Raw genomic sequence first — 72,089 nt, forward strand, 5'->3', positions numbered from 1 at the left:
GAGGGGGGAAATGCTTCTTTAGCAGGCCAGCCCTTGTTATGGCTATGAAACAAATATGCAAATAAATGGGATAGTCTTTGAAGACAATATACAAACCATCCACATCTTGTACCACCATGTGGTTTATTTTGATCAGAAGAAAACCATGGGGAGGTGGGATTGGGGGGGGGAGGAACAGGTATTCCAGTCATATTCTGACCTGTGGAAGCTCTTTGCAAACTTATCCAGATGATACAAACCTCGGTGTATATCAGCATCCATAGGACAGAGACTCACACAATCTCCCCACCTCACCCACACACTCCCAGCACAATCAAACGGTACTTTCCTGCATGCGTTTTATTTTTGGATCTATTCCATTATATGAATCACACTTGCCCTGCAGTAATTTCATGTCCTCTGCAGTGCTTCCAGTGAGCAATTGGATAGATCAAAAGCAAAATATTTCCTTTATTTTTTTTTCTGTGCAAAGCGTACATACAGGTAGAAGGCCCTTCACAAGGATTTTGATAAGGTCAAAAAAAGTTTCAAAAGTGATTTCATATTTTTAAAATTAAGCAGCCATTAGATAAGGGGACAGGATCTCCCACAGAGGGAAGGAAGGAAACGGCCAAAGAAGTAGAATTCATCAAAAGTGATGAGATTCAAACAATTTAACAACTGGTTCTCTGCCCTAATGATTTCCTCCAACAACCAGTTCACCAAACTGCTCAGAAAGTTAACAACCGGTTCTCCCAAAGTGGTGCAAACTGGCTGAATCCCACCACTGAATATGCTGATAACCATGGCATAATAACTATTCTTAAAGTAATTTTATTTAAAATATTTGTAAAGCTACCAATCGTAAACCAAAATCTGGGTGACCCATAAACAAAAATAAAACTACATGTACAAAATGAAGTCCAATAACCCCAAAACCAGAAAAACCTGGTCCACAGCCACACTCTCCTGATGCAAGTCACATGTTCTCTCCACCATGTGTCCGTAGGCCATTCCCACAAACAGAAAGATAACATTTATATTTGTTAAAGAAGTATTTTCCGTCTTATCCTGATACAAATCTCAGATGGACCCAATTTATTGCATTTCATTGATGATATTAGACACTTCCAGAGGTCCTTTTCAGTTCCTATAGGCTACTTTCAGCCGCTGCAAGAGTGTCTCCTTCCCTCCAATCGCTGCACGCTATGCCTCACGGTCAAACCACAGGTGGAAGGTCTGCAAGCAATCCATTCCTCCTCCACCCCCCTCAAAAAAAAAACACCCCAGAATAAGAGACAATATACGAATATTGGGCAACACATGTAAATGCAATCAGAATCATCCTTCTTAAAAGCTTCTATTCAATTTTTTGCAATTGCTTGATTCTGCAATAAATATCTCATCTAAATTACCTCTCTGCTGAGACTTATTTCTTATAGGGGAGCTGAGTTCCAAAACAAGGATTATATGCAAAGGGCAACTATCTGAAAGCAGGAGAGATTGAATACCAGGCACTCAGGAAGGGCTGTACCTGAGTCATGCTTCAGAAATTAATGGTCAGGCAACATGCAGGTTCTCTCTATATACACATTTGTAGCCCTTTTTTTTGAAGAAATGTGTCTACAAAATAGAACTAGCACTCCCTCGGGAGATCTCTAGTCTTGTGTTCCATAGGAGATTTGGTTAAGGAAGTAAAGAGATGCATTCTGTTACCTGTGTGCTGCTGATTTGGTACTAAATAAATACAGCTCTTCTGCTTCTGAGAAGGGACTCTAACTGAGCACACACACAATTGTTAAGGACTTTTGCCTTGAGCTAGATGGATGGCAGGCCTCTGACTGAAATGCGTATATTAGTTGTATGCTTGATTGTTCTCTCCGAACCTGAATGTTTTTTTACCTTTCATACTGATGAAAGAAATGTCCTTCTGGGTTCGGCTCCAAGTGGGGAAAAAGACACTGGAAACATGGAGGCTGCTTGGAAAGATGGTTTATTGTTGGACAGGACCACGTGACTTGAGCTTCTGAGCAGAAAAGGTGATCACATGCTTCAATGTTGGTGGAGAAGAAGAGAAGGGCTGAGGAAGGGGCTTGCTAGGCTTTTTATAACCTGTTCAGTCCCACCTCTCTGTTTCCTGTTCCTGTGTAAGAAATGTATTCTGATTGGTTGTCAGACTCCCATAGGGCCATGCAGGGGCAACTCTCTGGGCTGTGTTTTGAATCCAGGTTTGGTTGAGTTCTCAGATGCCATGTGGTCAGTTGAGTAAAGGACCAATCTTATCATGCTTTAATCCCTGGAGCTGCAGTGGAGAAGTCTTTATTATATAAAGGGACTAGCTTGGCCTTCTTAATGGCCCATTGACAAAGTGGGTGGGGACAGGAAACTACAGGCAGCTATTCTGTCTTTTAAAACATGTTTCTTTCTTTTCACATCCAGAGAAATATTCTGCCTTTTCAATATTTCCTAGGATATTTCATCCCACACACTGTTTTAGTGTAATATTGCTGCCCATAGTAGATTTGGAGCTAGGCGATATTATACATTTGATCTATGCCATGCTATGCTGGTAGTCCTCCATTTACATCCCCAACTGAGCCCAGCATTTCTGTTGCTAAGCAAAACAGATGTTAAGTGAATTTTGTCCCATTTTACAACCTTTCTTGCCACAGTTGTTAAGTGAATCACTGCAGTTATTAAGTTAGTGATATGGTTGTTAAGTGAATCTGGCTTCCCCATTGACTTTGCTCGTCAGAAGGTTCCCTCCCCCCCCCCAAAAAAAGATCATATGACCCCAGGACACTGCAACCGTGTCAAGCATCTGAATTTTGATCACATGACCATAGCGATGTTGCAAATGTCATAAGTGTGAAAAATGATCATAAGTCACTTTTTTCAGTGTCATAACTTTGAACGGTCCCAATTATTGTAAGTTGAGGACCATCTGTACTATACTATACTATACTGTGCTATGATAGGCTAGGCTAGGCTAGACTAGACTCTGTTAAATTTCCATGGAAATAATAGAACTAATTTTCCTTGTGCTACCCCCATAAATGTAGGTTCCCTATGAGATAGGCTTTAGACTGGATCCAGGTAGCTAATTTTTATTTTCTTATGATGAAGTATCCTGAGGAGAATTGCCTATTTTCTTCTCATTGTTCTTGAAAATTAACCCATTTTCTCAAAAAGCCAATCTTAGAATCGGGTTTTAGCAATGTCAGGCATACTAAAGTAGCTTCAACAGGGGAGAAGGAAAGGCTGCCAATTTTTAAAAGATTGGTGAAGATGGGTGGGGAGCTAAGTGGAACTTTCCACTCTGCTGTCCCTTCAGAAGGTTAAATACCATGAAGGCATGAGAGATTGGGGCTTTTAGCTAGAGCAAAACGTCCTCAGGAGCGTAGCACTAACAACATTTGCCAACCAGGAGCTCAGATTACCACTCATAGCTGTTTGCAGATATTAATATTTTTCCTATTTCTCTTCCGTTCCACCAGCTGGTTGATAAGCCAGTACTTTTCCAGACAAAATGGAAAAAAAAAGAGCTTTGTCTTGTTTTAGCTATGGATGTATCATATTCAATCCAAGGGGGACCCAAATGAGCTTGTCACCAATAGAAAAACTGGTAGACCAGCAGGAAGAATTTACATAAATGCCGATGCTTATAGTTACAAAGTCAGTGAATGGTATCCAAACTTCTATCTATAATGCTTTCAATAGATTAAGTCATGCTGGCTGGAGAATTCTGAGACTTGAAGTCCATACATCTTAAAGTTTCTGGGTTTGAGAAATACTGGTCTAGTACACAGAATTTGGCTGCACTAGTCATAGAATACTTCTGAAAGTGAATCTACAATACTTCAATTTTATTTTTCCTTATTATATGCCTATGAAACACACACATACACACTTCTACATATAATTTGTTCTGGTGGCTATCTATAAATTGATTCCTGGCATGACTAACTGACTATTCCTCATGGCACAGCAGGAACACAGTGGCTCAGTAGCTAAGACACTGAGCTTGTCGATCTGGTCGACCTTTTTGATCGGTAGTTCGAATCCCTAGCACCTTGTAAGGGAGTGAGCTCCTGTTACTTTTCCCAACTTCTGCCAACCTAGCAGTTCGAAAGCATGCAAAAATAGTCTTTAGTCATGCCATCCACATGACCTTGGAGATGTCTTCGGACAGCGCTAGCTCTTTGGCTTTGAAACAGAGATGAGCACCGCCCCCTAGAGTTGGGAACGACTAGCTCAAATATGCGAGGGGAACCTTTACCTTTACCATGGCATAGCAATGGAGTTCTGGTTTATGGTCTGGAACAACTTTTGTTAAAGGGTTTCCATAGCCACAGAGCTAAGTCATGGAGCGAGCTTTCTGTTTCTCGAGATTAAAGAACCAGTCATGTGGTGGAGGGAAGTTGATTGTAAAAATGAAATGTTTGTGTGCTAGTAAATTGACAACCACATTCTTTTTCCAATAATTGTCACCCAGGGCTACCTCTTGCTACAGCAGCTAGCTAAGACAGGAGGAGGCAGACCTATGTTTTAACAGCGTATTCAGTACAGGAAAAGACCTCTATGGGGAAAGGGACCAGAAGACACAGAATTATGTCCCCCTTTAATTTAAGAGTTAGGATGGAGTGTGGGAAGAGTTCTCAGTAATGCAAAAATAGACTACTCACAAAGTTTGCAAACCAATAAAAGTAATAATTCAAAAAAAATATGCCAGTTTTATTGTGGCTTCCAGTAAACTGACTCAACTCATAAAGCAGGCACGTCATGAGTTCAGTCAGTTTACATCATATTTTGAAGAAACGCAAATTATGGATGTGGAAGTTATATGAACTAAAGCAGAAGCTTCCCGAAAACGATGAGACTTGTGATTGCAAACGATGATGTCCATTCATTGCAACGAAAGTTTGAATTCATCCACTTTTTCTCTCCAAAGATCTCACTGTTCACCTGAGTTATCTGAGCATTACTGCCCCAGTTCCTGTTTAAATCCTGTTTCTAACTTTTTTAGTTCATATATAACTTAAATCCCAAACTGTTACCCATTGGGGTCAAATATGACTATTCTTCATCCTTGCCAGTGAACCTTTTTCTGTTTCTCTTTTAAAAATGGACAATCGTGAATCATGATCCATCTGGTAACAAATGAGTTAGTTATTTGATAAGAGTACAATTTGGAAAAGCAGATTTGGCTCTGGTACATATCCCATCAAATCTGAACACATTTAATAAACCTCCAATGTGCCAAAAAAAGGGGGGGCATCCACCAAAACTGTGACACCTCATTTTTGAAGGATTCAGACTTGCGGACTATCAAACTACCATAGTTTCTGGTTAGGTCAAAGTATGGAAGATAGAAATCAAAGGTAACCGAACCCTAAACGCAGCACTTGTAAACCCCAAAGGTCCACAGTCCAGCGTTCCTGCCTCTCAGCATGTCAAAGTCCCACGTAGGACTTTCGGTCTCCCAGACAGCGTAATCGATGGGCTGTAATGCAAGTGACTGTGGCTGTGGCCTGACTTCAACTCTGCGGGCCGAAAGATAAGCCTTCCCTTTTCCTTTGCAACTGACGGGCACCTGACACAGCAGTTTTTATATCTTCTTCCTCTTCCCAGGCTATGAGGTTGTTTTCACTAGCAAACAGCCCCTTGGCACAGCATTCAAATGAACCTTACAAAGAATGGCCTTGGCTTTCTTTGCTCTCTCTTTTGTGTTTTGCAGTACAGTATGGAAAACAGTGGTATACAGCTGTGGAGCTGAGACAACCCTGCACCATGCAGCGTCAGGTGTGCCTCACTCAATATCCAAGAAAGAAAACCCACAATTCCATTTAATTAGAAAAAAGGTACTTTTACTGGAAATGAAATGAAAACCGTGAAAGTGAAGCAAGATCTGAAGCAAAACAGCGCAAACTTGTACAGATCAAGGACCCGGATTGTTGGGGGCAATATGCTGACTCTGTAAACCGCTTAGAGAGGGCTGAAAGCCCTATGAAGCGGTATATAAGTCTAACTGCTATTGCTATTGCTATCAAACGTTTACCCAAATCCTTCCCTCCCAGTTACCCCAACCCAATGTCCAATCCCCAGCTCCCAAAGGTGTCATGTGGGGCGCATCTTCAAGTTGGTATGCAGAGACAGTTGGCCTTGACCAAACCCAAACATGAGCTGTCAGCATGCGCAGAAGATGGTGAGAATAAAACTTCCTTCTTGAGATAGCTTCACTTGTACTTTTCCCCTCCCAAGTACTACGAGTCCCCACCCTCCTTACTATTGGCTGCCTTACTATGGCAGCCGATAGTAAGCATGCAAGGTAGAGGCTGACATGCAGGATTTGGGGGATAAAATTGGGGTGGCTAGGTCTTTCCAGTTATGCCACCAAACCTAAGGAAAAATGCTCCTAAATATGAGCTTATAAGGGGGAGTGGTGCTGAATGAATGTCAGAAATGCATAGCCTTCAACGGAATGATCAAGTTGTAGTCTTAAGACATCGTGAATATGACAAGTTGGAGAAGACTGAATTCCCTGCAAAGCTTTTCTCCTATTTTGGTACCGTGTACAGATCTGCTTTGTTGCAAACAAATCCTTGAAGTGGAATTTTCCCATTTTGTCTCCAAAGTTGCCTTCAGGCTGCTGACAACTGATACTCATTTGCTCCGAACGCAGTATCTCATGAATTATCAACTAGCGGCTAGTTGATCTAACCTACAATTTATAGTGACATGCAGCACGGAGGCTGGGGCCGGAAATAGGATTAGAGCGCTGTCATCCAGAAAGACGCAAGGCCTAAAATATGGATGTTGGTTTTGATTATATATTCCTCTGACATTCTCCCTCCAGCTCCACGTAGCCCCTTGGCACAAGGCATGGGCAGTTGTGTGATTACATCTGCATGAGCTGAAATGAGCTCCCTCTCAAATACGTAATAGGAATCATTGGTGCAAACATGCCTGAAGTATCCACAGAAGAGGTGGTGGCCCTTCATCCTTTCTGCTAAGATACTGAATGATGGAACTAAATAGTAATAAATTCTGGTGCTGTTTCATCCATTCCTACCATCCTTAAGGTAAAGGTAAAAGTTTCCCTTGCACATATGTGCTAGTTTTTCCTGACTCTAGGAGGCAGTGCTCATCTCTGTTTCAAAGCCGAAGAGCCAGCAATGTCCAAAGACGTCTCTGTGGTCATGTGGCTGGCATGACTAAATGCTGAAGGCGCATGGAACACTGTTACCTTCCCACCAAAGGTGGTCCCTATTTTTTCTACTTGCATTTTTACATGCTTTCGAACTGCTAGGTTGGCAGAAGCTGGGACAAGTAACGGGAGTTAATTCCATTACGCGGCACTAGGGATTTGAACCGCCAAACTGCCAACCTTTCTGATCGACAAGCTCAGCGTCTTAGCCACTGAGCCATCACGTCCTTTAGTCACTACTATCCTACTGTCAGGTGCGACTTCATTTAATAATCAGGAAAGAAACCACTCAACTCCATTTGTTTGAAATTAAGTGTACTTTTACTAATTACAAATGAACAGTTGCGAAGCTAAGCTGAATCTGGTTAATTAGGCACGAAAGCAAAGAATATCATGTATAATTCAATCCCCTCCCTTGGCACCCCAGTCCATAGTCCAATTATAATTCACCCAACAGTCAGGTGGGAGATATCTTCAAAAAACATCACCAGGATGGAATGCAGGACAGTTAACCTTGGCAGGAAACTCCCTTCCTCCACATGCACAGTAAGATGGTCAGGTCAGCGTCTAGAATCTTCCTCCAGCACATAATGATTCCCTTCCCAAATACCATGTCCCCCCCTCCCCGTTTCAATGGCAGCCAAAGCAGCAGCAAAGCAGAGGCTGACACCTACTTAGTCACTACTAGCCAAACATTAATGCTGAAGTGCTTCATGAAATCATAAAGCAAATGAAATTCAAAAGCTTTCTCTTCTCCTTCTCACTTCCCAGTTTTGGGGACTCAGTCCTTTTCAGCTCCAGAATTGTTCCGCAACATTCAAAGCAATTGTCCCACAGGCTCTGCTCCCAGTCAGAACCCAGAACAACCATCCCTGGTCCTGGTGGGATGCGGATTCCATGATTCATGCCATTCTCCGTCCCTCCTTTCTAACAGCTTGTGTCAGTCCTAGAGACAATTTGTGCCACCCGGATTCTTGTGTGATAAAAGTAGACATTATTTAAGCAATCACATTCTGTACTCCCACCCACAGACTCATGGTGCTTCTCTGAAAACTAAGATGCAGTTGTTATATAACAGGCATTCTGAATACATGGGAGCTCAGAGGCAAACACCCCGCCCCCCAAATCTCAGTAGAAGGAACAAGAAAGAACAGCAATCTTGTATTTGCAAGAATCCTACATGATGTCATTTGCCAGGTCCTACTTGGACGGAAATGAATTTGATTCTCCATTTATCCCTTCTATTTTAACATATACGCTTCTGTACTTTATACAGTTTCATCTAGGAGCCATTGTCCTGGACTGACATGCAACGTCCAAGTTTCATGACAAGCATCCAAAAACAGTTGGCAAGTTGCAGACACTGTACTCTGTGAAATCTGACATGAAGAACTGAGTTATTCATGAGGAAGAAATCATTCCCTAGACCAGTGATGGCTAACCTTTTTGTCGAGGCATGCCAAAAGCAGGAGAAGCGGGGGGGGGGGAATCATGCGTGTGTATGCCCACACCCATAGTGCAATGCCCTCCCCCTGTGCATGCACGCACAACACCCATCCACCCCCCGCACATGCACACATGTGTCACTGAAGCCTTTGGACTTCTGGGAGGCATTGCTCATTGGGCTGTTTTTCTCCCTCCGGAGGCTTCAGGGGGCATCCCTGAAGCCTCCAGAGGGCGGAAAACGACCGAAAATCAGCTGGCCAGCATGTACATGCACACTGGGGCTGACAGGATAATGCCTCACGTACCCTCAGAAATGGCTCTGCGTGCCACCTGTGGCACGCATGCCATAAGTTCACCATCATGAGCCTAGACTTTCAGATGAAATATATTTCAAAATGGTATGTGAGTAGACTTCAGTCCCTTGGTTCAAACAAAACTCACATCGCCCACAAGTTCCAAATGAAGAGGAAGGGTTAATTGTGCAATTCTTGTCAAAACACCCAAAAAAAACCCAAAGGTGATGCACTTTGCAGAAAAATACTACATCTTTTGCACTAATAGATTTCATAGACATAACAGAATAGATTAGATGTAAAGACACATAATTTTATGTACCTATTGCTGTTGCAAAACCACCAAATAACTGTAGTAAACTCTCCCATAGTCCATTTTCAGAATTCATTGAACAGGCTAAAATAACTGTACTTGGTGCTAATGAAATCTATGGAACTTAACAAACTTTAGCAAATCAATATTCCGTTAACATGGAGTAAAATTGAATGAAGGTTTTCCATTGATGAAACTGTTTCCCATCATTGGAATTGGGAGTAGATTAATTGCTTGCATTGTGGCTCTCCCACCCACCAGCAAAAATATGAAGGAAGAAAACCTTATTCATGGATATGCTTTCACTTGTGCACCTTAAGCTTGTACATTTGCTCTAGTTCCAATCATTGCTCTAGTTCCAATCATCTTGATCATCCAATCAAGAGCCAAGGTGGTGCAGTGGTTAAATGCAGCACTGCAGGCTACTGCTAGATCAGCAGGTCAGCGGTTCAAATCTCACCGGCTCAGGGTTGACTCAGCCTTCCATCCTTCCAAGGTGGGTAAAATGAGGACCCAGATTGTTGGGGGCAATATGCTGACTCTCTGTAAACCGCTTAGAGAGGCCTGAAAGGCCTATGAAGCGGTATATAAGTCTAACTGCTATTGCTATTGCTACTGCTATTATATCTAGGGCTGTGTTAGAACTATTCATGTAATCATAAAGAACTAACTGATGGCTGCCATGCCCATTTGTTATAGACTTGTTATGCTTGGTTTTTTTAAAAAGATGGAAAGTTACGTTAAGATAATATAATGTAATGATTTCTGCCTCAAAGAATGAGAAATTATGTTGTCTATGGCGCTTAGCATCTCCTAGACATAGACCTCTAACATTCTCAGATTTTCAAAAACAGAATGAGAAACAGCGGAGGTGTTAATAAAGTCAGCTAGAGAGGCAAATGCATACAAGATGTTCAGAATAGGATATTTCGACAGTATTTTCCTCTAATGATTTTTTTTTAAAGCCAATTTGATAGTAGTGGAAAATCATTGGAAAACCTTCAATATATCAACAGAAAACTAGTCACACAATATCCTTTGCAGCAAGCTGGTTTTCAATTAGATCCTATTATTTGCAGCAATTCCCCAACGTTTCCGCTTTGGGGACCAGCCCGGGGTGGGTGGGTGGGATGGTTTCAGGTAAGTGGTCACACAAATGGAGCATACGTGCACACGCTCGCCCACGGCTTGCAGAAATGGGGATACATGTACATGCTCATCTGCTGCTTCTGCAGCCCAGTTGCAAGCAGCTCATGGCCCACTAGTGGGCCACAGCCCAGGGATTGGGGGACCCCTGATTTAGTCTCAACATTGTAAGGAATTTTTTGTCTGTATGAGATTGGCTAAGACTCTTCTCACCTAAAATCCTTTCCTTTTCATTGAAAGCAGTCCCACCCATACGGAGTCATAACATTTTAAGCAACGTAGTGCTGGGATTGCAATCCAAGGAGTGGATGTATGAAATGGTTTGCCTAACCTGTATTTATTTGCATGATTTTCACGACTGTTGCAGGCTCAAGTGGGAAATTTTTATTGTAATAAACAGGGAAATAACGAGAGGCAAAATATCTTGTTCTGAGGTGTCATCAGGCTGTTTTACATTTGTCATCCCCTCAGCCTACTCTTACTTCTTGGATTTTATAGATGCTGCCAGAGAACAGATAATTCTCCGTCCATCCACATCAGAAGCTAATATTGCATAATTAATTAAGCCATTGAAGATAATGCCAGTGGAATGTATGGGCCCACCACAAATGTATGGCTACATTCTATTCTGTATTTTTTTCATTATCTGGCACTTATTGAAAAAAGATATTTCTCTCCCATCAGGACCTCTTTTTAATAAGATTTCCTAAAGTAACTAAGCTCCTCAATAACTGAAACTATATTAAAGGTCATAAATGTCAACAAATCTTTCCACAAAATTATTTCTACTAAAATATTAGTTATATATCAATAAACTAGAAAAATGTAAAAGAATTTAGTACAGATCTGGTTGTATTGGAGGGATTTTTTCTGAGATGTTTTTTCTCTGCAACCCTGAGTTTGATATGGCAGATTTTCCAACTCACTCCTTTTTTTTTTTTTTGCCAGTTCTCGCTGCACATCAGATTTGGTTCCAGAGTCCGAAGACACTTTACACAATTGCTTTCCACCATTCCATTGCACTGAACAGGAAAAGAGAGCCATAATTACACCTGATAGGTTTTCACTATTCTCAGCAGATTCACAGTTATTGACCTTTGTTTCTCACAATAGGCAAGCAGGAATTAAAACTGGGAAATGCCGAATACCATACAGCCATTCTCTGATACCTTCCAGAGCAATGGGAGTTACAATCCATATATCAAGAATGAAAACTGAGCTCAAGTTTATTTTTATATGGTATATTTAAAATATAAATGGTTCGTCTTTTTTTTAAACTATATAAACCATACTTATATGGTGCAAAAATATTTTTTTGTCAGTAAGTGGTTTGACTGCCTGTACATGGCTGCCCATCTTTTAAGACTGGCAAGCTGAGGATGCTGCTTTACAATGATTCAATTTTGACCTGTCAAGACACTTTTAAAAGTGGTGATGTGATCCCTGTTGTACCCAGTGAAATTCTATGGAACCGTGGGAAACTTTAACTTTTAAAAATCAATGTGGATGCTTTTGTTCAGAAAATTCAGCATACCCTTAATTTTTCACCGAATAAAGCAATGGTATCTTGAGGACTCACTGGAGAAGAGCCTAATGCTGGGGAAGATTGAGGGCAAAAGAAGGGGATAACACAGAATGAGGTGGCTGGATGGAGTCACCAAAGCAGTAGACATGAGCTTAAATGGACTCGAGGATGGTAGAGGACAGGAAGGCCTGGAGGAATATTGTCCATGGGATCGCGATGCATTGGACGTGACTTCGCAACCCCATGGACAATATTCCTCCAGGCCTTCCTGTCCTCTACCATTCTACCATCCAACTAACAAGGTACCTTGAGCTTGTGTATGCCATTATGGGCAATTTCATAGCCTGAATCCAGACGATACAGGATGACTAGTTTTGGAGAATTACCTGGTGAGGATAGTAAATTTCATGCAGAAGTCCACTGTAAAGAGGTAGTGTTACATTTCCAATACACCTACTCAAAAGTTCCCAAGTGAGTGTCTGAGTGTCACTTAGCTGGGCAAAGCAAACTTCAAAATTATTAACCAAGAAGTAAAAGCAGAATTATTCGCAATTATTAGAATGATTAGCAAGATCAAGACTATGGGCATAGGTAGAAAGATCAAGACTCCAGAAACACAGGTAAAAGTGACACCAAGTTCTAACATCTACCTGCGTCAAAGTTCCCATGCTTGGTATTTTAACAAGAATGTGAGACGTCCCACGTATTACCCAATTACACATCCCACTTCCTGAGGAGGGGGGGGGGAAGTCAATTTGTTTTACTATATTTTTTGTGACCATGCAGCCCATGTACTAAGAATACATTAGTGTTGTGTTTTGAAAATAACTCGATTTAAAGTTAGTGTGTGTAACGTAGTAGTAACATCCAGGATATTTTAATAAATGACTGACAGATTAGAGAGAGGACATCATCATTTACAATGAACAAAAATATTTTATTGATACATATACACAGAGGAATAACGGAGGTATCTGGATAATCAAATATGGAATGTTTACGAGAGTTAAAATAAATAATAAAGATACCCAGATGTATCAGTGCTAAATCTAGCACCACTAAATGGAAATGCCCTCTTTTGAACAGCTCTGACTCTGATGGGGTCATCCTAATACAGACTGTAAAGGCTGCTACCACAAGAAAGTGGTCAGTATTTCTGGAATACAAAGAGTCATTATAGTGCTTTCTACAGTTTCGCATTCTAAATGTTTATTCGCTACTTTCGTCCCTTATTTCTTTAATAATAAGTATTAAGTTTTGAAGTCCAAAAACATAACCCGTATCTTGGCCCTCGTGCACCACGCTATCTTCTCCGTAATACCGGCATGTAGTGTGGGCAAAGTCTATCATTCGAACATCAACGGAACTAATCGTAGGCTTGTAGGCATATGCATGTGCCGATTCATCTGAAGATTCTTCTGAAAGACCTTCAATGTCTTCTGGGTCCGAGTCCACCACCACATCTTGTAATTCCTTCCCATCATAAATAATCAGCAAAGAGCTGGAGTAAAAGCGGTAGGATTCCTGCTTCTCTAAGACTGATTTTAATTCAGTTAGTTTCTTTAGAACAGAATCAAAGAGTTCTCGTCGCAGATATTTGCCATTATGAAAAAACTGGTAAAGTGCTTCTTTAAATCCTTGGACTGAAAGTTTTCTCCCATGATATTTATTCATAAACATTAAGTGGCCAGAATCTGGCTGATAAACCTGTAGAAAGAAAGAAAAAAGATTTGTTAGCACTAAACACAGTGGTAGCACTGAAATAAAATGGTACAATATTAACTGGTTTATTTGCAAGGTACTCTGCCACAGCTTAAGTAAAGTGGAGATTATCCCACTATCAATTCTCCAGTGCATTTCTTCCCCTGCGAAGTATTTTTTTCAGATCTATACTGTTTAAAAATAAGATATAACTAAATAACTTAAGTAGGATTATAAATGTTTGCCCGCTGTTTTGAAAATCAAGTCCTAGCATGCATAATGTCACTCCATAAGTCAGCCCATAAATAGAAGTATCACGCCTGTGCTTGTTAACTCTGTTGGCAAAGTTACTGGCACTTAAATACTACTGCTTAGCATACTCAGTGGCCTATCTATGAAAGAGTAAAATAGTATTTAAAATGATACTTTTAATTAGGTGATCTATGTCACACCTAAAATAATACACAGGAGAAATCTATAGTTTGAAAGAATTGACCAGAATGCAATGATTTCTATTATTTTATTACAGTGAAGCTCGACTAGCCAGCCCATGTAGATGAAAACATAACTCATGTTTTGACCTCGTGCATGATACTATCTATCCACTGTAATTTCATACAATAGGGACAAGGTGTATTTTGCAACACAGCTAGCTGAAGAATCCTGCATCTGCTCAGGAAAGACGACGAAATAGTTCCATCATCTCTCTATGCAGGAAAATATATAGAAGAACAATCTTTCTACAATCACGAGAATGAATTGAAAAGTATTATACTATTTAACAAAAATGCTGTTTGAAACTCTAGTTCAAGTACACATGCAAATTGGGCTAAGTGCCTATCCACACAATTAGTCATATGGCCATCTTCTGGAGCTTTTTTTGAGTAAGATGAAGAAAGTATCAACTAGAAAATTATGAAGAGGATGGATTATAAAATTGTGTAGAAAAATATATATATAACTGAATTACTTATGCAGTTAGGATTCAAGGCAGAATAATTTTCAGATTGTCCAGAAATATTAATTCATACTCTCTTTCATTCAACTATTTCATGCCAGCTGTAACTAAAGTTCATGTTCCTCAAACAAACAATGTAGTGAACGAAGTGTGAGGGCCCTTGGTGTTGAGTGCTAGTCTGATACTGTTATCTAATTTGGGTAATGACATTTCTGCAAGGAAACAGTCAAGCTCAGAAAGCTACAAATATTTTCCTTTATTGAACTAATAGTACTGTAAAATTGAAGTTCCTTTATTTTTATTTGTTTTTTCACATTTCAAAACTGCCCATCTGTCTCACAGAGGGACCCCGGGCGGTATACAATACAAATAAGTAGATATTGGTTTCATGTGTCCCTTTTAAATTGCATTATTCCTCCATTTCAAACTTACCTGCATACCACACACACGAACTCCTATAACTGCTGAAGTACTTTGCTGGCATTTCCGGATCTGATTAGCTTTCTTTTCTTCAGATGCATCATCTCCGTGCTGCCGGGTTCCCATCTTGAGATCCAACACACAAGGCACCTCATATCGTGAGGTTAGGTTTTCCAGTAAAATAAATTCTATTTAGTTAAGGAAAAATGATATAACTAGTAACTTGTTTACACTTGAAATAAAAATAAATCCTGTAAACCAGTAGTTCTCAACCTCTGGTCCGTAGACCACTGCGGGGGGGGGGGGGGGGAGCGATGTCATCACAAGAGGTCTGGGAAGGCTTAAAGAAATGTTATGATTTAAATCTTGAGTTACGTCTTGGGAGTCCGTGGCCATAGTCTGTGGTCATAAAAGATATTTAAAGAGGGTCTGTTGTGAAGAAAAGACTGAGAACCTCTGCTTTAAACAATGACAGGAATTATCAATGAGTGAAATCTAACATATTTGATGGGACTTTCTCCTCCTCTGGCTCCCTCCAAATCGGTTTTGAAGGTTTGGATAGCCATCTCTGCCAGGGGAAAGACGGGATCATGTCTCTGTGAAATTTGTCTTTAGAACTAATCCACAGGGTTTGACAGAAATGATTTACTGTTGTGCACCACATAGAGTAGAGCTCTTCGGTGAGATGAGCGGCTAGCTCATCTCATTAAATTTGATTAATAAATGAACAAACATCTCAAATATCTGCCTTCAACTGACGTTAAGCATGTTTATTACATTACATTACAGAACTACCGTTTTAAACTCATCTGGCTGCACATAAACCATTTATAGCCTAGTGTCTTGATTGCTAAATTGAACAAAAATGTCCAGTGAAATGAAAAATGTTATAAGGGAACACAGAATCTTGTTCAACAATTGTTCTCAAATCTTTAAAAAAAACTCACAATCAACTAAAATATTATGTACAGTCATTTTAACTAAACCCTCCCATCAAGATGTGATAAATTTACATAAGCTGGGTTTAAGAATGAAATGAAAAAGCTGTTTCCTAAAAATATAAAATAGAGTAAAGTCCATTTTATATAGCAAATAACTTCATCATTTAAGAAATGTGTGCTTTTATCATAAAATGGCAGTTCGTAATCTAGATTTGAACTATAGCATATTCTTAATTTTAAAATGAACTGATATAAACACAGACAACTTGTCTTGGAATGCCTTATGTCCTGACAAAGCTCCTTCTTTATTGCAAAAACCCACATGATAATCAGTCCTGTCCTCAAACAAAAGAGGACACAAACTAATCACAAATAGCGGCGAAGGCAGCTGACTTGCAAGGGGGTCTGCTAGAGGATACCTCCTAAGAAATATTACAACAGCTGGAATACTCAATAGCATTGTATGTCAGCTTTAAGTAATTTAATATTTCCTAGTTTTCTGCAGGCTTTGTACAAAATAGTATAAAACACATAAAGGATACTATATTGATTTCGATGTTTTGCATTTTCCTTCATTTGCTGGAGTTGCTGCTGATGGCACTTCATACTCCAAGGATTATGGTGCTTAAACTGTGAACTGACATTCCCCTTTTTTTCAACACTATAATACAATAGTTCCGATTTCTTAAGCAATTCAAATTCTTCCTCCAACTTGTGACTGAAACATAAAAACAAATGTTTGTGGTCAAATGCAAGTATCAAATACTTTCAAATATAAACTGAATTGTGAATTGAATAATGTGCCAAGCTTCACTTTTTTCATAATATATTTATAACTTAAATGATGACAACTATTGGTATTATCTAAATAATTCACTAATATTATTTCAAAGAGCGCTTGCATTTTATCAAGCATGGATATGTTACAGACGTTCATACAGTAAAATATATTTTATAGCTTTTAAGTGAGAATATACTCTTTTCTGAGCATCAGATTGATGTGATAGAACCCACAAATTTAACTCCGTATAAATCTGATACTGCAAAAATTGTTGAAGAACATTTTGTTACTTCAGAAATTATAAAGCATATTTTATGACATAAATCAATTGTCATAAAATTCCACTAATTTCATTGGGCTTATTCTAAGTAAGTACTTAGCATGCTCTCATCCTGCACAAAATTCCTAAATATAAAACATAGGTTTATGCTCCAAATTAAATGCAGTGAATCTGCTGAAGGTCTTTTATAATTATGAGTATTAATATTTTCAAAAATGACTATTTAATGAGTATTTTAAAAAATGAGGAAGCAGAACATTTTGTCAATTACCTTTTCATTTTTTCTTCTTTTCTATGCTGCCTGACCCATTCTTTAGTTAGCTTTTCATTTTCTAGCAAAACAGTCTTTTTATTACTCCACCGCAGCAATTTATTTTTGGGTTCACAGTCAGAATTATCTATACTTTCCAAGTTATCGTGATCTCCATTTAATGGATAGGCTATTAGACACAAGTTTCCATCTTCATCCTCTTCAAAGCTTACAGATACCACACCTTAAGAAGAAACATGAGATACTCAATTAAGCATAGAAGTAAAAATAAAAGCACCACAACACAACATAATTTTACACTAAGAATATAGCAACTTTGGTTTTTCTCTTACCCCAAATCCTTAGTTTTTTTATCTTGCCACAGGCCAAAACTCATCTGTCAACGTAACAAATATCAAAACATCTAGACAAAGTGACACCTCACAGAGAAGACAATTTATCATGAAGACAACACATTAATGATGCAGAAGGTTCTTCTCTTTCTTGTGAGCACAGTAAGACTCAAATAATAACAGGAGACATTTTCAATTATTGAAAAATTTTATTATGTTTTAAAAATCTGACTTATCTGACTCTAGGAGAGATGTAAAACATTGCATATTTACATCTTGCAGGGGGATATTCCCTGCAGAGAAACACCAAAAGCTTTAAGTTTTGCTCCATAGCAAATCTAAAAGCATTCATCCAAAACACAGGCTTTTGGGAATTCCAGAGAAAAGGAAAAGCTTGCAAGAGTAGAGCAAAACAAGAAGAACATCACACATTACAACAGACAACTAATTCAAAGGCTTCCACTCAGAATCACCACGTTTAATTTACAACGATTTATTTTTCCTCTGGGGAATAGATTTTATTGGTTTCAGTTATGTAGCATCTCATAAATGAAATAACAAAATGAAGTACAAAACAAATTTAACTCAAGATACATCAAAACATGGTGAACCTTGAAAGCATTTTTGCCTCTCATCTCAAAGTCTCTAGAGCACTGCATTATGTTTTGAGAGGACAGTTCTGACAGGAATGTAGCCCCATGCCATATAGGAAAGTTACGGCCGAAGTTGTAACAACTGGCTGAATGGGGTTTTTTTTTTTCCTCAGTTCTCTCTCTTTATCCTGAAATCAATCAATCTGCACATTCTTGCCGCTCATCACTAGAGTTCGTGGCGAGAGGCTGGCACTTCTGAGCAGGGCAGGCAGCTGTGGGGCCTACAGGAGCAAGGGTAGGGAGTGCAGAAGCTCTGAATGACAGTCCTGCTGCCCATACGAGAGAAAGAGCTACAGGAAAGGGGGGAAGCCAGCTAGAAAATGGCCTTTGGCTTTATCCTGGAAAAAACAACAGAAACGACCAAATAAGGCTCCCCCCCCCTTAATCCCTCCCATACATCTCCACAAGAGAAAAACCACATCTGCTAGTACAATTTATTACATTTAGTCCATATCATAAATCACACATTCATCTATTAATTCTGAAAGTTCATAATAAAAAACATTCAAATGTTCAGTAAGTATGAATGCCATTACAGAAATACAGCTAAAAGGCATTTTTATCTTAGTCTTTGGTCCAAATAATATAAAACAATTGGGAAAAAGATGGTTTATTAAAAGAAGAAATAGAATACAGTATCAAAACTTCAGAATTTCAAATTCAAGTTATTGTTAATTAAATTCCTGCAGGATGAATAACTAAATGTCTTGGTCAACTAATACAATGGTAAAAAGAACTGGAATATCCACTTCCACATACCATCAGCTTTTACAGCCTCATCAACAATACTTCACCTTTTGCCTACCTATTGACCACAGTACTTTTTTTCCATTTCTTTAAGGTTAAAAACAAGCTGACTATGTTTAACAGTGATTCTTAGTTTTCGTTACTATGACAACTTGTTTATATAGCATGATCATAATGTAAGCAGTAGAGATCATCTGAAAATCCTTGTTAAGCTTCCACTAGGCAGCATGCCTTCTGCAGTTTATTTAATACCAGGTTTTTTTTAAAAAAAACAACATATGGCTTAAAAATCAGAAAGAAAGAAAAATATTATTACTGAAAACACTTACAAGCTGTTATCAATATACTTACCTACCTGTGCCTAAGGGCGATTTATAGGCTATCAGCAGCAGTGTTGTTCTACTCTAATGCTGTTAGTCAGCCCAAAGACCCACTGGCAAGCATCTCCACCCTGCATCTCCACAGCCTGGCTCAGACAACATCAAAATATATGAAAAGAAATCTCCTAAAATCTCTTATGCAAAAGAGATTTTAAGGACAAAAAGAACATTGGACTTTCGTAAATTGATTAAACCCAGCCCCCTTCTAAAGGTGGCAACATACCTTCATACTGAGGAGTGAATTTATGCATTTCAGCAGGAAGAGTCTCATAGAACTGATGTTCTCTCTGAATAAGGGGCTTACAGATGGTCTTGTCATTAAACCGGAGGACACAGGAGTGACCCCCAACCTGATGAACAAAAGGCTCCAGGAGGACGCCTTTGGAATAATGCTCCACTTCCATAGCTCCAAATGCCGGACTCATCCTTGTAGGACATTAGATAGACCAATGGGACGGTGGTGAAAGCAACTCACACAGAACTGTTCCTCCAGAAAGTATTTATTCCAGGTTAGTAAGTCTCTAGAAAGAAAAAAGAAAAAAGAAATCCCCGTGTCTTTATTCTATTTTGTCTGGAACACCAAAGCTAAAGATTCTTTCGTTGCATCCAGAAAAGCAGAAATGAAACTCTCGGCACAAAAGCTGAAACTGAAAACAGACAACCGGATCTGAGCACTGAGACAAACAGGAGTGAGGTCATGCAAAAGTCTGTATACCACGCCCTACATAGTATTAGCCAATGAACATTAGGAGAGAGCTACTAGGTGTGTCTCTTGCAAAGCAGGGAGAACGTCAGCAGAAGGAGGGGAGGAGGAAGAGCGTTACTCACACTTCTCTCAGTGTTCATATTTGCTTTCAGCCAAGTTTCTTATCGCACAAAGGCACAGGGCAAAAGGAGATGTATTACCCTTTTCTACGTTTTTCTCTATATCACAATGTAGATAAGGAGCTAAAAAAGCATTGTAGCCCACAGTTTCCATTTATTTTTTCCCTTTATCATCTAATACATGCACATAAGACATTCACATACTACTTAAAATTATTGACTATAGTCTATCTAAAGCAACTCTTACAAAGAACAAAAAATATTGTTTAAATAATAGGTAACAGTAACAGAGGTGGAAGAGACCTTGGAGGTCATCTAGTCCAACCTACTGCTCATGCAGGAGACCTATACTAGGGATTCAAACTGCTGAACTGCCGACCTTTCTGATCGACAAACTCAGTATCTTAGCCACTGGGCCACCTAGTCAAGTACTTTTTGTAATAGCTTTCCTTTAATTCCTTGATTTTTCAAAGTGGACATCAGACAAAAATACAGCACAGGACAAGAAGTAACAGATGGAAAAAGAGATCCAACCTAGAACTAAAAAGAAATTTCCTGAGCGTGAGAGCAATTAATCAGTGGAATGGAAGTCATGGGTGCTCTATCACTGGAGATTTTAAAGAAAATAGTGGGCAGTCATTTGTCCGGAATAGTATAAGGACTTCTGCTTGGACTGGGGGTGGGACTGGAGGACCTCAAAGTCCCTTCCAACTCCATTATCTTGTTTTTCTTGCTAAAACCTCTTGAGTCAAGCTATCAAATTCAAATTCAAAAGTAAGTTGAAAAACAATCTCAACCTTTCCAAAGATACTCTATGGAAGCAGCCTTAAGGGAAAGTCATGCATCGAGGTCACATTTTGAAAAAGAAATAGAGATTTCCTCATTTTTATGACTTCTGAAAACCTTCATCCAGTTTCACAAATATTTTTACCACTAACAAAGATGTCCAAAAAAGCATAAAAGACAATTTTAAGTTTAACCTAGCAAGAATTTATGTACATGCAAGCAAATGTTTTAAATTTTAAATAGTACAGCTAAAAATTGAAACGCCCACTGTATTATTCAATATATTATCTTTTAAAAAAATAGAAGATGTCTCTTAGCAGTAAATATAAGGGGCTTTATACAAAATAAGCTACTAATTTTATCTTTTAATTTATCTATCTAAAAACAACTTGGTACTAAAGACCATTACATGAATAATAATTCACTTAATTCTAAGAGACCACAAAGTGTTCTAGGTCAGAAACCTATTTTTAGACATACTCAAATATAAGATCACAATGTAAAACAGTACAGAGCGTATTAAGTAAAAAACAAATCTCACAGAATTATGTTCATTTCCCAAAAAGTCCACACAGGATTGCAACTATCCTGTAACTAATGCCAAGAGATTACAAAAGCTATTCATTATTTTGTTTATCAATGGGTACATAGAAGCATAGGGAGGGTGAGGAAGGGAGCTTTCAATATTGCATAACCAAATCTGTGTATGTCAACTTAGCAGATCATCATGATACCAAACACTAGAAATTCTACTATGCCAAATATATTATTTAAATTTATTGAAATAAATTAAATGGAAGAATGCTTACTGTAGCAAAACATTCATCTAAAAGTTAAGCAGAAAGCATATTTAATATTTATTCTTCTAGCTGGTTACTAGAGCCAAAAGTTTTCAATTACTGCATCAAGTTCATTTCTGTAGCAAAAAGGTGTCCAGAAGGTGGCACTGTTATTATTTTTCTGTCAAAGCAAATAATTTATTCTTAAAATGCAAGAGCTATGTGGTAAATCAAACACAGCCTGGTAGAAGGTAATGGGAAACCATTTCCATATTAATGCCAAGAAAAAAACAGACTTATCCATTAGGTCTCTAGGACGTAAGTTTAAAATGAAGACTTGACATTATTTATGCCTAATCAGCTGGAGCATAAGCTCCTGGTGGGTGCTATTTTCAAATAAGCAAAGATCTGGTTTTTAAAAAACTGATTTACATTGAAAAGTTATCAAATTATTGCTCAAACAATTCTGCCCTAACACCATAAAACACACATTGACAGCGAGGGAGAGCACGTTACCCAGTAAAAATACCAAAATCATATCCAGAACTCATGTTCTTCAGAGAAAAGAATACATGTATAAAAAAGCATACTATTCTCATCTCACAATCATCCCTTGTGAGCTCATTATAAGTTGTTTTCTTTCAGCATACCAAACAAGGACCATAGGGAATTTGGATATCTGTGAATTTACAAACCTGAAGTCTCTTATGTATTAGCCAGGGCATGATTCAACAGATCTGCATCTAAACACACATAAATAATTAAAGTTCTGTCTTATGCCTGTGTAAGCAAAATATTATCCATTTTTCTCAGAACATTTGTAACAAAATATTTTGTAATATTCTAGTTAATGTTAAGGTTGCCCTTGAAAATGTTACATCTCTTTCATGACTGAAAAATGTTTATAAGGACAATATGACTTAAAGAGCATAAAACAGACTTGCTGGAATGACTCTTCTGAACTGGAATATAGGAGCTGAAGAATATAATTTGTTTAAAAAATACAGAAACAATAGGAAGAGAGCTGTTGCACTAATGTTAAATTGTCTAGCACTGCTCAAGAATTTAAGTGAATCAATAGCAATATTGCAAAGAATGCCTGAGATAAAAAAGTGGAGAGTAAATAAAATACTGTTGTTGAGATCTACTCTCATTTGCCTAATGGAAGAAAATATATGGAGTATGTTTTGAAAAATCAAAATGCACTTCTTTTAAAGAGGCATGAAACATACTTTTTTTACTAGAATTGGAAGACACTCTGCCAGCTATGATTCTCCAGGAAATCTCTGACTTGTTTTCCTAACTATTCTGACTAGTCTCAATGCTGTTACTTTAAGAAGGCTTTGAAAACCTGGCTGTTACTTTGGGTGTTAGGGCCAGGATATTGATAAACTCTCCTGTGAGGTTTGATGATGGCGCATTGCAATAGTTTCATTGTTGTGACTTTTTTTGGTTGTTCTTACAGGTTTTATTATGTCTATTTTTATTGCCATAAACCACCCAGAGTTTGGCAGTCATGTAAATTCTGTAACTAAATAAGTAACTTTTGTATTGTTCTTTCTTTTGTAGAGAATGAAGGAGGTACAAGAGGATCAGCTTGACCTGATATTAACCTTAGTCTATGAGGGAAAGAACAAATAAGTGATTGTGTAATCTTCTCCAGATTTTAAGGGAAACCAGAGTTAAGAGTAGTAAAACATGTATTTTGTAGGATTTTAATAAATTCAGAACAATTGAATTATTGAAAAAGGAAATAGATCTCAAGTTCTAGATCAGTGGCACCAGGGACCAATTCCATGGAGGCATTATTCCGCGGACTGGAGAGGGTGTGGTTTCACATGCTGCTGCATCCCACAGATAGAGCTTCACTTGTTTGCACGGCCCCGTTTCTGGCATGCTACGGACCAGGGACTGGAGACCCCTATTCTACATAACAATAATATATATATTCCCAGTAAGGGTATGGCTAGCTGATGAGAGCTAAATAGCTTGAAATAGATCTATACTAGTCTCCCTTTATTTATTTATCAGCACAAATACAACATATGAGAGAGAGAGAGAGAGAGAGAGGGAGGGAGGGAGGGAGGGAGAGAGAGAGAGAGAGGGAGGGGAGATATTTTTATTAACAAACATGTAAAATACACACACACAAAAGTTAGACGTACACATTTATACAATACAGTATGAACAGGAACTTCCTGTTTTTTATAATAGCAATCATCAATCGATACCGCTCACCTTATATTATTTCCCCTTCTATTGTATTTCATTTGGATTTCACCATTCTTAACCCTCTTATTTTACTCATAACTATTATTTTTGAGTTTTGTTATATTCTTTCATTGATTTTTGTTTCTTCCCTCCATTAACCTATACCATTTATCCCATATCTGGTAGAATTTTGATTCTTCCTATCCCCTGACTTCTTTAATTAGTTTATCCATTTTGGCACAGTCCATAATCTTTCTTATTATTTCATCTTCGCTTGGGAAGGCTGTAATATATTATTATATTCTTTTTTAAAAAATCTTTTTTTTAAAAAAAAGAAATGATATACAAAGATTTTTGGGTTTGCGGAAATACCATCCCAAGAAAATAGAAATTAAGAGCTGGAAGAGACACCTGCAGCAATAGAAAAAGAAAGGAAGAGAGGAAAAGGTGGGAAGGTAGAAGGTGAGGAGAAGAAGATGGAAGGGGGAAGCAGAGAAGGAGAGAGGGTAAGAAGTGGAAGAGGTAGAGAGAAGTAGGGGAGAGGTAAGGGAAGAAGGAAGGGAAAGGAGAGGAGGAAAGAAGAAAGTAGAGAAGGGGGAGAGGGAGAGAAAGGAAGAGAGGAGAGGATGTGAGAAGAAGAGGAGGGAAGGAAGACAGTGAGGAGAGGAAGATGGAAGGGAGAAGGAGAGAAGGAAGAGGAAGAGAGGTGGAGGGGAGAGGTAAGGGAAGAAGGAAGGGAAAAGAGGAAGGAAGTAGAGAAGGGAGGGAGGGAGAAAAGAAAAGAAGGCGGTGTCAAAATAGGCGAGGGATGGTAAACAAAACAACCCAAATGGAAAGAACGCTGGTCCTTACCTGAACGTTTCTTTTATATAGATTGGTGGGAGGGGCTACAGCTGGGTTTAGTCACAGCCTGATCGGTCCAAAGACTGAGGGAAATTTCTTAAAGTATCCTTCCTTCCCTATTGGCTCCCAGTTTCCTCGAGGTTGAATAGAAAGAGCTGTAAATACAATACAGGAAAAACAACAGACCATCCGACCACCACTCACCCGCTCTAACAACTATGTAGGGCCCCTCTCACCAATCTACATGTAGCCCCTCCCACCAATCTACATAAAAGAAACGTTCAGGTAAGGACCAATGTTCTTTTCCCCGTAGAATAGGCGAGAGGGGCTACAGCTGGGATATACCCAAGCTAAGTCCCAGGGCAGGATGCTGACCTCCCAGGGGGAGTCGCCACTTGTTGGAGAATCCAACGTCCAAAGGACGCATCCGCAGAAGCGAAACGGTGTAGTCGATAAGTGTCGGATAAAGGGCGTTGGAGATGCCCAAGTGGCTGCCCGAGAGATATCCTCCAGTGGGGCCCTTGTGGCCCACGAGGTTGTGGTAGCGGCACTCCTAACTCTGAGATTCATCGTGTTGAAATACAGCAATGAGAAAGGCCACCTTTAGGGATAAGAACCTGAGGTGCACTGTCCTTAACAGATCGAACAGTGGTCTTGTAAGAGCCCTAAGTACCAAGGAAAGGTCCCACGTGGGAAACCGATGCACCGGAGGAGGGCACAGGTTTGTTGCCCCTTTAAAGAACCGTTTGACCAAAGGAACTTGTGATAGGGAGAAACGGCCATCTCCCGCCAGTACGGAGGACAGTGCAGCTACCTGTCTCCGTAAGGTGCTATGAGAAAGAGCTTGGTCTAAGCCATGTTGTAAGAATTCAAGGACTTGTGCAACCGAAGCCTCGGCCGGGGAAAGACTGAATCTCCTGCACCAGAGAACAAAGGTCAACCACGTTGCATTGTAAAGCCGTGTGGTCGACAGGCACCTAGAGGCCTCAATGGTGGAAATCACCTTGACTGACAGATTAGCGTCCCTCAGGAGACACAGGTCAAGTGCCAGGCAGTCAGATGGAGCCACTGGGGCTCCGGATGGAATAGGATGTATTGCTGGATGGCAATACAATTTGGCTCCCAAATGTCGGAACCACGTCGCAGAGCCAGGGACAACCACCACCGTAGAGAAAGCCGGAGGCTTGGTGATAAGGCGACTCTCTACAGGGAGTTGCTCAAATGTTGGTGTTGATAGGGAATCAATGTCCATTGGAGAGGCCGAGAATGAAGACAGGCCCTGGGCACTATCCCTATGCACGACACCATCTTGCCCAGCAAGCAGGCCAAGGTCAGGATGGAAACTGACCAACTTGCGTGGACTTGATGTCCTAAGGTTTGTAGACTTGTGAGGCGCTCTGACAAGAGTCGAACAAATCCCGCTAGAGAGTCTATTACTGTACCCAGATGGAGAATTCTCGTCATGGGTGAAAGGTGACTCTTGGGGAAGGTGGCAGAGAACCCCAGGGACTGTAGCATCCGAATGGTCAGCTTTAGGTCATGAATCGCCTGCGTGCGTGATTGAGCCTGGATGAACACATCGTCTAGGTAACATTGGAGTCTTACTGGGTGGGATCGCAGGTGAGCCGCCAATGCTGCCAGGACCTTCATGAACATGCGCAGGGCAGGGGCCACACCAATTGGGAGAGCCCTATACTGGTAATGGAGCCCATTGTGGGAAAACAGGAGGAATCTGCGATGGGCCGGTAGAATCGGAATGTGTAGATACACTTCCGTCAAATCTACAGATGCCATGAAGTCGCCCCGCCGGATCCCCATGAGTATGGACCTGAGAGATGACATTTTGAAGCACTGGTAAACCAGATAAGAGTTGAGACGCTTCAGGTCCAAAATTCCCCTTCATCTCCCCTGAGCTCCTCGGGACAACGAACCGGTTGGAGTATAGACCCAACCCATACTCCTCTGCCGGGACCGGTTCTACTGCCCAAATATCCAGATGTCCGGACATTACCAAGGTGGACAACACCCGGGATGCAAACTTAATAGAGTCTAATGTAGCATCCGCCAAAAACTGCGTGGCCGAGATGATTTTCGTGAGGTCTTGATGAAGACACTCATCTTGAATTGGAATGCGGCCCTGTAACTGGTGAAGCCACATAACAGTGGTGTGATTAAAATAGGAAGCAGCAGCAGCCGATTTGATGGCCCAGGTGGAAGCGGTGAAATTTTTACGTAAAGTAAGCTCTGCACGCTTGTCCTCGGGCTTAGATTTTTCCACCATATCACCTGAGACTACAGTAGAAGCATTGGCGAGAGAAGCAATGGGAGCATCTACCATCAGCAATTGAAGGGCGTGGGAGAAAGCCTGCTCCATATTGTAGAAGTGGCGATCATTGCTCCCAGGATTGGCCACGGCTGTTATTGAAGCCACGGCACGCTTTTGCCGAGTTGCAGCGAGTTTTGAAGGCGAGGCGAGCCCTTGAGGAGTGGTACACCCTAAGGCTAGATTCGGGAGGGCGAAACAGCAAGGCTGTAGCAGAGTCTAGCCCCGCAGACGCCCTCAATTGCCTTCAGCTGCAATTAGGAGCCTGTCATCCCCGTGCACTCAGGGACTGGGCAGAGCTCCCCCAGGCCGAGAGGTAGGAGACCAGGGCAATCCTACCTCCTTCTGAGACAGACAGAGAAGTCTCTACGGCCAGCAGCTCTAAATTTATGATTTACAATATCCAATCAATCAAATTAATAATAGATAGCACAAATATCAAATACCGTGATGGACCAAAGCTAGCGCTTGGACCAAAGACTGAGAGGAAACTGGGAGCCAATAGGGAAGGAAGGATACTTTAAGAAATTTCCCTCAGTCTTTGAACCAATCAGGCTGTGACTAAACCCAGTAGTAGCCCCTCCCGCCATATCTACAGGAAAATATTACAATTCTATAAATGGAATGACAAATGTATTAAAATTATGAATGTAAAAAGAAAGAAGAATAAATATGTAAATGTATATATAGAGAACAAAAAATAAAAAAACTTGAGCACCATTTTCTGGATTTTAAGGCCATGCGCTTAATCACTCATGCCCTGGTCATCTCTTATCTGGATTGGCGCGATCTACATGAGATCTACATGTGAGCTACCCTTGAAGAATATTTGGAAGCTACAATTGGCCCAGAATGCAGTGGCATGAATAGTTCTGTAGGTCCCTAGAATGGCAGAATATCACCTTTAAAGCCCTTTATGGCATAGTCCAAGGAATCATTTTGACCTATGAAACTGGCCTGTCCCACTCATTCTGGCAAAAGGGGCTACAGTAGACCCCCATCACACAAAGAAGTTTGCCTGGAGGAGTCTAGAAGAAAAATATTTTCTGCCAGTCTTTGGAACATCTTGCCCTGGAGGTGAGATCTACTCCTATCCTTTCTGGCCTCAAGAAAGGGCCTTAAAACCTGATTCTGCCAGTTAATGTGGGGACCCAACAGAAAAGCTGTAAGATGGAGGTAGTTGGTGCAGTGACAAAAATGGCACCAACCTGTTCCGCTCTGAGGCCATGAATTTTTTTAGGTTGAATTTTATCCTTTTCAATTTAACTTTTTATATTTCTAATTGCTATATTTCTATTTTTATTACACTGTAAGCCATTTGGAAATTGAGATGGGCAGCATATAGATTTAATTACATATAGTTAATATTAGTAGATATACATACAATACTACATGCACAATGTTATTGTAGATATATATTAAGTTTAGGCAACAATGATGTGATTGTGTGTAGGCTTCTGTCCTTCTCAAAATAATACCTCATTAACCAGGAGCTTTTTTATATTTGCAAATCTATGCATCTTATCAGTAGTCCATTCAGTTGCTGCTACATGCAAGGATAGTCAACATTATACTAGCTAATTTTTAATAAAGTAAATCAGACTTCAATATTTCAAATAAGTTATAAATGTCAACAATGACAGTATTTAACTGATACTAAGCAGGTGTACAGCATCCTGATGTAAGAGAAACACAGTGTGAAGAATCTCTATTTGCCTGCACCCTGTGTAAGGGCCATTTTCAGCAATTTAGATTTGAGCATATAAACCGTGCTTGTCAATCAATATTAAGTTTATCAGGTAAGTTGAATTAGTAAAGTGAAGATACTGATATCATTAACTAAAGCTATCCCATCATACATTTTAGTTACTTTCTTCCAATGGTTTTCATTTACCAAAGAATCTGGTAAGAGCCAAGGTGGCGCAGTGGTTAAATGCAGCACTGCAGGCTACTGCTAGATCAGCAAGTCAGCGGTTCAAATCTCACCGGCTCAGGGTTGACTCCGCCTTCCATCCTTCCGAGGTGGGTAAAATGAGGACCCAGATTGTTGGGGGCAATATGCTGACTCTCTGTAAACCGCTTAGAGAGGCCTGAAAGGCCTATGAAGCGGTATATAAGTCTACTGCTATTGCTATTGCTATAATCTGAATTTAGTTAAGAAGGTGAAACACCTATACAACACATATTTTTAAATATGTGGAATCAACCATTCATTCTTTTTTCTTACACTCCTTCTTACAATACAATCTATTACAGCATCTAGCAGATTCTAGGGGGTCTTCTTCATATCCTTCTAAGTGCAATATAAAAATGCCTTGCTATTTTAGAGATCATATCCTCATGATTTCACCTTCAAATGACACCTGGCCCATCATGGAGACTGCTTAATTGTGTACCTAACTTCAAAGGATCATGTGAAAATCCTCCTTGGGAGAAAATAGGATTGATACCCATTTGTTCCACTTCTGTTAGCAATTCACCACAAAAAATAATAATTACCACTTTGCTGTAAATTTCTAGAATAGAACCAATTGAAAACAGGCTCCTTGTGAATGGCTGAAAATGGCTGGTGTTGGCCAATAAGAATAAGAATTTTCCTATTGCATAATACTTAACTGCTTGCATTTAATGTTGATCCAAGACTCATAGGAAAGACTTTCACTTGCAAACTTTATTTGTGGAAATGGTATAAAGAATATAACCCAGTTACCAAATTGACTCATATACAATATACTATAAATAGAACACTTGGACTGCATTTGCACAATGCATTATACTAAAATCTCATAGTGAGGTATATAGTTCAATATGCATGAAGTCATAAAATTTGCCAATTTGTAAGGTTTCTATTTTAAAAAAAAGAAAAATTGTTGTTTTAAACTCAGACTCAACCAGGAAATTCTACAAGTCAGCAACAATTTAGTAGAAGCTTTTCCTGCTTTCCCAAATTAACATAATTCCCATACCAATTATTTTCCTTCCCTTCTAAACAGCCAATGTTTAGATATCCTATAGACCTGCTTGCCACAATCATCCCAAGGCCTTCCCTTTGCTGTACATATATGGAGCCATAGTGGCACAGTGGTTAGAATGCAGTATTGCAAACTAATTCTGCCGACTGCCAGCAGTTCTATTCTCACCAACTCAAGGTTGACTCAGCCTTCCATTTTTTTGAGGTCCGTAAAATGAGGACTCAGATTGTTGGGGAAAATATATAATGGTGAATTGTGCTCACTGCCACAAAATAACATGATGAATAATGCAGGAAATACAATTTCTCCTTAGATACGGGTTATATCTTGCGTCCAATTATTTTGAGAGGTCTATGTGCAAAGATTAGCATTATCTGTGAATCTATAATGCAAATAAAATTATAACTTATTGCATATCCAAATATATTCTTATCACTTTCTTTCTCAGAATTGAACATTTAGATCCACTGAGATTGTTTACAATTAAAGCTTGATCTGACAGCTTTATCTTATTTGCACAAAATCTTGACACATCTCTTTATCAATACTAGTTATTTCTGTGATTCTGGTTCTAAGTATGTATTAGCTGCAAAACCTTCCAAGCTTATCTAAAAATGGCTAGCTTAAGATTTTTATGTTTTATTCTGTCCACTGGATAGATCAAATCAATAAAGCACATTCTCTCAACATTGTGGAATGGTCACATTCCTTTTTAGTTCTATAAATTCTTTGCAACTGATACCAATGCAGCAATATTGTACCTGCTCATTACATCACTATCTTAACCACCTGCTCTTTGCAAGACTTTAGATTAAACCAACAGACGATTGTGCAGTCTCTATTTGACACCTCTGGTAAAAGGGCATTAGCTGTTTTATTAAACCACATAGAATGTTTTGCATTTCATACAGTAATACAAAACAATCACTGTGTTTATTTTATGGTGCACAGATCTAATAATATTTGGATAGGGACCTTTATAAAATCCCAATATAGGAAAGAAAAAAAAAAGCTCAGGAAAAGACAATGGAAAACCATTTCTGAATTATTGCCAAGAAAATGACATCATTTTGTCCAAGGAATTGAGCTCAAATCAAGTGTTTTTACCTTTATATCATATAAACACAGCCAATACTAAGCTAAGACAAAAAATTAAGCTGTCATGGTTCTACACTGATCGCATCTTTAGTTCCCTGAATGAACTACAGTTCCCATACATTATTTTTACTTATTCAACCTGTAATTAAATTCATTATTTTATTATTTGTTAACTAGATTTATATCCTATCTTTCCACTAGGATTCAAACATTCCAATTTTTCTTGAAGCAACCTCAATGAAAGGCAGCATATTTGACATATATTAATTGAGAGATAATTACTTGCCTGTAAGTCAGTGAACTGTGCCCAAGAGTGTTCCTGAATCTAGGTTCACTGGTTCTACTCCACCTCAACTATACATGGTAGTTGCTTTTGCACTACTGATTACCACACTGAATCACACAAGAACTGAGTTGACAAAACCAATTTAGTGGTTGTAGTAATAATAATATATTAATCTTGCATGGCACTCAACTTTCAATTATTCTGTAATGTACTGGTATTTGGTGAACCCTAAAAGTTTAGCAAGAGCAAACATTCTTTTTATTCATGAGAAGAAGTATTTTTATATGAAGGCTTTTACATCTTACAAAGTGGCTGTGGTTTTCTTTATTATTGCATATATACCTTTAGATTGTTTATTTCACTGCTATGTATTGCTTTGAGCTCGTTCTGAAAAAAGGAGTACATATGCACTGTTATTAAATGAATGTAAAGAATCCAGCATTTAGTCTGTGCATCAAAACTATGAATTCAGAAAGCACGTAGAAACAGGCAAAACTACTATTCTATGGAAAAGATTTTTTTTAGCAAGGTGTCTTCCGCAGCACATTTTGAACATTTTATTGAGTTCTAACTATATTGAGTTGATCCCAAATACATGGCTGAAGGGGATTCAATTATTTATAACATGCCTATATTACTTAATATGTTAAGCACTCCAATATATAGTTCAGAAGAACCTATAAAAAGCAACATCAGTTTTAAAAGTTCGAAGTAGAAATACAGAACATCATTAATGTCAGCAGTGTATAACAAACAATCTAATACAAAAAAAGACAGATCTGTTTTTATTTAAATGTAAAGTAGTACATTTTTCAGCATTTTATTTTAGGAGTCGGAAGTCAATTTAAAGTTATACACATCGGGCTGGGGGTGGGGAGCTTTGTACTAAACACTTTCAAAGTGTTTCAAAACAAACACAATAGAGGAAGCGAATATGCAAAGAGAAAATGGCATAAGTGCATCTTTTAAAAATTCCCCAAGTAACAATGAGTCATCTATTTCCTATTACAACAGAAGCTTTGAAATTCATCATGCACATGCAAGTTTTAATTAACCCATCATCTCCTGACCTGCTGCTGCGCCAGAGCAGAGATTTTTATCCTCCCGGCCGGACCTTCTATGCCAAAAGGCTAAACTTTCAAAAACTAGGAAAGGAGGATACCTTTTTTTTTTTTTTGCTGGCCATTATTTGGACCACCACCACCCCACTTCAATACATACATCATCTCCTCCGTTTGCTAAATGCCTTGGGTGCCCTTTGCGTCCTGCTCCTGAGCCGTCGTATTTGAACGGAGTTGCAAAGCCAAAACCGGCTGGCCACTGGAAAGAAGCCGGCGTTCAAGTCCCAAAGGCACAAGGGCAGACACAGGTAAATTGCTTTCTTAATTGCAACATCCCACACTCACACTTTAAACTTTCGCAGGAGAAGGATAACATTTGTACGCCTAGCATATTGGGATTTCATCAACCTTGGGAATCAAATATTGGGATCGAAAGCGGGTTATCTCAAATGGGCGCCCCCCCCCACACACACCTTGAAGTATGATACGAAGGAGCCAGTTTCCACTACCTCCCCTCAGGTTAAAAAAAAAGGGGAGGGGGTGAAAATGATGCCCCAAACCGCTGCCAGTTTACAGTATTTTTAAGATGTACGAACGGCAGTTGCTCTGTTACGGCTCTGGCGCCCATTGCAGGAATCAAGGGCACCGGGTACGATGCGGCTCTTTCGGGTTTGTCTCCTCGCCGAGCGCACCCAAGGAGAGAGAGAGAGAGAGAGAGAGAAACAAAAATAAAGCCTCCTCATTTACCTTCCAATCAGCTCCAAACCAACGGCCACCTCAACTCTTTTGTTCCTCACGGGCCAAAATGGCGGTGCGAAACGGGACGGCCCTCCCCCCCCGCGGGTAGAGGGGGCAAGCCCCGCCCCAGCCCGTCGCCATTGGCTCAGGGGGAGTCAGCCTCTGCTGATTGGAGGCGAAATTAACCAGACTCTGTTACTAGGGGAGCCGAGGCGGGCTGCCAGGCATCGTGCGCCGCGTGATGATGGGGAAGGGGAGGGTTAGAAGAGGAGAGGAGACATGAGGACTTTGGGAGACCGGCGGCAGAGTCGGGACGGGAGGGGCTGCTCAAGAGTGGCGGGCTGCTGGTAGCAACCGCAAGCGGAGGGGGGAGCGGGAGGATGCTGCCTAAATGAAGCAGGAGGAGGGGGGACCTGGGCTTGCATTGAGACCTTCAGCTGTTGCCGATGCTATTCTCCCTTTTGATCATCAACATATGTTGTCCCCGGCCTTAAGCAATCTCTCATCTCTGTTTGGGTTCAAAAACAATTGACGTTGGTTTCCTGTTCTTTTCCTGGAATAAAAGTATTAGAAGCAATAAAAATGCAATTTTCTATATATGTTAGAACACAGAATGCACTGAAGTGGTTAACAGGAAGAAATTTCTAGGTCAAATCTACACTGTGAGGCATCCCGATACAGGTACCGCTGGGATGTGGTGGTTCAGTGGCTAAACACTGAGCTTGTCGATCAAAAAGGTCAGCAGTTTGGCGGTTCTAATCCCTAGCGCTGCATAACAGAGTGAGCTCCTGTTACTTGTCCCAGCTTCGCCAACCTAGCAGTTCGAAAGCATATAAAAATGTAAGTAAAAAAAAATAGAAACCACCTTTGGTGGGAAGGTAACAGCGTTCTGTGCGCCTTTGACATGCCAGCCACATGACCACGGAGATGTGTTCGGACAGCACTGGCTCTTTGGCTTTGAAATGGAGATGAGCATCGCGCCCTAGAGTCAGGAACGATTAACCCATATGTGCGAGGAGAAGGTGCTTGATCTCTGTTTGCCTGCACGTTGTCCCTTGACTGGGACCTCAGAAAGCTGGAGCATTATTCTTACCCAGATTGTAGCACTGTGTCAGGGTACCTGATTGATTGTTAAACTTCCATCCCCTCAAATATCACAGCTAAAGCTACCCCCAACTGGAATGAAGACCAACTTCCCTTATCATGCAATCAGCCTCATGGCCATAGCTAAGTCACACTGTCAGTTGCAATGGTGCAAATCTACCGATTCTTGACAATAGTGTCGAACATTGCCCTTTTGTACAGAACTTCCTCTGCAGATACACAATTTCCAATATGGTTTCCTGATGGGACCATATATGCAGGTTGTAATGGTCATTTCGTCCCTATTAGTTCCTGAAATCCCTCAGTGCTCTGAATTCCAAACAAGGCTTCCCCACTGTAGTGTGCTGCCAACCCAGAGAAAGCATGATTTTATGAGTCTAGGATGAGGTCATGGCACAGTTTCAAGACCATACTGGTCAACAGACCCTTATCTTCCTCTTCAGCCCACAGGTTTCTTACCTGGTAGACAGTGCTATCATTGCATCAGACTGAAGATCCATGCACAGTATTTCAAGGGGGACTTTTGCAAGCATCATAGCAACCATCTTTTGCCCATTAGCCCCCAAGATTTCCAACCAGAAGGAAGTTGTGGGTGATTGTGACTAGCCAGTTTGGAAGGACTACCAAACTATGGGTATTGACACGTGCTCAGCACTGATCATCATGGCATGATATCTTCCTCCTACTTCATGCCACAGGCTGCTCGGGTCTTCCTTCTTACTCCAATTTAAATTCCCCAGAGGTGGTTTCTGTGTGAGGAGATAATGTACTTGTTAAGATGCACAGCACAATTATTCACTGGCATGTGCCCAAGTTGCCCCTCAGCCCTCATGATAATTTGTTTGCCTCCTCCAAAGGATCAAGATGGCAAGGCAAACATCTGTGAAGTTTCAGGTGCTGGACAGGCTGAGCAAGGAGATCTATATGGCAGGATGAACGTAGGTGACAGTACTCTTCATGACTGTGTTTACACCACTTCTTTTCCTTTTGCAAGGCACTTGGAAGGTGTTGAGCCACAAGAAAGTAAAGCGAGCTGATCAGCAGACAGCAAGTTTGTGTGTGGGGGTGGGGGGGGTGGTCCTTCACCTATCCATTCGTCCTCAATCATGTCTGGTTTGATATCATACAACCATTTCTTGCCTGGGTTGGACCACTGTGCAAAAGTGCAGAACTGGCTTCTCTACTAGCACAGAATGATCCTTCATAAGAGGCAAACAGCTATAGATTGCCAGGACACAGTCATCAGCAAAGGCAAACAGCCAACTATAATTCATAACTGCCTGTTATTGAACCTCCATTTTATTTAGTTAGTGGTCATGTGTGATACACTAGGAAAACGTGCCTGTTGTATTATCAAATGTACAAATTGTCCTTTGCTGTTTTTAAATAAATGTTAGGGGACTAATATGAACATCATGCAGGAACTGAAACCATTCCAAATGTTGTGGTTCATGTTTGTGAAACTGCCGAGGAACTGAAAGCAGCAGAAATTACAGAAGTAGTCAACAGTCCAAAAACAAAGTATTCCCACTAGACTCATTATACTGCAACACACTGAAGATAAACTACATAAAGCTTTCAGTCCCAAGCAGACGAGAGCTGAAGAGACACTAAAAAAACGAACGTATCATGAACTATGATGTTTTAGGTGGAAGCAGACATTCTTACATAGATCCTTTTTAGAAAGCGAAGTTTTCCATGTGTTTGGGTCATCTCAAAGGACTTATAATGGATTTCCTGAACTGTTTTGTAAAATAATCAAATTGAGGCACCAGTGTAGACCTATATACTTGGTGCTTAGGTATTCAGATATTTTAGATTTCAGTGCAAAGCATGGAGTCTTCACTGTTTATGTCTATGTCCTATGATAAATTCTTCTAATTCATACGTTAGTAGTTTTGCATTTCTAAAATGCAATGAGTCAACAAGGCTAGGGACTGAAGCTGACATATGGCATTTGAAAATACAGAGAATGTTGAAAACATGAATTCTGCAAGAGTTGATCATTTTTCAGATTAGATTTTAGAAGGAAGATTGCCTTCTTGTAAGCCAGTCTTTGAGCTATAAGAGACAGAGGAACCCAAAGCTGCATTCCTGAGGCAATCATCACCCCACCTTAAGCAGATGTAATTAGCAAAGCATCTCCTGCCTGTCATGCTTGAGTATGCAGGCAAGAGAACTGTACAGTGCACAGAGGAATGTTTCAGTCCTGGCCATCATGTGACACTGCCACTCAGACAGCAAGGCTATGGTGGAGGATAACCCTTGTTTGAGGGGAAGAAAAGACATGATATTGCTCCCTTCCATGAGTGTCTAGTCTTGCATTGACAGGAATGATTAGGGCAGTGATGGCTAACCTTTTTCTCCTCGCGTGCTGAAATCCTTTGCGTGCGACAGCACACGCCCCCCCCCCCACACTCATAATGCGCCACCCTAGGCATACACACATGCCCCCTCTGCACTCCCCCCACACCCCTGGCCTAACAAGCCTCTCTGAAGCCTCCTGGAACCAAACATGGGCCGTAGGGCGCTCCACCACTCCCCCCACCTGCTGCACATGCTCACACACCTCCACAGCGGAGACCCAAAAATCAGCTAGCTGGTGGGAGGTTTGCACGCATGCGTGGTGGAGCATTCCCGCAGATAGGGCTCTGCGTGCCCCCTGTGGAATGCATGCCATAGGTTTGCCATCATCAGTCTAAGGAGAATGCCACAGTTTGCACGTCTTCAGGCTAAGCGCTCCACCTCCCTGGCACCCTGTTTACCCAGTAGCCAGTAAATAGAATCCAGATTTTAAGCAGACTAATAGCAATAGCACTTAGACTTATATATCACTTCACAGTGCTTTACAGCCCTCTCTAAGTGGTTTATAGAGTGGCCGACTGGCTGCAGGAGGCTCATTTTCGCATCTCTCAGTTTGTCTTGTGGGCCAGATTGCCTGCCTTCTCCCCCTGCGCCTCTACCTCCATTTGCTACTGGTGCCACCTCACAAAGATGAGCCTCCTGTGGCCTGCTACCTACTTTAGCCCACCAACTCTCGGCTTTCCCACAGCCCGTGTGGCGTCTTCGGGTCGCTTGCCTCCCCCCACCTCTGTCTCAATCTGCTGGTTGGACAGGTAATCAATTCACCTGTGCTGCACAGGTTGCATAGCCCCAGAGTGCACTGACCAAGAAGCTGGCAGGCTGCAGTTGCTGCTGGATGCCATCAGCCCCCCGCATTCTTGCCACCTCTTGTGTATGTACTGGGGGCCAGGGCCAGGATGATCACCCTGATAATCATATTTTCCCCAAAATAAGCCCTATTTTGGAGCCTCCCCAAATATAAGACCGGGTCTTATTTTCAGGGGGACATGGTAGCTTCAAACCTCCCTATGAATTGGTTTCAGGTACAAAGCTTTCCATTGCATATATATATAATATACCACACATGTTCATAAAGCACTCAACAGGATTGTTAGATAAATGGTATTAACTGGATGAGAGGGTAGTCACATGTTACCAGGCCACAGAACAGCTGTAATGTATGAGTTGCTGGTATTGGTGAAATGATGGAAATGATGAAGATATGTGCCTATATGGTTGTTCCTTGTTACTGAGAGGGATGTTAGTAAGTTGAGCATACCTCGAGATGGAAAGTTCCTACTCATTACTAATTAAAAACCTTGGTAAATCTCCAATCTTTTTTTTTTTAATTTGCCAGTAAAGAAAAAAAAGAGAAATTGGTGTTTGGCTTCCAACTGAATACTGTAGAATTCTAGTGAAAACTGCATGAATACAAAATAAAAGCCTCCTGAACAGAAAAAAAGATGAGGAACAGTTACATGGCCTCCAGGTTTTTGGGTTTTTTTTTTTGTCTGTAGCCTATTTCCAGTTCCTGCGGGACTACTGAATCTTGTTTCTGGTGTGCTTAAATTTAGCATTCCCATAAACAGAATTTTGTACACATTGGAGAAAAGGAACAGGAAGCTATTTTTTACCGATTACTCCCAATTTTGCCCCCCTAGAACCATGTGAGAAACAACAAAAATTGCTCCCAGATGGAACCCTTGCTAAATTGTAGTATTTTCTGTCAACAGACAATATTCCTGTATTCAGAGTCGAGTTCACGAGCATCTGAAGAGGGCAACAGCAGGAGTGGAGGAGAATGTGCACCATGATGTTGTGATGATGTCATCACAAAATGTAATGTGTGATTGCATCATTCTCTGAATTTGGCCATGATGTGCTTCATCACTTGATGTTGTCCTGGCTTTTAGGGACACTGCTATAAACCACAGTTTGCAGGCCACAATAGTTGCAGCCATACAGCATTCTGAGCCAGAAACAACAATATTACCTCAGTGTACATTCAGCCAATATGTTCCCTATGCCCTGATTTTTAAAAAAATTAATTGCAACTCTTTTTTTTAAAACCTTGTCAAATTCAGCTACGACTCAGTGGCTGAAGGAAGGATTTTAAAAACAGAGGTCACTAGTGGCTATATTAATATATGGTGATTATATACTAATAACATCCTTAATTCTTGTATAATTAAAATATCCCTGCTATTTAATTCAGTGCAGCGTTAATTAATTTTTCATTACCCTAGACTTTTGTATGGATTAGAAGTTCATCCTTTCTACCTCTAAGGTCCTTATTGGTTTAATGAAGATGCTTATTTTGACACAGGCATACCTGGATGAATCTAAAGGTCACCATTTCTTTTTAGTTTCACATTTCTCGTCTTAACAGTACCAGGTGCAGTGGTGGGATTCAAATAATTTAACAACTGGTTCTCTGTCCTAATGACCAGCTGTGTAGGTGGGGCACAGTGGTCATGTGACTGGGTGGGTGTGGCCAATTCAATGTCACTCATGTCGATGGGCGCTTCGCGTTGGCTGTTAGAATGTAATAAGGGTTAACCGGAGAGGCAGTTTCTGTAAGCAGGGCAATAAAGATTAGGCTAGAAACACCAGAATGTTTCCTTCCTGCCTTCCTTACAGGATTAGCCCTGCAAAGTGGGGAAAAAATCAAAGGAGATTTCTTCCAATAACTAGTTCTCCGAACTGCTTAGAAAGTTAACAACCGGTTCTCCTGAATAAGTGCAAACCGGCTGAATCCCACCACTGACCAGGTGATAATATATATCATTGGGCTTAGCAACAGCTATTATTTGGAGATAGTCAGAGACATTTATAGGAGAGGGGGTATCAAAAAAAATACATGAAAAATGATGGCTTCAACATGCCATCAAACATTTTAAAAAGTGGGTTTGTGAGGAATGTCTTTTATCCTGTAGCTACCATTTGACTTTTTCACTTCTCGGGGATGCTTGTGAAGGCAGTCCAGAGGTGGTATTCACCCAGTTCTCTCTGGTTCAGGCGAACCGATAGCGGCGGCTGCGGGAGGCTCTGCCTACCCACCCTGACATAATGTGCGAGCACTGTGCATATGCAGAAGACGGTGCGCATGTGCAGACGAGGTGCGAGCGCACTCACATTTTCAAACCGGTGGGAAAGGTAAGTGGATCCCACCTCTGGGGCAGTCAGCTACCCAACCCAACCATTGTCAATTTATATTTTCCCTGCCGTTTTTCTGTCTTTTCTTAAACTGCATAATTCCCTTCCTCCTAGCCCTGAAAGACTGGAAGAGAAATTCAGCCTCCACACATTTCAATTCCTTCATGCTAGTCTTTACGTCTTTTTTTTTTTAAAGGGCAGGTTTTGACATGGCCAGGGACGAATCGGGAAAGCTAACTTTACCTCTCGTTTATATTGGCCCTGTATTGTTAGCTCTGTATTGTAGGGGGACTTCAAAGTGCAGCTTTTAATATACAGTCTTCATGTCTCCTCGGTGTAATTGTGCAGAAGAGTATGTCCAAGTGATGTCATTTTTTCCCCAATTTTCTCCCTCTCCTGTTTTCCATCTATTTATATTTATTTATTTATTTTTGTCTTTCTTTTGAAAAGCACTTGTGAAGAAATAATAGCAAGGTTGAAACTCTATCAAATGTTGATAGGGGGGGGGGAAATGAAAACCTGACTGTGTTACCCGTTTTCAGATGCTTTTCTGGCTAGAAAAACCCTCGAAACTCAGCCTGGAATCTGGCCACTTTCTCTCCCCATCCAACATTTGCTCAAGTCCAAAGGGGTGGATGGGTGGATTGCACATGGGATATCAGCAATAAGCCAAAGTAGGTCTAATCTAGAAGTGGTCAAAGCAAACACCTTTTTCATTCCAGATTGTGTTATTTATACAATTAATTCTCTTTTTCTTAACTTTTGACTGTTGATGTTTGCACGATCTCCGGAATAAAAGTGAATATATTGCCTTTTATTAAAATGTGTTGGGTTTGTTTCTCTCAAAGTTCTTTTAATGCTCTATTATTCAAATCTTCTTGTGCACTTCTTTTCTCACCCATCGCTGTTCTCTGTAACCACTGTCGCTTTTGGCAACGGGTGTTGTTCACGAAGGTGTTAAATATGCTATTCTTCCTGAAACCATCTGACTACGTGCCAGGTCAATGCAGCTGTCATGAACAGCAGCTGCAAATATTACAGATCCGCTTGCCAAGTGCCAGGAATTTTGACAATTAATGTAATTACCCTATTCCACCCAATTAATCATCTTCATGGAATTGCTAGCTTTGTGGGCTAATATTAAACATCTCCAAAGTCAGCAGGGTAAAATGGGCTGAAGCAGAGAAATTTCCCTTCTCCCGTGTGGCGAGTTAAAAAATTCAATCTGATCAGCAAGAATATTCAGACATCTTGAAGTATTTGCAAAGAACTGCTGTGTGAGTCAAGCACGAGATGGCGTTATGTAGCATGTTTCTAAATTTTAGAATAGAATAGAGCTGGAAGGGACCTTGGAGGTCTTCTAGTCCAGACCTTTGCTCTGGCAGGAGATGCTATAGCACCATTTCAGACAAATGGCTGTCCATTCTTTTCTTTAAAACCTCCAGTGATGGAGCACCCATGACTTCTGTTGGCAAGCTGTTTCACTGGTTAATTGTTCTCACTGTTAGGAAATTTGTTCTTAATTCCAGGTTGCTTCTCTCTTTGATTAGTTTCCAACCATTGTTACTTCTCCTGCCCTCTGGTGCTTTGAAGAATAATTTGACACCCTCTTCTTTGTTGCAGCCCCTCAAGATATTGGAATACTGCCATCATGTCACCCCTAATTCTTCTTTTCTCTAGCCCAGTCAAACTCAAATCCTTCAACTGTTCTTCATATGTTTTAGTCTCCAGGCCTTTGATCATCTTAATTGCTCTTCTCTGAACATTTTCCAAAGTCTCATCATCTTTTTTGTAGTGTGATGACCAAAATTGGTTGCACTCTTCTAGGTGTGGTCTTACTAGGGTTTTATAAAGCTGTATTAATACTTCACATGATTTTGATTCTATTTTAACCCAAGATGGCCAGGGGGAAACAATTTTTAAAAATAATAATCAAGAAGGCAGCCACAGATGCAAGTTCAAGTTCTGCCATTTTTTTTCTATGTGGTACAAATAAGAGACTGCAAAGTGTGGCAGGTCTTCTGTTATATGGCCATGGCCATCATCTTGACTTTCCCCCATAGAAGCAAATCTGGGGAAACTGCAAATATTTTTCCCAGGGAAAATTAAAAATAAGATGACTTGGATGGCTGACTTTTCAACAATAAATAAAATGTCAAAATAATACTTCATCACCTCTTAAATAAAAGACAAAAAGTGTAGCAAAGGCTGAGTCATTTTCTTTACAAATCCAACAAAAAGACTAAGATTGTTTCAGATGTCAAGTAGGAGATGGAAGATGGGCTGCTTAACAATTCCCTGAGTCAGAATATTTGTGTAGCTTATTAATCAATAAAAGACCTTCTGACTTCCTAAGATCTGGAATCTGGAATCTCACTACTCAGACATCAATCCAGGTCATCCCATAATGTTTTGTGGTTGTCCAAATAATGTATTCCTTAGAGTTCAATCTGAAAACTTTCAACTTGCAGATATATTATGAATGCTGATGAAAGTCCATCACTTGTAGTAGAGATGAGTTGAGCTGATGCCATGATTTGATATATCCTCAGAAAAAATATAGAATAAAGAGACTAAAAGGTGCGGTAGCTTATTGTATAGAACATTGTTAATTCCATGATCACATCTTTAAAAAAATGGAGGCTTTCCAGGCTGTCTGGTATAAGCAGAGCATTCTGGTACATGAAAAATCAAGTTGCTTGGCTAATTTAAGATCTAAAAGGTGGTGGATGCAGGGGTGGGATTAATCCAGTTCACACTGGTTCAGGCAAAGTGGATGTTAATTTTGCATCCGGTTCGCCAAAATGGCTGTTGCAAGGACCGGCTGGGCCCACCCACTCCACCCCATCCTCCCAGGAGTCTCCACACAGCCCGTTCATCATGCCAGGTAAGCGCAGAGTTCTAGGAAGTCTGGAAACGGGCCAGTTTCTGGCCTCTGAAGGCCTTCCGAAGCTTGGGGGAGGCCATTTTTGCCCTCCTGGAGGCTCAGAAAAAGTCTCCGGAGCCTGGGGAAGGCAAAAAATGGGTCTATCAGAAGTACTGGAAGTCCTAAAAGGGGTTTGTTTCTGGCCTCTGGAGCCTGGGTGAGGCCATTTTCGCTCTCCTGGAGGCTCAGGGAAAGCCTCCAGAGCCTGAAGAGAATGAAAAATGACTCTACCAGAAGTACCAGAAGTCCAAAAATGGGACTGTTTCCAGCCTCCTGAAAGCGTCCAGAGCCCAGGGGAGGTCTCCTGGAGGCTCGAGGAAAGCCTCTGGAGCCTGGGGAGGGTGAAAATTCCCCCACACACTGGGATGCAGGAGGCCGAGTAGGCCATGCCCACCATGGCCATGCCCACGCCCACCCAGCAACCGGGCAGAGAACCAGTTGCTTACATTTTTCAATCCCTCCCCTGGGTGGATGGATTGGTCATGGTCACGTTGTCCTATACTTGGAATGATTATGCTATATATGAGGCAGATTAAATCAGTGTTTCTCAACCCGGATTAAAGGGTTTAAATGAGGTGCAATCAGGGAGGCAATGGGGCAAAATGGAAAGGATTATTGGTGTAGCCTTTATCTAATGTAATTTCTATTCTGCAAATCAAAGAACCCGAGACAATTTTTTTGTTTTTTTTGTTTTTTTTTCTTCTTTATATATTTTATTATGTTTTCATTCTATACAATCACATATTCACTGTGCTTAATCAGGGCATATAACATTGAATAATAAACACGGCATAGAAAAAATTGGCCCGAGACAATTTTTTTGTAGTATTGCCCTATTCTCTCAAGTGCTTCTGTTTCATGGGTCATCCACATCAAGATACTAACAATGATGAAGGCACTGAAATAGACCATATCACAGCTACTGTTTTTTGTCTCTTTCTTTTCTATTCAACTTCTACATCCCTTGCCTTTTAGAGGTCACTGAGAGAATTTAGGGTTTTTTTTTTAAAAAAAAGAACTTTTGGAAGAAGAGATTGCTGTTTTTGTTTTTATTTGGAAACATTTTGTATATGGCATGCCTCCGGATTGATCTAATTGTTGTTGGCATTCAACCACATGACTGTGCTATTTACAGAAATAATGATTGCAACGATGACTATGGTCCAGAAACACTTGAGAAAACAGCTCTGCGGTTGAAGCATGCATGCATTCCTGGCTTCTTGACATCAAATTCTTTGCTCTTCCCATTTGGCATATCAAAATAAAAATTAGCCTAACTCTACAAAATATTTAAATGAATCTGTCTGTAGATCGGATTGTTTCCAGCAAGAACCTCTGATATTCACAGCCACCAGCTCTCATCTGTTATGAGCCAATATGTTATTGTTTCAAGACTATTTTAAGATCTTCCCATTCTATTATACTATTTTTGTAGAAAAGAGGTAAACACAGGGAGATGAAGCTGATTATCGATCCTTGTTGCGTTTATGACCTTGGCCTGCTTTGTGCACATTTCCTTTTTCTTCCTTATTTTGTATTAAAAACAATCACTTGATACTTATTTACTGTCTGGTATTTAGTTAGTTTCCTTTTGTCCATGTCTTTTGTTACAACTATTAGTGTATGTGTTGAAGAAGTTATGTCTTTTAAAACAAATAAAATTTTGGAAGCAATCAGAGCTATTTTGGTCCTTGGGGAAAAATCCAAAATCTATAGTTAGGTGATATTTTATTAGCAAAAACCAAAATAACACAAAAAAACCCCACCATCATATCCTCTAGCAGGAGTACCTCTGAGAGGGGTGGAGTTACCAAAACTAAATGCAGGATGGAGAAAGAATAGAAGATTGCTGCTAATTAAACAAAGCATTTGAGAATGGTCTATTAGAAATCTCAGAATGGGATGAAATGCAGCCAGTTCCAATCACTGTATTAAGGCTGACATTGTCATCCAAAACAAATAATAACATAGTAACATTGGCCATTGTTGAATACAATATCCCCTGTAATAGTAATCATGTAATATAAATATTCCTAGATTCCTGGATTCTAGGAATGGGTACAAGTGGCACACAACACAAAGCTGTGCAAAGCCCATCCTAGCCATAACTGCCACCTGCTCTTCAGCAGGAGTTGTGAATCCAGAAATCCCATCAGGTCTGTCTCAGGCAACGCAACCCCATCCAGGAGCAAAGATGGCATAGTCTTTGGCAGGCCCCCAAACCCAAAGCTTCTCAGTTTTGCTCAGGCTTCAGCTGAAGCCTGCTGTTCCTCATACAGACTCTCATAGCATCTGGGCATTAGGATAAGATGTTCCCAGCACTGGTAATTCATCGGGGGAAAGGATGCATAATTAAGTACCATGTTTCCCTGAAAATAAGACAGGTCTCATTTTTTTTTGACCACCAAAATAAGTGCTTGTCCTTATTTTTGGGGAGGTCTTATTATTTTTGAGGTGCAGGAGGCAGTGAGCATGGTTACCTAATGGTGCTGCTGTGTTGCAATATTTTTGGGGAGGGCTTATTTTCAGGGGAGGGCTTATTTTAGCACATACGCTCAAAAGCCCAGTTGGACTTAGTATCTGGGGGGGTCTTATTTTCAGAGAAACGGTATCATTAGCATACTTGTGATACTTCATCCCATGGTGATTGAGAAACTCACCCAGCAGTCTCTTGTAGATGTTAAATGGGAGAGAAGAGGACACTAAACCCTGTGCACCCAACATACCGTATTTTTCAGAGTATAAGATGCACCTGAGCATAAGACGCAGGAAGGTTTTGAAGAGGAAAATTAAAAAAAAAGTTTTTGCACTCTGTAAAACTCACAAAAACAATCCATTTTTCGTGAAAACGGGACCGTTCCCCCCCCCCCAAAAGGCATGAATAGCCTTTAGGGAGCTTGCAGAGTGCTACTGGGGAGGGCAAAAATGAGCAAAAAACAGTCCATTTTCCATGAAAACAGGCCCGTTTTTTGTATTAAAAAGGGGGGGGGCATGGATAACCTTTAGGAAGCTTATAGAGTGCTCCTGGGGGCTGAAGGGGGGGTAAAATTGAGCAAAAAATGGGCCATTTTTATCATTTCTGCCCTCCGCAGTCTCCAGGAGCTCGCTAAAAGCTTTCTAGAGGCTATGCCTAGCCATTTTGGTGAAGGGGGTAGGGTTTGAGGCCAAAAATGCTGTATTCAGTGTATAAGACGTACCCAGATTTTCAGCCTCTTTTTTGAGGAAAAAAGATGTGACTTATAGTCTGAAAAATACGAAAGTATGGGCTGAGGGTAAGACCTTTCTTCCCCAATCACCACCAATTAGTATATTGCCCCTTGGAAAAAGAGGTGAATCAGCATAATGCTGTCCCATCCACCCTCAATCCCTTGAGCTGATCCAGAAGGATGCTGCTATAATCAATGGCATTGAAAGCTGCCAAGAGGTCAAATAGGTAATGATAGATGCACAATCCCCAGCCCACCATTGCCAGAGGTCATTGAAAAGTGCCATTTCTCTCTCATACATAGGTTTGAATCCCAACTGAAAAGGATCCATATAATCTACATCTTCCAAGGCCCTCTGAAGCGGCTGTGCAACCACCTGCTCGACCAAACTTCTCCCGAGTTGGGAGGTTAGATATTGGCCCAAAATTGCGGGGCCCAGCAAAGGCTTCTTATGGAAGAGGTGAACCAACGTTCAGTAAATTCTCTTTGAAAATGATCAGATCTTATCCCACAGACATGTGCTGTGATCTTTTTTGAAGACTCTTTTCTGCTTCAGATTTTGCATAACAATGTGTGCTATTAAATATTCTGTTGCTATCTTTGAACCTGAAGATCTTACTTTACTGAGCCAAAACTGAAATGAAGCGTGGGCGTGCATTCACTCACATTCTGCATAAGCTCTTAGTCCCAGTTTATAATGCTGCCTTTACAAAACTATAAATTAAGTAATCATACCAAAGTGTTCATTTTGTTGTGTTCAACAATTAGTGGAAGGTGAGCACTAAGTTACAGCCCTTTGAAGCCATTATTGGAAGATAGGTGATTATCTTACTCTCCCATATGGCTTAGGATAATGATCATATTATTATAGTCGTATTACATTTCTTCAGACCTTACTGCTTTTTTCCCCCTCCTGCTCATTTTAATTAGCAAGGTGAGATGCAGTTCCAGCTTATGCAGGTCATTTGTTTTGATCTCCCGTGCTTACTGATGATCAGTTTATCTACTGCTGTAGCTGGAATGAAGAAGATGAGTCAGCTGTTGGTCCAGAGATCACCATGCTTTCCAGTTTGCCCAGCATCCTCTTCTGCTTTTCCTGAACATCTACTCTCTTTCCCCTAGAACAGTTGGGCTGATTTGTCAAGACTTAGCCATTCCAGGTTTGATCACACAGGGTAATTATAGCATGATACTGCATTAATAGAATAATCTTTCAGCATTGTAACTTTGAACCCTATATCTTCCTTAGGGCTTATCACTATATGAAGTATGTTGCTTCTCCTGGAATGCTGGAACTGGTTTATGGTTATGGTTAGCAGAATGTAATGGTGTCAAAATGTTGGTCTGTAATATGCCTATCTATCTAAGGGGTACAGAGGTGGGATTCGCTTACCTTCCCTACCAGTTCGCAAATGTGAGTACACTCTCGCACGCTATCGCTTCGCTCACGCTTGCCTCATCTGCACATGCACACTGCCTCACGCATTATGTCAGGTTGAGTGGGTGGAGCCTCCCACAGCTGCCGCTACCGGTTCACCCGAATCAGAGAGAACCAGTTGAATACCACCTTTGAAGGGGTATATTATATTCTCACTTACCCACTCCGGGGCCTTTCCATCCATCCTTATGCTCACAGAAGACTACTCATTAGCCTGCTACTTTTATTGTCTCTGCAATATTCTGACATATTGATATGTGAAGCATCTACAAGTCACAATGGTGGCTGGATTCTGTCACCTCTAGGTTCCTATGCCCCTGCTTCTGTTGTACCCCATTCTGTTGTAATCTAAGATTAAAGATCTTATGATTTATCTCTTTGTTGTTTGTATGCATACTGACAGTTTGTTTTTATGTACACTGTATGTTTGTATCTTGTATGTACAATATATGTTTGTATGTACACTGAGCGCTTATGGACTGGAGACAAATTCTTTGTTGTCCAATCACACTTGGCCAATCAAGAATTCTATTCTATTTTCTATTCTATTCAAAAATGGTAATCAAATGTCATGAATAATACTCAGTCACAAATAGCATTCTTATTTAGGATTTCTCTCTTCTTCCTTTTTTTTCTTTACAGAGGCAACAAATCTTGACTTGCTAGCTAAGAAGTCTAGCCCTGCGGCTCCATCTTGAAGATCACTGCTGTATCCAGGTCTTTTGGAAGACAATAGAATAGTATTAGACTAAACAGACTGGGAACCAGAGAAGAGTCAGAAACAGCCTATAACCATGATAGCGAACCTTTGGCATGCAGAGCCCTCTCTGTGGGCATGCGTGACATCGCCAGCTGCTCTTCTGGGTCACGTCGCGCGCATGTGCACCAGACAGCTGGTCTTCAAGCATGCAACCTCCAGTTTCAGCATGATGCCAAAAAGATTAACCATCACTGGCCTATAGCTACCATGGTCCCACATACTATCTGTCACCTAACTTCTCTTCACTTCATAATATGTGGCAAAGTATAACCAATCATACACACCTTGCTACTGTCACTTGGGGAAAACATTATTATAATATCACTGCAGTTAAGGATGACTTGAGGCTGTCTCCTTCATGGGCAATGAAAATGATAGCAGCAGCACCATGGAAGATTCAGCGGGGGAGGGGGGGAAGGCTTGTGTTCAATGCAAGTAGAGAAAGACCTTAAATGCCTTTAGCAAGTATAATCCACCAACCAGTTGAGATACAGCTTCTAGCAACCTTTACTCTTCAGCTTTTGGCTAAGGGATATTAGAGTTGCACTTCATAACACCTGGTAAATGATCCTTCCTCAGCCCCACATTTGCAATGTGGGACAGATAATACTTATCGGCTTCTGAAGAGTTTTTGTAAGGATGACTATAAAGTAAAGCACATTAAGTGCTTGAATCATTGAAAGGATTATAATAACAATGCTTTGTATTTGTAAATGCTTGACAACTTCCCTTTGTATACTTGTGTTGATGATTTAAAGTACGTTGAAGGCATGTCTTCAAGGCATTTCTTATTCAGCAAGATTAATGCTTAATGAACTCCCATTTAAAGGTTGCTTTGCTAATGGATGTGCCACTTTTGTGTTTATATTATCTATGTTGTTTTATGCTTTAAATTGTTTTTGTGTGTGTTTTAGTAAGTCACTTTGGATATAAATAAATGTGTTAATGTCCTGTGGATCTACAATTGACAGCCACTACAAAATACGAATATCTCTTTTCTTGATGCTTAGCTATTTTGAGTGCTTGCAGAAACTTTTCTGATTGCTCTGGCTCATTTCATTTTGCTAAATTGTTGCTTCAAAGAGCTAGAAAAATATTCTGATACCCTAGCACAGAGTTGCTTGAAAGTGGAATTCCCTTGGCCTGTGCATCTTAAACAGCCTTGTAATAAAAGCAATACTTGTTTGTAGCATCCAAATTACTTTTGCTAACCTGCTAAACTCAGGTAACCGGAGATTTTCATTCTGAAAGCAAGAGACAAGAAGTTCCTTTCTCAGCAACAGTGCAGAAACACTAACTACTGTATGTTCACATGAAACATTGAGCCACCAAATAGTCCATTTCTTTTCATTCTGGCATTTTACTAGAATCTAACCACATAGTTTGGTTTGGATTTAGTATATTGTAAGGCAACCTTTTGGTCAGTTGAGTTCAACTGGTGGGTGCATAGCTGCCACCATGAAGTTTGCTTGGCAACAGTGTGGAAGTGGTTTGCCATGCTCTCTTTCACTGACTTTCTAATCTAGGTCTAATCTAGGTCTAATCTAGACCTGGCATTTCTTTCCTCTCCTAACTTCCCCATACCAGATCAAATTCTACTTACCATTTTTAGTTCATCAAGGATCAACGATGTGCGGCCATACAGATGAGCATTTCAGTTTCTTTTGTAACCCCAGAAACTTAGTTACAAGAACTAGACATGGCTAGTCTAGAGAAGAAAAGGACCAGGGGAGACATGGCAGTAGTGTTCCAATATTTGAGGGGCTGCCATAGAGAGGAGGGGGTCAAGCTATTTTCCAAAGCACCTGAAGGCCAGGCAAGGAATAATGGATGAAAACTGACCAAGGAGAGATTCAACCTAGAAATAAGGAGGAACTTTCTGACAGTGAGAACAATCAACCAATGGAACAGCTTGCCTTTGGAAGTTGTGGGAGCTTCATCACTTGAGACTTTCAAGAAGAGATTCCCATCTGTCAGAAATGGTGTAGGGTCTCCAGATGATGTATAAGGTCCCTTCCAACTCTGTTAATCTGTATCTGTATCTGTTTGAACAAACCATGCTACAACTAAACTGGATCATGCATTAAGTCTAGTCATGAATTACAGCTTTTTTATTATTTATATCCCGCCTTTATTATTTTCACAAATAACTCAAGGCAGTGAACATATCCAACACACTTTTCTCCTTCTATTTTCCCACCCAGTGAGGTGGATTGGGCTGAGAGAGAGCAACTGGCCCAAGATCACCCAGCTGGCTTTCATGGCGAAGGTGAGATTTGAACACACTAGCCTGGTGCCTTAGCAATAGCACATTCTGCTTCACAATGCTTTACAGCCCTCTCTAAGTGGTTTTACAGAGTCAGCATATTGCCCCCAACAATCTTGGTCCTCATTTTACCAATCTCAGAAGGATGGGAGGCTCAGTCAATCTTGAGCCTGGTGAGATTCGAACTGCCAAATTGCTGGCAGCCAGCAGTCAGCAGAAGTATCCTGCAGTACTGTATTCGAACCACTGTGCCACCATAGCTCTTAACCACTAGACCAATGGACCAAACAGACTCTTACAATCTTAATTTTGTGTGAACTCATTCAACAAAACAAACATGAATTTTAACACAGGCAAAGGGCTGTTGATTAAGACTATGCTCCTATCAAAAATGATTAAGTACTTCAAAACTTGCATGGACATGGCATTTCTGTCTCTTTGGCAAAGCCCGCAGACATGTTGCAAAACTATGGGTTTTTTCATGGCTTTAGTTAATCGAATTATAACTCCATTTTGGGATTCCCTTAAGCAGGAGAGAGAAGTGCAGCTGCTCTTCCCAATGAGCTAGAGAGAAATCAACAGGTGTTGAATTTGTACTTTTTGAGCTGAAGGCTATAATTAATGGATGATCATTACCTAACCTAACTTTAAGTTCATTTTAATTTGGCCTAATCATATCTAGCAAAACTCTAATTAATTTGTAATGTGCAATTTAAGAAGTATTTGTTTTGCAAATTGCAAACTGGAAAAGATACAGCACCTTGAAATGTATACCCTGTGTAATATCAATTACCCAAAAATGAGATGGCTCAGCAAACTGATAATAAGCAATGGAATTTTGGTTTATCTAAAACATCAATTCTAATTCAACTGGGGGAGGAGAATGTTTTCTATGTACACGCTAGCAGCTCCTCTAAATGAATACACTTGAAATCCCTAATCCTATGTGAGTATATATTGGGTGGCATAAGCATTGAGTGAATTCTAAGGAATTAATCAAATGCAGCTATAAGTGTAAGAGAACAAATCCCAACCATGGGTTCATGCAATGCAATGAAGGGTAAACTATGGTAGAACAGAGAATAACATAGAATAACAGGGTTGGAAAGGACTTTAGAACCCCCTACTCGAGCATAAGACCTACACCACTTCAGACAAATGGTTATCTAATCTTTTCTTGAAAACCTCCAGTAATGGAGCACCTACAACTTCTGAAGGGAAGTTGTCTTATTGATCAATTGTTCTAACTATCAGAAAATTTCTCCTTAAATCTAGGTTGTATCTCTCTTTAATAACCTGCCACCCATTACTCCAGGCCTTCCGAAAAGCCGTTAAAACCTGGCTGTGTCAGCAGGCCTGGGTTTGATGAGTTCCCTTCCCCTCTTGATCTGTGTGGCTGTTGGCTATTTTTAAATGTTTGTATTGTGCTTTTGTGTTTCCCTTTCCCCCATGGGTTGTTCGCTGCCCTGAGTCCTGCAGGGAATAGGGCAGCATATAAATAAAACAAACCTCAACCTCCTTGATGTCAGTGTTCCAAGTAATGTACCCATAGGAAGAACTCTGAGGCAGGCAAGTTCCTCAAAAAACAATTTATTGGAAACATCATATTGGCACAACTGGTGAAAACTGACTCTAAAGTCCCTGTGGCTTTCATTTAATTAAGAAGTAACAGTTTCTCCTTTTCCCCAAGTCACTGGTTACAGTGGTTGGTTGGTTGTTTGGCTGCTGACTCCTCCTCTTGCCAGCCACCTGTGTGAATGTCCTTGGTTCCCACAGGAAAGCTCTATTGTTTTAGCTACAAAACCCCATCTAACTATTTCCCTCTTCCTCTGTTGTATGGCAACCCTGAAGCCTCCAAGATGGCCTCAGCCATGTTCGCTTCAGGGTTGACACTTGTCCTGTCCTCAGGTGCTTTAAAAAATAGGTTGACCCCCCTCTTCTCTGTGACAGTCCCTCAAATATTGGAAGACTGCTACCATGTCATCCCTAGACCTTCTCTTCATTAGACCACACATACTTTGTACCCACAACTGGTCATCATATGGTTTAAATGTCAGACCTTTTATCATTTTTGTTGCTCTTCTATACACTCTTTCTAGAGCAGGCCTATCAAACTGGTGGCTCATGGGCTGGATACATCATGTGCAGGCCACACCCACCCCAGCTTCGCAAAGGCAAAAAACATTGTGATCCAGACAGTGAGACGATTCAGTTTGACACCCCTGTTCTAGAGTATCAAAATCTTTATGTTATGGTGACCAGAACTGGATGCAGTAGTTCACGTTTGGCCTTACTAGTATGATATAAAGCAGTACTATCATGTCACATGATCTTGATACTATCCCTCTGTTGATGCAGACTAGGACTGTATTGGCTTATTTGGCAGCTGCAGCACACTGCTGGATCATACTTAAGTGGTGCTCCATTAAACTCTAGATTCATCTCACAGTCAGTATTGATGAGCCAGGTAACACCTATTTTATTCCTGTGCATTTGGTTTTTGTGTATGTACAAGACCTTACTTTTCTCACCACTGAATTGCAGTTTGTTGACTAAGATATGTGCTGGTTCATATAACACAATGAACAAGAAAGCAATGTAATTGTACAATTCCAATTAGTTGGAAGCAAATTCAGGAAGATTGTAAGCACTACTTTGGTTTTACTACAACCCAGATTGGGTGTGGGGGAGTCCTGGATTAACCATTAGAGAAAAGAAGTCTATGCTTTTCCCCCTAATTATCATGCCCATAAAACTTTTATTGCTCCAATGAATTTTGGGTGATTGTTCTTATCTGCTGGGTTCAACTTCAGTCTCCACTGTTAGAAAAACCATTTCCTTTAGCACTTTGAGTGACTAAAAACTGAACATTTGGTTTGAAGGTGTCATCAGATATCACATTTATTTCCATCTCATGGTATGAGAGGTTTTCTTCTGTTGAGTGTAAACACAGCGGGCTGGGTTCTAGCTGGCATTTAACTCATTGGATGATTTGTGTAATGGACCTTTAAGCTCTTTATTTTATTATTTCTATTATTGGTTTTATTAGTGTTAAGTAAATTTTATGTTTAATATACTGTAGTTGTGGGATCTGGCTTAGGAAAAAAATCCAAATTTCTAATCTCTTATTTCATTTTTAGCATTTGATGTGATGGGATGTGTAGATTACCTTGGGGAGGGGACAAGGGAAAGAGATGCTGCCTAGGAAACAATCAATCAATCGATCAGAAATTCTCAAGAACTTAGAGGTTTTGGAGTTAATAGTTTCTTTCAGAGAAATTTAGGAAGGACCCACCCTAATTGTTCAACAGAGTTAAAAGTGTGAGTGGGAAGTTTTACCTTCAGACCTGCAAAAATGTGTTAATGTAGCCTTACAATAAAGTAGGTTTAGCTCATCTAGTCAGGTTTCTTTTCTAGTTTACTCAGGAAGGTTGATACCTATTGAGTTTTAAAGTCTTGTTGGTTAAACAATGGAAGGACCAAGGGACATTTTGTTGGGACATTGCTTAAGGCAGTGCTATCAAAATCACAGCCCGTGGATTGGATGCATCACATGCTGACCACACCCACACCTAGTTTAGCAAAGGGGAAAAATCTTTCCTGCCAGCTTCCCCAAAAAGTCAATGGGGAAGACAGCAGGGGATGTTGCAAACTGCTGTTGCCTGCTGAAAGGATTCCCTCTCATGTCGGGTGGGCTGAAAAAGTTGTCTGCTAGAGAGAATCTCAACTCCATCTGCAGTTGAGATTTCTTCCCTTTGCCCAGGCTGAGTTTCCAGTCCAATGATGGATTTCCCCTCCTTTTCATCCATGGGTGGGGTGGGGGTGATTCTTCATTGGGTAGCAGGAACTGAGTTAAACTAATTCAGTATATTTCACTCTGTTCCTGCAGCCCAACAAAAGATTTTCTCCTGGGGGATGAAGGGAAAGGGAAATCCTTCATTGGGCTACAATGTCAGTTTTGACTCCTAATAACTACAAGGAGAAATCCCTAACGTTTTCTTGGCACTATTTCAGAAGTGATTTGCCATTGGATCTTTCCTGCAGCTGTGAGTTAGTAACTGGCCCAAGGTCATCCAGCTGGCTAAGGGGTGTTTTTTTACATTGGTTTTTAGTACAGCAGATTCATTGGTTCTCCAATTTCCCTAAGAAATTAATAGCTACTCAGTCTTTGCTGAGCAACTTCTCGCTGGATGATAATATGATTGATTTTCAGTTCCCTGAATGCATTTTAATGACATATCAACTGGCCCCATGTCACACTCATATGATGGACAGTGGAACTAAATATGGCATCACACTTGTCAGCTGAAAAAGCTGTTCAACAAACTTAGAATGGGAAAAGCCCTTACAGTTATTCAATTTTACTATTTTAACTCCAGAAATGCTAACCAGAAATGCAATCTGTACATGTACTTCATTGCTTCCCATACATAATATGAGGCCATGTGAATCTTGCTTCAATCTCTTTAAAAAAAATGGATTTCTTTATATACAGCCTATACCCAGTTAAATATATATCTTAACATGCAGCTGATATGGAACTCATGATGTCAGATGCATTGTGGTGAAGAGATTGTTACTCTTTTGAAGGACCCAAGTTTTCAAATTATCTCTACTAATTAACCCATTTTTAAAATGTCAACTATATTTAATTCAAAACATGGTTTTTGTAGCAGATTACATTATTTGCCTTTTCAAACGACAAAGAGTTTGCAATAAAAATGATCCGTTTAAACCATACATTACATATGAAACTGATCCATATGGAGATCAATAATGCTCTACATGGGGCAGCCCTTGAAGAGCATTCGGCGACTTCAGCTTGTCCAGAATGCAGCCGCGCGAGCGATTGTGGGTGCACCTCGGTTCACCTACGTAACACCTATCCTCCGCGAGCTGCACTGGCTGCCTATTGGTCTCCGGATACGCTTCAAGGCGCTAGTCGTCACTTATAAAGCCCTTCATGGTATTGGACCTGGGTACTTGAGAGACCACCTGCTGCCAATTACCTCCACCAGACCGATTAGATCCCACAGACTAGGCCTCCTCCGAATTCCATCCGCTGGCCAGTGTCGACTGGCGACTACCCGGAGGAGAGCCTTCTCTGTGGCTGCTCCGACCCTCTGGAACGAACTCCCCGTGGAGATTCGCACCCTCACCACCCTCCAGGCCTTCCGCAAAGCCCTTAAAACCTGGCTGTTCCGACAGGCCTGGGGCTAAAGAACCGTGCCCCTATCTCGAATGGTATGATTGTTGCGCTTTTTAAATTATGTATTGTTTTGTGTTGTTGCCAAATTGTTTGTATCCCCCCTTCCCTTGTTTTGAGTTGTGAGCCACCCTGAGTCCCCCTCGGGGGAAAAGGGCGGCATACAAATGAAATAAACAAACAAACAAACAACAATAATGTTCATGGAAATGTTCAGTTCACCCACAATAAAAACAAACCAGGATGTTTAATTAGACAAAGCCAGATACAACATTTTAAAATAGCAAAGCTGGTTTGGAAATACCCCCGGTTGTCCAATCCACCTATACGTTTCTGTCCATGGATGGCAGCCAATTACTCTTTTAGCCCTAGGAAACAACCGATGGCAAACCACTTCCAAAAAATACATTGCCAGGAAAACTGCAAGGATTTGTCAAGTTGGTTACTCGGAATCAAAATTGATTGAAAGGAACAACAGAGAAATGGGGAGGAGGAATTGGCAAAGAAGAAAAGATGTTTTTATGAGGCCTCTCTTTAGAATACTAATGTTATATTATTTTTGAGCAGTTGGAGCTGGTCAGAGGGCCTCAAAGGGCATCTTTTTACTTATAGCACTTCAGTCTTATATTTCTGGGAGCCGAACTATTAGTTTGTACTTCCTATGGCACTGTTCTCTCCTGTTCTCAAAAAAGGCAGTCAACAGACAGGATTGTGCTGACATTTGAAAGCTTTAATGATGGCAGTAGCATCTTGTCAAGTTCTCCATTGACAGCATTGATGGTGTTCTGATATCTTATTACACATTCTTCCCTACCTCACACTATCTGGTGAAGTGGTGCCAGCAGAGAAATATACAGCATGATGCTGTGAGGCATATATAGGTTTGCCTAACTCTTGGGTGTACGGGGAGGGGAATTTCACTAAATCCAAAGCTACAGGTGGATAAAAATGCCAAATCCAGTGTAAACAACTGGCTGAATGCGCAACCAAGCATAACTACCTTGACATGGTTGAGAGGTTCACCCATGCTGGATAGATCTCTCCAGAGGAGCCAGACAAAGAGTGCCTCTCCCATAAACAATATGGTGAGATTATAACTTACAGACTGCTATACTGGATCAGTTGTCATCTGATAAACAAGGATTGCACTAGATATTGAAGTTACTTGATGCTTGGTGACAATTGAGCTACAGAACGCTGGACTATTGGCCCCTGCAGAACTACAATTAATCAGTGGAAAACTTGCCTCCAGAAGTTGTGAATGCTCCAACACTGGAAGTTTCTAAGAAGATGTTGGATAACCATTTGTCTGAAGTGGTGTAGGGTTTCCTGCCTAAGCAGGGGGTTTGAATGTTTGTTTGAATGTTTGAATGTTTATTTCATTTATATGCCGCCCTTTTCCCCCACAGGGGGACTCAACTCAAACCAGGGAAGGGGGGATACAGACAAATTAACAACAACACAAAAACAATACATGATTTAAAAAACACACAACAATCATACCATTCGAGGCGGGGCAACGGTTCTTTAGCCCCAGGCCTGTCGGAACAACCAGGTTTTAAGGGCTATACGGAAGGCCTGGAGGGTGGTGAGCGTGCGAATCTCCACGGGGAGTTCGTTCCAGAGGGTCGGAGCAGCCACAGAGAAGGTTGGACTAGAAGACCTCCAAGATCCCTTCCAACTCTGTTATTATATTCTATTGTACTACATTTGAGTTATTAGATCAATTCCTCCTTGGCATCTCTCTATCCGTCAGGTTACCTTCTGCATTCTGTTCACTGTGCAGTGATATGTGATATATCACCCGACAGATTACCTTCATTTGCAAACAGTCATATGCTGCAAAAATATGAACAGGTGGTCAAACAAAAGTAAAATGCTAAGCAAAGAAGGACTTCACAAATTTCCCATAACAAGGACACATAAAATCACTAATGGGAACGGAGCCATAATAAATATCACTTGGTCACCAGTGAAACAGGAAGTCCATGTAGTGGTTAGAATGAGAGAAAAAACATTGTTTAAAAAAAACACAGTGAATAAGGAAGCCTCTACTTAAAAACAAATGTTTCTAGTAGAAATTCAGCAAATCAATATATATTGATTAAGCTTTTGTTTTCTCTAATGTTAATGTTAATCCTGGTCAATCTTGACAGGGAACAGTTTTACTTTGCTACTGATACAGACCTAGATTCTAAGGGGCAAGTAAATCACATCCTATAGATATGAATACACATGACATCACTTTCCAATAAGGACAGTTGATTAACTTTAAAAGTTGTAGTTAAATATGCATTTGGGTCTGGTAATTATGTATGTGTATATATAGCTCTACTTTGATATTTATGTTATTTGTATCTTAAGAAATGACTATTAGAAGTAGGAAATGGCAGATCTATAGGTTAAATCCAAATTGAATCATACAGTTTGTAAGCCTAATGAAGTCAATGAGATATTGGTCATGAATTAAATAAATTCAGTGGACCTGCTCATTATATAAATATTCTGGATCTGCATTAATCTACTAAAAGAAAATTACACACATATCCAAAAATATAAACTCCAAAGATAATCACACAGAACCAGAAGCATCTACAATGAGCAATATCCTTCATAAAGCACAACCAAATGCCTCAAAACTAAATGCTTTTGGGTTCCACACAAGTCATCATCAAGAGACAGGAGATGTAGCAAAGTTCTCAAATTAGGCCATGTATTGATAGAATACCTGTCTGTAATGACCTACAAAGCTTAGCTAACAAAATTCTGCTACCTGAGGGTAGAATCATAATGTTCTTTCAAAGGAACATCCAAATTTGCTCGTATTATCTGATTTTTCTGCCTATTCTGCAACTATTGTTGTCTCTCTCCAAATGAGAAGTAGGCCTGTAGGGTTTCAGGCAGGAGTTTTTCCTACTAGGGCTTGAAATCTTCTGTTAAGCAAGTTCACCCACGACAGCTGCCTGGCAGGGGAATTCCGTGATAAATAAGTGATTTGACTCCTTGCCATTCCATGATCAACTGTTTACTGTCTTTTGAAAAGAACCAGATGACTTCAAGGGGCAGAAAGAAATGTTTTGATAAAATGTTCTGTTTCATGTCATCATCACCTGAGGTCATTGGAAGATGTAAGCTGCCATAGCTCAGCAAATGTCCTGTCTGCATGCTTGGGAATCCAGTCACTCATTAACAGATGGCTCCATTCCTCCTGTTTGGATAGTTCAGGGGATGACCGTAAACGATACCATTTCCTACTGGAACTGAGAAAGTGTAGCCTCCTCTCAGGACTTCAGGCACGCACAAGGGGAAAGTCACCAGCCAGGAAATGTTTCCAATTCCTCCCTAGTTGCTAAAGGACACTTATAATTGCTTGTGTCTCCTAGGTCTCTTTTCTGGGATTGCCTAAGTGGACCTGCTCATTATGTAAATATTCTGGATCTGCATTAATCTACTAAAAGAAAATTACACACATATCCAAAAATGTACCCTCCAAAGACAATCACACAGAAACAGAAGCACTGACTTGAATCCTTTGCTTACTTTAAGGAATACTCCATTATAAAAATATCTGGTGCATTTTTTTAAAAAAAACCTAGGCAGAACAAGAAGACAAATTCCATTTCTTTTCCAGGGCCCTTTATTAGATTTTATTTTCAATTTCCTTTTTTCTTTTTTGTAGATTTGCCCTTTATTTCCCACTCCACTATTTTTAAAAATATTAGCAGAAAGGATTGGAAAATGAAGCTTTATTTCCTCAGTATCCCAGTGTAACATGCAAGAGTTCTCTTTTAGATTAGTATAATTATGATTAAGAATCTTATCAGGATTATATTTATATAAATATATAATAAAAGCTATAAACAATTTTAAGGTAAAGGTTCCCCCACATATGTGCTAGTCGTTCTCGACTCTCAGCAAGGCCTGCCAAACCGTCCTTCAAAGGAATATTTATGCCTACAGACCTTATCCATCTTGGAAAGCTGCCATGTAATTTTTTTCTAAATGAGGTGCTGTGCATGGAAAGGCTGTTCACAGAGTCTCTGAGATTCACGGACAGATCTTCACATTCCTGAAATGAATCTAATGACTGAATGAACGAATTGTTTCCTGCAAAAGCCAACTCACTCCTCTTTTATTTCCTATGGGTGGGACCAATCACCTTCCACCTGTGACTTTACTCCCAAGTCTACCCTGATTACTGAGTTGTTCTTCTCTTCTGGCAGCTCTGCACATGCGCACACTGGGAACAGGTTCTAGCTGTTCCTCTGCTTCACTGCTGACTAGCCTCGTAGGCACCTGATCACTGCCAGGCGGCCTCCGCCCCATCCCTGCTTCCAATGCAGAGTCCTTGTCCGAGCCTTCCCCAACCTCCAAGACTGGCCCATGTTTCTCCCCAACCACCTCGATGTCCGATTCTGCTGCTAGCTTCACTGGCTGCTGGCGGGCCAGAACATAACTCGATAATCTGGTGTTGCTTTAGCAGCACTCAACTTCAGCGAGGTACAGATTGTTTATGAATATATCCTCCCCATGCAGTAACTGGTACATGATGAAAGAATTACATTTCAGTAATTGGTCCAGAGTATCTAGGAAACAAGCTTCAAAACATGCTGGAAGAAGTATTTACAGATAGGCAATCAAAGGCTAGTCTTCCTGTTCACACTTCAAGTAGGGCAGTGCTTCTGAGAAAAGGAGGGTTAGTAGCATTTAACAGAGGAATAACAAAATACAGTACATGCCTTTCTTTAATTAAATCCATCTAGCAAAATTGTGGGGCAGGCTTTGGGAATATACCCTGAGATTTCTCTCCCTGCCCAGTCAGCAGGCATCCCCAAATCTAGACCATTCCCAGCATCATTACGATCATTAACTCGGCAGCTTTGTTGCTCTGTGGCCAAGGTTAAACTGGAAAGAGCATAAAAGCTACGTGAGAAACAATGCCATGTCAGCAAAGATTGGGCAAAGCAGCTGGCATGTGTTTTCACAGATGAACCCAGCAGGTAGAAGAGTATTGCCTTTCTCCTTCATCAAGGGGGATTCAAGAGGCTTAACTCATTCATATTCATAAAGCACATGTTATTCCTCATGGAAGAGCCTTGAGAGATGACATTACTAATATCATTATCATAACCGTCATCATCACAATTTATACGACCATCCATCTTGCTGCAATGACTCTGGGTAGCGAGCGGTAATAAAGCAATAACAATCCAAAATAATTAAAAACTATTACAACAACAATAAAGACACATTGTCTCACAGCGGAAAAAATTCCCTAGCGTCCAGTGGTGGGATTCCAAATCTTTTTCTACCAGTTATGAGAGAGCACTTTGCGTGCATGCTCACGCTTTACACATGCACACAGCTCATACGCACTTCACACACACACCCAGCACTCAAAGACCACCCTCAGTGTCAACGCTGGGGCGCTGAGCAGTTTTTTTTAGCTCAGCTAAGGTGTGGTAATCTGGTCTGCCACGTGAATCAGATGATCTAATAAACAAGGGAATATAGGACAGGGAACGACAGTGGCAGGACTGCGGAGCCAACCATAAGTGGTATTTTCCGGTTCTCCGGACTACTCACAATTTCCGCTATCAGTTCGCCCGAACTGGTCCGAAGTGGCTGAATACTGCCTCTGCTACCGCCTATACACTACTGTAGTAAAACCCTCATGTTTGGAGCTTTTAACTGGGTGAAATGGTGCATCACAGGGCAAACCCTTTTCAACCAAGGTACTGCAAAAGAGTTAATAACACAATGCTGGGACCCATTACTGCTTAGTGAATGTGTGAGGAAAAAGTCCCATCTTCAGTGCCTTGCAGAAGCCCAAAAAGACTGAAGTTCATCCACATTTTGGGAAAGGATGCTGATCCAAGGACAGGTGCAATGATGGAGAAGGCACAGAGGATAGGGAGCTTATTATTAATTAATTAATAACTTCCCAGTCCTCTGCATTGCTGAACAATACTAACCCACAGTTCAAGGTATTGTTCAACATGGTACTCTACAGACTGGCCAACAATTAAAAAATGAAATACTTGCTATGACCCAGATGGTCAAGGCAAGGCAAGCCTCTAGAGTAGGGGTATCAAACTCGTGGCCTGTAGCCCTAATGCGTCTCACACACTGGCCATGCCCATCCTGGTTTAGCGAATGGGGGAAAGGTTTGATACATCATGTGATGATAACGTGACACCCCTGCTCTAGAGAGTAATTTCTCTCAACAACTGTTCCAACCAATGGCCCTCTAATGATCAGTAAGGCTTCACCCACACACTACCCTGAAAGCAGCCACCCACAGTCTCCCAAACTGCCAATTACCTCCACTAGGCCGATACGATCCCATAGATTAGGCCTCCTCCGAATTCCATCAGCCGGCCAATGTCAGCTGGCAACTACCCGGAGGAGAGCCTTCTTGGTGGCTGCTCCGACCCTCTGGAACGAACTCCCCGTGGAGATTCGTACCCTCACCACCCTCCAGGCCTTCCACATAGCCCTTAAGTCCTGGCTGTCCCGACAGGCCTGGGGCTAAAGATTTTAACCCCACTCGAATTGTATGACTGTTGTGTTTTTAATGATGTATTGTTTTTCATGTTTGTGACTTGTTTGTCCTCCCTCCCCTTGAGTTGTGAGCCGCCCTGAGTCCCCCCAGGGAAAAGGGCGGCATACAAATAAAGCATCTCAATCTCAATCTCTCAATCTCTCAATCTCTCTCAATCTCAATCTCAAACACAACCCAGGTAGTACAAAGCCCACAGAGTAGGAGCACACTCACAGGGCAAAGTCCAGGGTTCCAAATCCAGTCCACAAGGCAGAGCCCAGGCAGAAGACAAGGGCAGTCCTCGGGCCCAGACATGAAGCAGTTCCAAAGGCACGTTGAAGCAAAGGCCAAAGGCAGACCACAAGAGAAGGAATAGGTCCAAAACAAAATGTGAAGACCAATCTTCCAAGCGAAGCAAGGCAAACAGCAACAGACACAAGTCAAAGCCATGTGTAAGCCAAAGCAAACAATTGTTCCTAGCAATGACTAACTCCCCACGGCGTCTCCTTAAGTTGCTTCCCTCAAGGTATTCCTTGTGAGGAGGGGTAGCCTTGTAGCAGGGGTGGGTTCCGGCAGGCACTACTGCCGGTTTGCTTGTGTGTGCACTGTGCTCGCATGCGCTGTGCACGCATGCGCTGTGCAATTAAAATAAAAAACAAGATGGTGGTGCCTATGGCAGCACCCAGAAAACCAGTTCATGGACCTGGCAGGCCCGGGTCACTGCTGGTTCCAGTTAGCCAGGCTGCCAAACCACTACCAGTTCAGCTGAACTAGTCCGAACAGGTAGGAACCCACCACTGCCTTGCAGCCCTTCTCTGGGCTTGGCTATGCTCCACTTCCTTTGCCCTTGGATCAAATGGAGTAGATAGCTGTTTCTCATCAGAGGAGATCAGCTGCCTATCAGCATCACCTCTGATCAGCAGCCGATCCTCCGCTGTATCTGTGCATTCAAGCAGCTCTCCTCCTGGTCAATCATCCCCCCCCCAATGCCTGAGGGGCCCAGGACAAGTCGTCAGCCCCTGGTGTGCCTTTCCTGTCAGATGGTCCCAGTTCCAACACCTCCTCGTCCTCCGAACCAGGCTCTGATGGGGCCATGAAAACAATGTGATATGATGCCAGCCATATCTATTCTACATATCTCTGAATCACCTTTTCTAAAGCAATATAGATAGCTGTAGTCCTGGCTTTCCCACAAACTGAGATTTATTATGGATAATAACGGTTGTTCCATTATCAACAGACTGTGACTTAAACTGCCTCAGCAGTTGCTTTGATGTTAGCAACCTTTGCATCTCTGCAGATAAAAAAAGCTTAGTGAGGGTAAAGAGTAACTTTCTCTTAATTTGCAACCGCACTTATTTAGGGCACCTACTGCTGAAACATCGTAATGAAGGAGATCAGCCAAAGTTCAATAAACAAAACGTTGCTTTGTAGTGCAGGTCAAGAAAACTCAAGACCTTGAAAACATTTCAAAGCTTGTTGTGTTCCCTGAAATTATTGCTGGTCTCATTTCAGCTTTGACAATAAATTTATTTTCCTTCTTGAACAATATAAGCAGTGGAAATTTAGTAAAGCAATGGTGCAAATGATTATTTTGGAACTATTTTGGAAAAATAGTTCTAAAATAATTAATATTATTGGGGCTTTCTGAATGAATAATTTATCTATCTATCTATCTTTTCATTTTTTTTCATTTTTCATTTCATTTCATTTTAATTTATTTGTATGCCACCCTTTTCCCTGAAAGGGACTCAGGGCGGCTCACAACTCAAAGGGAGGGGAAAAACAAACAAAGTTACAAAAAACATAAAAACCATGCATAATTAAAAAAGCACAGCAATCATACCATTCGAAGTGGGGCAGCGAGTCTTTAGCCCCAGGCCTGTCAGAACAGCCAGGTTTTAAGGGCTATGCGGAAGGCCTGGAGGGTGGTGAAGGTACGAATCTCCACGTGGAGTTCATTCCAGAGGATCGGAGCAGCCACAGAGAAGGCCCTCCTCTGGGTAGTTGCCAGTCGACACTGGCCGGCTGATGGAATTCGAAGGAGGCCTAGTCTGTGGGATCTTATTGGTCTAGTGGAGGTAATTGGCAGTAGGCGGTCTCTCAAGTACCCAGATCCAATACCATGAAGGGCTTTGTAGGTGACAACTAGCACCTTGAAGCATACCTGGAGATCAACAGGCAGCCAGTGCAGCTCGCGGAGGATAGGTGTTACGTGGGTGAACCGAGGCGCACCCACAATCGCTCGCGCGGCTGCATTCTGGACTAGCTGAAGTTGCCGAATACTCTTCAAGGGCAGCCCCATGTAGAGCACATTGCAGTACTCCAATCTGGAGGTCACAAGGGCACAAGTGACTGTTGTGAGAGCCTCCCGGTTCAGGTAGGGACGCAACTGGTGCACCAGGCGGACCTGGGCAAATGCCCCCCTGGTCACAGATGACAAATGGTGTTCAAAAGTCAGCTGTGGGTCCAGGAGGACTCCCAAGTTGCGGACCCTATCTGAGGGGTGTACTGTTTGACCCCCCAGCCTGAGAGGTGGAACACTTGGCCAATTAGTAGGAGGGAAGCACAGCAGCCACTCGGTCTTATCTGGATTGAGTACAAGCTTGTTAACCATCCAGTCCCTAACAGCCTCAAGGCCCTGGCACATCACGTCCATCGCTTCATTGAGTTGGCACGGGGCAGACAGATACAGCTGTGTATCGTCCGCATACTGGTGGTATTTTATCCCGTGCCGTCGAATGATCTCACCCAGCGGTTTCATGTAGATATTAAAGAGGAGGGGGGACAGGACCGAACCCTGCAGCACCCCATACTTTAGGGGCCTAGGGGTCGATCTCTGCCCTCCGACCAACACCGACTGCGACCTGTCCGAGAGGTAAGAGGAGAACCACCGTAAGACAGTGCCTCCCACCCCCACCTCCCACAGTCGTCGCAGAAGGATACCATGGTCGATGGTATCGAAAGCCGCAGAGAGGTCAAGGAGTACTAGGATGGAGGCATGACCTCCATCCCTGGCTCTCCAGAGATCATCGATCAATGCGACCAAAGCGGTTTCTGTGCTGTAGCCAGGCCTGAAACCCGACTGGAAGGGATCTAGATAACTGTCCCGTCTGTCTGTCTGTCTGTCTGTCTATCTATCTATCTATCTATCTATCTATCTATCTATCTATCTATCTATCTATCTATCTATCTATCTATCTATCTGTCTACAGTATCTTTCTCATATCCAATTTATATCTAATCTAATCTTGCCTTTCTTATTCTTCTACCTTATTCTCAGGAGTCTTCTCCAACAAAAAAGTTAAAAAGAGTCAATACACTTCTTATCCTGCTTCTTCAAAATAACTTTAAGGCATTGTAAACAAGAAAGTTACTAATATTTATAGTAAACAAGGGTAAGACCCTAGATTCCCGTATTGTTTACCCCAGAACAGGAAAAGGAAAGGGCAGTTTTAATTTGGACAAATGGCAGAAGACGGTTAGGCCACCATCCTCATTTGTTTGTACCTTCCTGATTTGAATCATCAAAATTGTGAGAGACGGGGTGCCCATGGTGTGAGGGACAACAGTGAGGGGGCAGTTTCCCAGGAAGACAAGAGCATGTTCCAGAAAGGGTGGGGAGAGACAAGAGGCAGCCCAGTCCAGAGATGGATAGGCGATAGAGAAAGAAAGTTCAGATAGTCACTCCCTCGAAACTCCAAGGGTACATCCATTAGGCTAAGTGTAGAAAGGGTTTAGTCTGGCAAGATCCTGTCTATATTGTGAAAACAAATAAAAGAACTGAGCTTTGGCTGACTTGTTGCAAGTCGTTCTTGTGCTTAGTTTGACAAAAACTGTTTTATTTTTATTTTTAAAAAAAACCCAATAAACATTGCATGTGGCTATTCACAAACATTGCCACACAAAAAATGAGAAGATAAGCAGGCGAGGGAACAGTTATTTTTAGCCTAGCTTTCTCCCTGACCTATTTCTGTGGAGAAATGATTGACGATGAGGTCCTCTTGCACATTCCTGGCTTTCCGGAAGAGTGTAAAAACTTGGCTCTGCCACTTGGCCTGTGAGGTCCCAGCAAGGGCCTTCTGGGTTGTGCTTGGATGATAGGTAGAGAGGATTCTTATCCCTAGACCACCCATCATATTGGTGTTTAACTTTTAACTTTGTTGTTCAATTTTTCTAATTTTAATCACTTTTAGCACTTTTCAACTTTTTTATTATATAGCATTGGTGAGATGGGCGGCATAGAAATAACTAAAACAAACAAATAAATAAATACAATTTTAAGGACAGCCTTCTGTCACATGAGCGTCTGACATCTAAATTGCAGAGCATAATAGAATAGGTCTCAAGGTTCAACCTCATCAGTAAAACAAGGGATTTAAATACCTGGAAATCTGACTACCAAGCATGGGAACATGCTATCGCCCTTTGATATGAGCAGTCATGCAGTTTCATCATGTCAAATGATGGCATGATCCAGTAAATGCAAGTAGGCCTTAGCCAATTATGGCATGAATCAGGGGAAGTGCTTTTATGGAAGTTTGGGTGACATTTGTTAGGCAGTCTCCAGGGGACATACCAGGAGTTTCACAACAACTTTGTCTCTGTTCAGTGAGTCACTAAAAAAGTGAAGAACCCAAACTACCTTGAAACTATGGTTCTCCTGCAATGTCACTTCCTGGAAATATTAACACCTCAACAGAACACTAAAAAAAATTGGCTCCGATATTTGAGACAAGCCAGATTACTAAGTAGAAACATTCAGACAGACATATATATATATCTCTTTCCCACTTCCTCTCTCACTAAATGAAACTGGCAGTTACAAAATAAGTTTACAGAGAATGTCGACAAAATATTTCCTTGGATTATGAAACAATAAACTATTGTCGGTTAAAACACATTTCTACAAAATATTCCAAAAATGTTAATCTGTTTCAAAGACTATTTCTCTGAATAAGGAACTATTTGTAGAATCCCGTCAAACATTTTTTTCCCCTGCTGAAAGTGTTGTTCTCTTGGATACAATTTGTTGAGGTAGGGGAGGCTGAAGCAAGAGAAGCGCCTGAGCAAAATCAGATCTCCCTTTCTTCTTTTTAACTCATAGAATCTGAAGAGAAAAGATTTGTTTTACAGTTTTATAATATGACCAACTAAAAAGATTGTGGGTGTGTTACAATGTATAGTTTTGTAAGAAAACAATGATGAAATGCCATGAGAGGAGTTTAGGAAAGAATTTCTAAGTGTGAGGGTAGCCATAGAGCCATGTGCCTCTAACATCTTTATAACTGTTGATCATCATAATCTACATTCTACTAAAACTCTTGTCATGGCCTTTAATTGGGCAACATGATACATCATAGGGCAACAATTTTTGAACCAATCTATCTCAAATGGATTAACTTACAAATAAAACTCATGATTCCCAAGGGAATTAAATTTGGGGAAGTTATGATTGCTTCAATGCTACTGGCTGCTACTGTACTGATATTGCTGTCATGTGATCTTTATTTTCCATGAAAGTTTCCCAATCAGTTTTGCAATCCCTTATTCTCTCCCCTATCCAGTAGTAGCCACTTACCTGACTACAGGGAAGGGAAGGGAAAGGAAAGGCTGACAGAATGAGAGGGAGGTGGGGAAGGAAGGTGGGGAGAGAAAAAGAGAGGGAAGAAGACAAGGAGACAGGAAAGGAAGGAAGGAAGGAGAGGTGGAGGAAGAAAATAAGATTTGTTATCTTCCCTTCCAGCTTCCCACAATGAATCTCAATGGGAAAGTTGTCAGGAAGTCAGAAGTCACTTGCACTGCTTTTTTTACCCATTCATGGTCATTCTGTACCTCTGTTTAGATAAAGAAATAATTCTGAAACAATAACCCAATGAGACACAGGTTGTTTAATAACTCTCTAAAACCTGAAGAGATAGGATCACATTTCCAGTTGGGAGAGAATAAACTTCAGGTTTGAATACAGTCCAGTCTAGATCTGGTCAGGGCTATGAAGGTAAACATTCCAGGAAAACATTTCTCAATTCATCCCTATGGAGGAGGCTATCCGGCAGGCACTTGGGATATAGGTGATTGTTCTTCTTTGATCCCTGTCCTTCATTTCTTAGCATGATGAGATGTCCAACAGCCCATGGAAGAGTGGAGCAGGAGACATACTGTGACAAAAGAGACACTTCAGCCCAGGGAATGGGGAAAGCACAAAAAAGAAACTCAGAGCAACTCTGCCTTAACTAGTGGGAGAATTGCATCAACAGGTTTTCAAGAATCTGTTGTATTACCCATTAGCAATAAAGACATTTCTTGACATCCAAATGATTCTTGTTTCCTGAGTTTTCCAGCTTTGATGCTTATCATGAGATCCAGGGCAGAGTGTGTGTAGCCCAGTGCACACATGCACAAAAACACACATATTGCAATATGAAGAGTGAGCAGAAACATATCTGTTCCACAGAAGAAAATTCAGGCAATTCCTGCTAAAGTGCTAGAAAGAATTCCAAAAACTCTGCTTTGCATGTTTCTGTACGTTTCTTCTCCTTTTTGAAATCTCTTATTCTAGCAATCGTTTTTAAGCATGCAAGGGGCTGCAAAAATGATTAGTTTCTTTTTGTTTAAAAATATGGTATTGCTCACTTGCTACTTTTACTTTGTCTTTGCATCATTGCATGAAGTATTTGTTATCTGTTGCACGGTCTTTGAGAACTGACAGTCATGTTTTCTTACTAAATAGCTTTTTAAAGTCTTTCCTAATACACAGAGACGGTTTTCTAGCATGGTTTGCTGTGCAACCACAGCGGTTGATGGGTGGGGAGAAGAAGATAGATCTTGGGGGATAGTGACCGAATGTCAGCAATTTTAGAAACCAAAGGGTTTGCAGAATAGTAGAGAACTTCTCACTCAGGTTGTTTTAATGGTTGCTTTCTTGTTTTGGATCCCATAAACAGCAAGTAGAGAGCTATAATCTTGGCACTGTGCAATTATTGCTATTTTTATAACCTGGATCGTTCCATCAAAATCTTCCATTTCGTTCTTAGCATACATTTATTGTGGTTACATAATCAACATGGACCAAAATCCTGAAGCATAATATAAGAGAAGCGAAAGGTGTCACTGGACCCCCACATGGCTAACTTCATGAGCCATTGCGTTCCTCTGTCAATTTCTGGGAATGGAGAGTGTTCACAAATAGTCATTTCTTTAAACTTTTGATGCAGCAGATAGATTTCTCTGGCCAAATGCAACCTCTACCAGGCCTCCTTATCAAATCCTCAAACCCTCCCTGTGTTTGGTCCACTCGCCAGCCACCAAGTCCTCTTTTTTTGCTCCCAACTGTTTTGTGTAGTGCAGATGATGCACCCATTGAGGAAAGACTTAATGCACATGTTGGCAACCTTAAACACAAGAGCCACAAAGGTCCTAACCAGAAGCCCCCCCTTCAATTCTGGAGCCAACCAGAAGTCTGGTTTCCCCACCATAGAATTTTGAATTTGAATTTAATAACATTTATAGAGTCTCCTCTTAGCATGGTGACCTTTTTCCTCTACCTGTCCTAACTGAATGCCCTATCAATTGTGGAGCTGACCAGAAAACCCGTTCCTTGCCATAGAGTCTCTTCCTGGCATGCTGTGTTTTCCCCACCTCTCCCAACTGGAAGCTCCTCTCAAAATTGTGGGGCCAAACAGCAACCGGGAGCTGACCCCTAACTTAAAGAGAGAGGTTTTAAAGTGAGAGCTTAAAGGTCATTGCAAGCTCTCAACCCAAGTGCTCCAGTGGTGGGTTTCAATTTTTTTTAGAACCTCTTCTATAGGTGTGACCTGCTTTGTGGGAGTGGCTTGCCAGCCATGTGACTGGGCGGGCATGGCCAACTTGTAAAATGTGATGAAACTCACTTAACAATGCTCTTGCTTAGCAACCAAAATGTTGGGTCAGAAACTCTGGCATTTGAAGCACACAAGTCTTAAAGCTGTCTAGTTACAAGACCCTTGCACCCTTAACCCTTTGGAAAACAAACCCAGGGATGTTCAAACTTGACAGCTTTAAGACTTGTGGACTTCAACTCCCAGAATTCCTCCACTCGCTCTTCCTCTTGATGATGTGAGGCGGACGGGGGTAGGGAGCTGGAACCGGTTCTAAATGGTACTGTAGATTTGTGGAACCTCTTCTATAGAAGAGGTTAGAACAGGCAGGAACCCACCCCTGCAATGCTCCCATTGTCTACGGAAACAGCTGAGCAGGGCAGGAAGTGGACAACAAAGGGAATTGGGAGCTAGTTATCAAGATGGAAACAAAGAGGCCTGGATTCTGGTAAAAACCAGCTTAATGCATTACCAAATTTAGGGTAAACCACTACCTCCTAATCAACCCTGTTCTCTTTGTGGCCTGGAAGGATTACAAGTGATAAAATACACATGGCTAGGCCAATACTTAGTCAATGCCAGGACAGTTAAGGGTTTGTCAGTCCTCAACTTACGATCACAATTGAGCCCACCATTTGCATTGCTCAGCAAAATAGTTGTCAAATGAGTTTGCCCCATTTTACAAACTTTATTTCCACCTTTATTAAGTGAATCACGGCAGTTGTTAAGTTAGTAACATGGTTGTTAAGTGAATCTGGATTCCCTGTTGACTTTGCTTGTCAGGAGATTGCCACAGTGATATTTTGCGACCTTCATGTGATCGCATGACGCAGGGGTAGGTTACTGCCAGCATTACTGCTGATTCGGGGCGAGCCAAAAAATAAATAAATTTCTGCAATGAAAATTGTTCTGCGCATGTGCAGAAGCAAAAATCAAGATGGCGGCACCCTAGGAGAACCGGTTCAGGGGTGTGGCAGGCCTGGGTCGCTGTCAGTTCCAGCGATCCAGGCCACTAAACCACTACCGGTTCAACTGAACCGGTCCAAACCGGTAGGAACCCACCACTGGCATAACCCCAAGACACAACCATCCTAAATACATGCCAGTTGACAAGTGTCCAAATTTTGACCATGTGACATGGGGATGCTGCAATGGTCATAAGCATAAAAGTTGATTATAAGTCACTTTTTCCAGTGTAGTTGTAACTTTCAACTATCACTAAACGAATGTAAGTCAAGGACTATCTGTAATCAAAATGTAAATGCAATTCACATTATATTAAAGGCAGCAAATGATTAGCTTTATTAAGGCTTTTCCCCTTCTCCACGGCACATTAAAAAGAGCTAGTTGTAAACAGCTTTGAAATCTGATCCAAAGTAATCAGAAGCTACACAGATTTGGGGCCTCCAACTCTGCATTCCTGTATTATTTTTACTTTCATGTCCTTTTTAATTCGAGGCCCTTCTAGTTGCAAATGTGGATTCATTTTCAATATTGTCTTGGATGCCTATTTTCATATTTGTGTAAAGATTAATTTTATTTTGTGTTATTGTATTTATATTTGGAAACTATTACAGTGTAAAAGTTACTTTCAGAGGACTTATACTCTAAAGAGCAGCCGAGAATTACTTGATTTGAAGGTGATTAAACCAAATTGGCAACTCAGCTCCAATCTCCAAAACAAATCTCTGAAGTCGAAGCATTGAATTGAACTGGATGCCTCTGAATTGATCTAGAAATATACAAGTGAGACAAATGGGATCTGACAGGCTTTGCATATGTGCCAATGCATTTTTTTTAACCAAATCACTGTGAAAGTCTAAACAATTGGAACAATTGTTGATCCACATGTTGAATCAGTTTATAAATCAAAATCAGAATGATTCAGATACACAAATATATTTTTGTGCTGATCCTTATGAATTTCAGTGCAATGTTAAGTATTCTGATTCAGATCATTCATTTGAATGATTGAGATACACAAATGTA

At 40.9% G+C, this 72,089-nt stretch overlaps 1 protein-coding gene and 1 long non-coding RNA gene across 3 annotated transcripts; one reads left to right on the forward strand and one right to left on the reverse strand.

Moving 5' to 3' along the window:
• Positions 1-12,825: 12,825 nt before the first annotated feature.
• On the reverse strand, positions 12,826-33,434 carry IP6K2 (inositol hexakisphosphate kinase 2). Of its 2 annotated transcripts, XM_014069329.2 has the most exons (6): positions 33,305-33,434; positions 19,597-19,894; positions 17,262-17,484; positions 16,472-16,647; positions 15,001-15,176; positions 12,826-13,616 (listed from the first exon to the last, which is right to left on the reverse strand). In XM_014069329.2, exons 2-6 carry the CDS (start codon positions 19,796-19,798, stop codon positions 13,119-13,121), a joined length of 1,275 nt encoding a protein of 424 aa, XP_013924804.1. In that variant the 5' UTR covers positions 19,799-19,894; positions 33,305-33,434; the 3' UTR covers positions 12,826-13,118. The 2 variants fall into 2 exon arrangements, with proteins under 2 accessions (XP_013924804.1, XP_013924803.1); XM_014069328.2 differs by lacking the exon at positions 33,305-33,434 and having other exon boundaries at positions 19,597-20,061.
• A 12,890-nt stretch (positions 33,435-46,324) lies between these two features.
• On the forward strand, positions 46,325-49,210 carry LOC148047986 (uncharacterized). The gene is made up of 3 exons (XR_015695774.1): positions 46,325-46,437; positions 47,280-47,444; positions 48,111-49,210. It is a non-coding gene; the product is annotated as an uncharacterized LOC148047986 (long non-coding RNA).
• Positions 49,211-72,089: the final 22,879 nt, after the last annotated feature.

This window comes from Thamnophis sirtalis, unplaced genomic scaffold (genome assembly GCF_051295495.1).
Source record: "Thamnophis sirtalis isolate CommonGarterSnake01/CBP01778 unplaced genomic scaffold, rThaSir2_p1.2 scaffold_3, whole genome shotgun sequence".
In the NCBI taxonomy this organism is placed as follows: Eukaryota; Metazoa; Chordata; class Lepidosauria; order Squamata; family Natricidae; genus Thamnophis; species Thamnophis sirtalis.

What these genes read in the sequence shown, in the direction of transcription:
- IP6K2 (XM_014069329.2), bottom strand. Translation starts at nt 19,798, where the DNA reads ATGAGTCCGGCATTTGGAGCTATGGAAGTGGAGCATTATTCCAAAGGC. An exon ending in ATTCACTCCTCAGTATGAAG is followed by an intron (nt 17,485 to 19,596) that starts GTATGTTGCCAC and finishes TTTCTTCTTAAG; the next exon opens with GTGTGGTATCTGTAAGCTTT. An exon ending in TTCGTGTGTGTGGTATGCAG is followed by an intron (nt 13,617 to 15,000) that starts GTAAGTTTGAAA and finishes TTCTTTCTACAG; the next exon opens with GTTTATCAGCCAGATTCTGG.